Consider the following 72,089-nt stretch of genomic DNA (forward strand, 5'->3'; position numbering starts at 1 on the left):
TTGGATTGCCAACTCTTTTTATGGTTAATCTGAGTAAAAGAAACAGTTTAATTACCAAATCATGAAAACTGATATTAAAGTCCATTCCACATTTTACAGCATGCCTTACATTACTTTAAACATTTTCAGATTATGAGGGCAATACAACAAGAGTCTTTAGATTGCAGTTAACTATTATTCCTTAACCTGTTTGACAATACATGTACTAGAATACATCTCTAAGTTGACTGTTTGTCTATTTCTCATGTATGCATTAAGTTAAATTATGTCCCCTTACATAATCAATTTGCATTTATTGTGCTTTTCACTGTAATAAACCATTTAATCTTGTTGATATAGCATCATAAATAAATTCTTTGTCAAAAATAATGTCTATTTAATGTACAGAAACCCCTATTTCTATCTCTATTTCATACCAATATGAGAGCTAAATGAATAAGTAAGGATCCCCTTAACCACTTACTGGTTCCCCAAAAGCTCCTACTGGTGTCATGTAACATCACAACTACTAATTAAACCTTAAGAAAGCTAGTATAGCTGTACTTATGTTGAAAAAAATAAGAAATTATGCAATTTATTTATTTCTGTGAAAATAATAGGATGAACATGCAACCGTAGAATGTCGCGTCTCAAATTTCAGTGGTTGCACATGTGTTAGACACTGCGAAAAGTTAAAGCGAGCATTTATAATTAAAAATGTATTGCGAGTTACATAAAAATAATGAAGTTCTACTTTCTATGAAAATTTTTACATTATTACCTACAGATCAGGCAAAATTTGCTGAATCAGCAATTTTTACTCTCGGGGGTGGAATTTAAGGCTTGTTTTATCATAGTTGCCCTTAATCAACTTTTTATTGATAAACTTGCAAATCGCATAGGTAAAAAAAGTTCCTTCATTGATTTAGTGTAAAAATATATATCCCCCTTAACCAAGACATAACAAACTTGAAACCAGTCATGACACCTATGATGCATAGATTTCTTACTTTGGAACATATTACAATAAAGAATACTAGTCTGCACTCATTTCTTATAAAAAAAAAATGAAACATTACATCCCTACCCCATCTGGCAGATTTTCACTTTTTTTCATCTTACCATTTTTACTTAAGAAGTGAACAAAACCCAAATATATGATGTTTCAAATCAACACAGAAGTCAAACATGGTGATTTAGGAGGAATTATTGGATTGCCAACTCTTTTTATGGTTAATCTGAGTAAAAGAAACAGTTTAATTACCAAATCATGAAAACTGATATTAAAGTCCATTCCACATTTTACAGCATGCCTTACATTACTTTAAACATTTTCAGATTATGAGGGCAATACAACAAGAGTCTTTAGATTGCAGTTAACTATTATTCCTTAACCTGTTTGACAATACATGTACTAGAATACATCTCTAAGTTGACTGTTTGTCTATTTCTCATGTATGCATTAAGTTAAATTATGTCCCCTTACATAATCAATTTGCATTTATTGTGCTTTTCACTGTCAGAAAATCTTAACAACTGATGGTATTTGCATGGAAAATGAATAAACCATTTAATCTTGTTGATATAGCATCATAAATAAATTCTTTGTCAAAAATAATGTCTATTTAATGTACAGAAACCCCTATTTCTATCTCTATTTCATACCAATATGAGAGCTAAATGAATAAGTAAGGATCCCCTTAACCACTTACTGGTTCCCCAAAAGCTCCTACTGGTGTCATGTAACATCACAACTACTAATTAAACCTTAAGAAAGCTAGTATAGCTGTACTTATGTTGAAAAAAATAAGAAATTATGCAATTTATTTATTTCTGTGAAAATAATAGGATGAACATGCAACCGTAGAATGTCGCGTCTCAAATTTCAGTGGTTGCACATGTGTTAGACACTGCGAAAAGTTAAAGCGAGCATTTATAATTAAAAATGTATTGCGAGTTACATAAAAATAATGAAGTTCTACTTTCTATGAAAATTTTTACATTATTACCTACAGATCAGGCAAAATTTGCTGAATCAGCAATTTTTACTCTCGGGGGTGGAATTTAAGGCTTGTTTTATCATAGTTGCCCTTAATCAACTTTTTATTGATAAACTTGCAAATCGCATAGGTAAAAAAAGTTCCTTCATTGATTTAGTGTAAAAATATATATCCCCCTTAACCAAGACATAACAAACTTGAAACCAGTCATGACACCTATGATGCATAGATTTCTTACTTTGGAACATATTACAATAAAGAATACTAGTCTGCACTCATTTCTTATAAAAAAAAAATGAAACATTACATCCCTACCCCATCTGGCAGATTTTCACTTTTTTTCATCTTACCATTTTTACTTAAGAAGTGAACAAAACCCAAATATATGATGTTTCAAATCAACACAGAAGTCAAACATGGTGATTTAGGAGGAATTATTGGATTGCCAACTCTTTTTATGGTTAATCTGAGTAAAAGAAACAGTTTAATTACCAAATCATGAAAACTGATATTAAAGTCCATTCCACATTTTACAGCATGCCTTACATTACTTTAAACATTTTCAGATTATGAGGGCAATACAACAAGAGTCTTTAGATTGCAGTTAACTATTATTCCTTAACCTGTTTGACAATACATGTACTAGAATACATCTCTAAGTTGACTGTTTGTCTATTTCTCATGTATGCATTAAGTTAAATTATGTCCCCTTACATAATCAATTTGCATTTATTGTGCTTTTCACTGTCAGAAAATCTTAACAACTGATGGTATTTGCATGGAAAATGAATAAACCATTTAATCTTGTTGATATAGCATCATAAATAAATTCTTTGTCAAAAATAATGTCTATTTAATGTACAGAAACCCCTATTTCTATCTCTATTTCATACCAATATGAGAGCTAAATGAATAAGTAAGGATCCCCTTAACCACTTACTGGTTCCCCAAAAGCTCCTACTGGTGTCATGTAACATCACAACTACTAATTAAACCTTAAGAAAGCTAGTATAGCTGTACTTATGTTGAAAAAAATAAGAAATTATGCAATTTATTTATTTCTGTGAAAATAATAGGATGAACATGCAACCGTAGAATGTCGCGTCTCAAATTTCAGTGGTTGCACATGTGTTAGACACTGCGAAAAGTTAAAGCGAGCATTTATAATTAAAAATGTATTGCGAGTTACATAAAAATAATGAAGTTCTACTTTCTATGAAAATTTTTACATTATTACCTACAGATCAGGCAAAATTTGCTGAATCAGCAATTTTTACTCTCGGGGGTGGAATTTAAGGCTTGTTTTATCATAGTTGCCCTTAATCAACTTTTTATTGATAAACTTGCAAATCGCATAGGTAAAAAAAGTTCCTTCATTGATTTAGTGTAAAAATATATATCCCCCTTAACCAAGACATAACAAACTTGAAACCAGTCATGACACCTATGATGCATAGATTTCTTACTTTGGAACATATTACAATAAAGAATACTAGTCTGCACTCATTTCTTATAAAAAAAAAATGAAACATTACATCCCTACCCCATCTGGCAGATTTTCACTTTTTTTCATCTTACCATTTTTACTTAAGAAGTGAACAAAACCCAAATATATGATGTTTCAAATCAACACAGAAGTCAAACATGGTGATTTAGGAGGAATTATTGGATTGCCAACTCTTTTTATGGTTAATCTGAGTAAAAGAAACAGTTTAATTACCAAATCATGAAAACTGATATTAAAGTCCATTCCACATTTTACAGCATGCCTTACATTACTTTAAACATTTTCAGATTATGAGGGCAATACAACAAGAGTCTTTAGATTGCAGTTAACTATTATTCCTTAACCTGTTTGACAATACATGTACTAGAATACATCTCTAAGTTGACTGTTTGTCTATTTCTCATGTATGCATTAAGTTAAATTATGTCCCCTTACATAATCAATTTGCATTTATTGTGCTTTTCACTGTCAGAAAATCTTAACAACTGATGGTATTTGCATGGAAAATGAATAAACCATTTAATCTTGTTGATATAGCATCATAAATAAATTCTTTGTCAAAAATAATGTCTATTTAATGTACAGAAACCCCTATTTCTATCTCTATTTCATACCAATATGAGAGCTAAATGAATAAGTAAGGATCCCCTTAACCACTTACTGGTTCCCCAAAAGCTCCTACTGGTGTCATGTAACATCACAACTACTAATTAAACCTTAAGAAAGCTAGTATAGCTGTACTTATGTTGAAAAAAATAAGAAATTATGCAATTTATTTATTTCTGTGAAAATAATAGGATGAACATGCAACCGTAGAATGTCGCGTCTCAAATTTCAGTGGTTGCACATGTGTTAGACACTGCGAAAAGTTAAAGCGAGCATTTATAATTAAAAATGTATTGCGAGTTACATAAAAATAATGAAGTTCTACTTTCTATGAAAATTTTTACATTATTACCTACAGATCAGGCAAAATTTGCTGAATCAGCAATTTTTACTCTCGGGGGTGGAATTTAAGGCTTGTTTTATCATAGTTGCCCTTAATCAACTTTTTATTGATAAACTTGCAAATCGCATAGGTAAAAAAAGTTCCTTCATTGATTTAGTGTAAAAATATATATCCCCCTTAACCAAGACATAACAAACTTGAAACCAGTCATGACACCTATGATGCATAGATTTCTTACTTTGGAACATATTACAATAAAGAATACTAGTCTGCACTCATTTCTTATAAAAAAAAAATGAAACATTACATCCCTACCCCATCTGGCAGATTTTCACTTTTTTTCATCTTACCATTTTTACTTAAGAAGTGAACAAAACCCAAATATATGATGTTTCAAATCAACACAGAAGTCAAACATGGTGATTTAGGAGGAATTATTGGATTGCCAACTCTTTTTATGGTTAATCTGAGTAAAAGAAACAGTTTAATTACCAAATCATGAAAACTGATATTAAAGTCCATTCCACATTTTACAGCATGCCTTACATTACTTTAAACATTTTCAGATTATGAGGGCAATACAACAAGAGTCTTTAGATTGCAGTTAACTATTATTCCTTAACCTGTTTGACAATACATGTACTAGAATACATCTCTAAGTTGACTGTTTGTCTATTTCTCATGTATGCATTAAGTTAAATTATGTCCCCTTACATAATCAATTTGCATTTATTGTGCTTTTCACTGTCAGAAAATCTTAACAACTGATGGTATTTGCATGGAAAATGAATAAACCATTTAATCTTGTTGATATAGCATCATAAATAAATTCTTTGTCAAAAATAATGTCTATTTAATGTACAGAAACCCCTATTTCTATCTCTATTTCATACCAATATGAGAGCTAAATGAATAAGTAAGGATCCCCTTAACCACTTACTGGTTCCCCAAAAGCTCCTACTGGTGTCATGTAACATCACAACTACTAATTAAACCTTAAGAAAGCTAGTATAGCTGTACTTATGTTGAAAAAAATAAGAAATTATGCAATTTATTTATTTCTGTGAAAATAATAGGATGAACATGCAACCGTAGAATGTCGCGTCTCAAATTTCAGTGGTTGCACATGTGTTAGACACTGCGAAAAGTTAAAGCGAGCATTTATAATTAAAAATGTATTGCGAGTTACATAAAAATAATGAAGTTCTACTTTCTATGAAAATTTTTACATTATTACCTACAGATCAGGCAAAATTTGCTGAATCAGCAATTTTTACTCTCGGGGGTGGAATTTAAGGCTTGTTTTATCATAGTTGCCCTTAATCAACTTTTTATTGATAAACTTGCAAATCGCATAGGTAAAAAAAGTTCCTTCATTGATTTAGTGTAAAAATATATATCCCCCTTAACCAAGACATAACAAACTTGAAACCAGTCATGACACCTATGATGCATAGATTTCTTACTTTGGAACATATTACAATAAAGAATACTAGTCTGCACTCATTTCTTATAAAAAAAAAATGAAACATTACATCCCTACCCCATCTGGCAGATTTTCACTTTTTTTCATCTTACCATTTTTACTTAAGAAGTGAACAAAACCCAAATATATGATGTTTCAAATCAACACAGAAGTCAAACATGGTGATTTAGGAGGAATTATTGGATTGCCAACTCTTTTTATGGTTAATCTGAGTAAAAGAAACAGTTTAATTACCAAATCATGAAAACTGATATTAAAGTCCATTCCACATTTTACAGCATGCCTTACATTACTTTAAACATTTTCAGATTATGAGGGCAATACAACAAGAGTCTTTAGATTGCAGTTAACTATTATTCCTTAACCTGTTTGACAATACATGTACTAGAATACATCTCTAAGTTGACTGTTTGTCTATTTCTCATGTATGCATTAAGTTAAATTATGTCCCCTTACATAATCAATTTGCATTTATTGTGCTTTTCACTGTCAGAAAATCTTAACAACTGATGGTATTTGCATGGAAAATGAATAAACCATTTAATCTTGTTGATATAGCATCATAAATAAATTCTTTGTCAAAAATAATGTCTATTTAATGTACAGAAACCCCTATTTCTATCTCTATTTCATACCAATATGAGAGCTAAATGAATAAGTAAGGATCCCCTTAACCACTTACTGGTTCCCCAAAAGCTCCTACTGGTGTCATGTAACATCACAACTACTAATTAAACCTTAAGAAAGCTAGTATAGCTGTACTTATGTTGAAAAAAATAAGAAATTATGCAATTTATTTATTTCTGTGAAAATAATAGGATGAACATGCAACCGTAGAATGTCGCGTCTCAAATTTCAGTGGTTGCACATGTGTTAGACACTGCGAAAAGTTAAAGCGAGCATTTATAATTAAAAATGTATTGCGAGTTACATAAAAATAATGAAGTTCTACTTTCTATGAAAATTTTTACATTATTACCTACAGATCAGGCAAAATTTGCTGAATCAGCAATTTTTACTCTCGGGGGTGGAATTTAAGGCTTGTTTTATCATAGTTGCCCTTAATCAACTTTTTATTGATAAACTTGCAAATCGCATAGGTAAAAAAAGTTCCTTCATTGATTTAGTGTAAAAATATATATCCCCCTTAACCAAGACATAACAAACTTGAAACCAGTCATGACACCTATGATGCATAGATTTCTTACTTTGGAACATATTACAATAAAGAATACTAGTCTGCACTCATTTCTTATAAAAAAAAAATGAAACATTACATCCCTACCCCATCTGGCAGATTTTCACTTTTTTTCATCTTACCATTTTTACTTAAGAAGTGAACAAAACCCAAATATATGATGTTTCAAATCAACACAGAAGTCAAACATGGTGATTTAGGAGGAATTATTGGATTGCCAACTCTTTTTATGGTTAATCTGAGTAAAAGAAACAGTTTAATTACCAAATCATGAAAACTGATATTAAAGTCCATTCCACATTTTACAGCATGCCTTACATTACTTTAAACATTTTCAGATTATGAGGGCAATACAACAAGAGTCTTTAGATTGCAGTTAACTATTATTCCTTAACCTGTTTGACAATACATGTACTAGAATACATCTCTAAGTTGACTGTTTGTCTATTTCTCATGTATGCATTAAGTTAAATTATGTCCCCTTACATAATCAATTTGCATTTATTGTGCTTTTCACTGTCAGAAAATCTTAACAACTGATGGTATTTGCATGGAAAATGAATAAACCATTTAATCTTGTTGATATAGCATCATAAATAAATTCTTTGTCAAAAATAATGTCTATTTAATGTACAGAAACCCCTATTTCTATCTCTATTTCATACCAATATGAGAGCTAAATGAATAAGTAAGGATCCCCTTAACCACTTACTGGTTCCCCAAAAGCTCCTACTGGTGTCATGTAACATCACAACTAATTAAACCTTAAGAAAGCTAGTATAGCTGTACTTATGTTGAAAAAAATAAGAAATTATGCAATTTATTTATTTCTGTGAAAATAATAGGATGAACATGCAACCGTAGAATGTCGCGTCTCAAATTTCAGTGGTTGCACATGTGTTAGACACTGCGAAAAGTTAAAGCGAGCATTTATAATTAAAAATGTATTGCGAGTTACATAAAAATAATGAAGTTCTACTTTCTATGAAAATTTTTACATTATTACCTACAGATCAGGCAAAATTTGCTGAATCAGCAATTTTTACTCTCGGGGGTGGAATTTAAGGCTTGTTTTATCATAGTTGCCCTTAATCAACTTTTTATTGATAAACTTGCAAATCGCATAGGTAAAAAAAGTTCCTTCATTGATTTAGTGTAAAAATATATATCCCCCTTAACCAAGACATAACAAACTTGAAACCAGTCATGACACCTATGATGCATAGATTTCTTACTTTGGAACATATTACAATAAAGAATACTAGTCTGCACTCATTTCTTATAAAAAAAAAATGAAACATTACATCCCTACCCCATCTGGCAGATTTTCACTTTTTTTCATCTTACCATTTTTACTTAAGAAGTGAACAAAACCCAAATATATGATGTTTCAAATCAACACAGAAGTCAAACATGGTGATTTAGGAGGAATTATTGGATTGCCAACTCTTTTTATGGTTAATCTGAGTAAAAGAAACAGTTTAATTACCAAATCATGAAAACTGATATTAAAGTCCATTCCACATTTTACAGCATGCCTTACATTACTTTAAACATTTTCAGATTATGAGGGCAATACAACAAGAGTCTTTAGATTGCAGTTAACTATTATTCCTTAACCTGTTTGACAATACATGTACTAGAATACATCTCTAAGTTGACTGTTTGTCTATTTCTCATGTATGCATTAAGTTAAATTATGTCCCCTTACATAATCAATTTGCATTTATTGTGCTTTTCACTGTCAGAAAATCTTAACAACTGATGGTATTTGCATGGAAAATGAATAAACCATTTAATCTTGTTGATATAGCATCATAAATAAATTCTTTGTCAAAAATAATGTCTATTTAATGTACAGAAACCCCTATTTCTATCTCTATTTCATACCAATATGAGAGCTAAATGAATAAGTAAGGATCCCCTTAACCACTTACTGGTTCCCCAAAAGCTCCTACTGGTGTCATGTAACATCACAACTACTAATTAAACCTTAAGAAAGCTAGTATAGCTGTACTTATGTTGAAAAAAATAAGAAATTATGCAATTTATTTATTTCTGTGAAAATAATAGGATGAACATGCAACCGTAGAATGTCGCGTCTCAAATTTCAGTGGTTGCACATGTGTTAGACACTGCGAAAAGTTAAAGCGAGCATTTATAATTAAAAATGTATTGCGAGTTACATAAAAATAATGAAGTTCTACTTTCTATGAAAATTTTTACATTATTACCTACAGATCAGGCAAAATTTGCTGAATCAGCAATTTTTACTCTCGGGGGTGGAATTTAAGGCTTGTTTTATCATAGTTGCCCTTAATCAACTTTTTATTGATAAACTTGCAAATCGCATAGGTAAAAAAAGTTCCTTCATTGATTTAGTGTAAAAATATATATCCCCCTTAACCAAGACATAACAAACTTGAAACCAGTCATGACACCTATGATGCATAGATTTCTTACTTTGGAACATATTACAATAAAGAATACTAGTCTGCACTCATTTCTTATAAAAAAAAAATGAAACATTACATCCCTACCCCATCTGGCAGATTTTCACTTTTTTTCATCTTACCATTTTTACTTAAGAAGTGAACAAAACCCAAATATATGATGTTTCAAATCAACACAGAAGTCAAACATGGTGATTTAGGAGGAATTATTGGATTGCCAACTCTTTTTATGGTTAATCTGAGTAAAAGAAACAGTTTAATTACCAAATCATGAAAACTGATATTAAAGTCCATTCCACATTTTACAGCATGCCTTACATTACTTTAAACATTTTCAGATTATGAGGGCAATACAACAAGAGTCTTTAGATTGCAGTTAACTATTATTCCTTAACCTGTTTGACAATACATGTACTAGAATACATCTCTAAGTTGACTGTTTGTCTATTTCTCATGTATGCATTAAGTTAAATTATGTCCCCTTACATAATCAATTTGCATTTATTGTGCTTTTCACTGTCAGAAAATCTTAACAACTGATGGTATTTGCATGGAAAATGAATAAACCATTTAATCTTGTTGATATAGCATCATAAATAAATTCTTTGTCAAAAATAATGTCTATTTAATGTACAGAAACCCCTATTTCTATCTCTATTTCATACCAATATGAGAGCTAAATGAATAAGTAAGGATCCCCTTAACCACTTACTGGTTCCCCAAAAGCTCCTACTGGTGTCATGTAACATCACAACTACTAATTAAACCTTAAGAAAGCTAGTATAGCTGTACTTATGTTGAAAAAAATAAGAAATTATGCAATTTATTTATTTCTGTGAAAATAATAGGATGAACATGCAACCGTAGAATGTCGCGTCTCAAATTTCAGTGGTTGCACATGTGTTAGACACTGCGAAAAGTTAAAGCGAGCATTTATAATTAAAAATGTATTGCGAGTTACATAAAAATAATGAAGTTCTACTTTCTATGAAAATTTTTACATTATTACCTACAGATCAGGCAAAATTTGCTGAATCAGCAATTTTTACTCTCGGGGGTGGAATTTAAGGCTTGTTTTATCATAGTTGCCCTTAATCAACTTTTTATTGATAAACTTGCAAATCGCATAGGTAAAAAAAGTTCCTTCATTGATTTAGTGTAAAAATATATATCCCCCTTAACCAAGACATAACAAACTTGAAACCAGTCATGACACCTATGATGCATAGATTTCTTACTTTGGAACATATTACAATAAAGAATACTAGTCTGCACTCATTTCTTATAAAAAAAAAATGAAACATTACATCCCTACCCCATCTGGCAGATTTTCACTTTTTTTCATCTTACCATTTTTACTTAAGAAGTGAACAAAACCCAAATATATGATGTTTCAAATCAACACAGAAGTCAAACATGGTGATTTAGGAGGAATTATTGGATTGCCAACTCTTTTTATGGTTAATCTGAGTAAAAGAAACAGTTTAATTACCAAATCATGAAAACTGATATTAAAGTCCATTCCACATTTTACAGCATGCCTTACATTACTTTAAACATTTTCAGATTATGAGGGCAATACAACAAGAGTCTTTAGATTGCAGTTAACTATTATTCCTTAACCTGTTTGACAATACATGTACTAGAATACATCTCTAAGTTGACTGTTTGTCTATTTCTCATGTATGCATTAAGTTAAATTATGTCCCCTTACATAATCAATTTGCATTTATTGTGCTTTTCACTGTCAGAAAATCTTAACAACTGATGGTATTTGCATGGAAAATGAATAAACCATTTAATCTTGTTGATATAGCATCATAAATAAATTCTTTGTCAAAAATAATGTCTATTTAATGTACAGAAACCCCTATTTCTATCTCTATTTCATACCAATATGAGAGCTAAATGAATAAGTAAGGATCCCCTTAACCACTTACTGGTTCCCCAAAAGCTCCTACTGGTGTCATGTAACATCACAACTACTAATTAAACCTTAAGAAAGCTAGTATAGCTGTACTTATGTTGAAAAAAATAAGAAATTATGCAATTTATTTATTTCTGTGAAAATAATAGGATGAACATGCAACCGTAGAATGTCGCGTCTCAAATTTCAGTGGTTGCACATGTGTTAGACACTGCGAAAAGTTAAAGCGAGCATTTATAATTAAAAATGTATTGCGAGTTACATAAAAATAATGAAGTTCTACTTTCTATGAAAATTTTTACATTATTACCTACAGATCAGGCAAAATTTGCTGAATCAGCAATTTTTACTCTCGGGGGTGGAATTTAAGGCTTGTTTTATCATAGTTGCCCTTAATCAACTTTTTATTGATAAACTTGCAAATCGCATAGGTAAAAAAAGTTCCTTCATTGATTTAGTGTAAAAATATATATCCCCCTTAAGGTGGCACGGTAGTATTTCCTGGCCCATAGGGATAATGATAGCCTTTTTAGAATTTTCACCACTTTCTAACACTGCAAAAAAATCTACATTCACACTTAACTGAAGTACTTTCATTTTACTATTCAGAAATTAATTTGAATATGTATCATGACCGTTTACTTTTTTTGCTATTTTTAGAAACCTAAGGCCACTAGTAATTTTAGGTCTTTTATGGTGCAGTGAATACAAAATTTAAAAAAATTCTCAAAAATTCATTTTCATCTGTATGTAAAATTATTTCATATTTTTCTACACCTGATTCATCCCTCAGTTTGGGAAAGTATGTTCAGTTGATACTGTATTTTTTGTCCAATCACACTGTTTAGATACATTTACCTAAGTAGGGTACACAAAAGAGCAACCTAAATTCTGGAATGCAAATACTACCGTGCCACCTTAACCAAGACATAACAAACTTGAAACCAGTCATGACACCTATGATGCATAGATTTCTTACTTTGGAACATATTACAATAAAGAATACTAGTCTGCACTCATTTCTTATAAAAAAAAAATGAAACATTACATCCCTACCCCATCTGGCAGATTTTCACTTTTTTTCATCTTACCATTTTTACTTAAGAAGTGAACAAAACCCAAATATATGATGTTTCAAATCAACACAGAAGTCAAACATGGTGATTTAGGAGGAATTATTGGATTGCCAACTCTTTTTATGGTTAATCTGAGTAAAAGAAACAGTTTAATTACCAAATCATGAAAACTGATATTAAAGTCCATTCCACATTTTACAGCATGCCTTACATTACTTTAAACATTTTCAGATTATGAGGGCAATACAACAAGAGTCTTTAGATTGCAGTTAACTATTATTCCTTAACCTGTTTGACAATACATGTACTAGAATACATCTCTAAGTTGACTGTTTGTCTATTTCTCATGTATGCATTAAGTTAAATTATGTCCCCTTACATAATCAATTTGCATTTATTGTGCTTTTCACTGTCAGAAAATCTTAACAACTGATGGTATTTGCATGGAAAATGAATAAACCATTTAATCTTGTTGATATAGCATCATAAATAAATTCTTTGTCAAAAATAATGTCTATTTAATGTACAGAAACCCCTATTTCTATCTCTATTTCATACCAATATGAGAGCTAAATGAATAAGTAAGGATCCCCTTAACCACTTACTGGTTCCCCAAAAGCTCCTACTGGTGTCATGTAACATCACAACTACTAATTAAACCTTAAGAAAGCTAGTATAGCTGTACTTATGTTGAAAAAAATAAGAAATTATGCAATTTATTTATTTCTGTGAAAATAATAGGATGAACATGCAACCGTAGAATGTCGCGTCTCAAATTTCAGTGGTTGCACATGTGTTAGACACTGCGAAAAGTTAAAGCGAGCATTTATAATTAAAAATGTATTGCGAGTTACATAAAAATAATGAAGTTCTACTTTCTATGAAAATTTTTACATTATTACCTACAGATCAGGCAAAATTTGCTGAATCAGCAATTTTTACTCTCGGGGGTGGAATTTAAGGCTTGTTTTATCATAGTTGCCCTTAATCAACTTTTTATTGATAAACTTGCAAATCGCATAGGTAAAAAAAGTTCCTTCATTGATTTAGTGTAAAAATATATATCCCCCTTAAGGTGGCACGGTAGTATTTCCTGGCCCATAGGGATAATGATAGCCTTTTTAGAATTTTCACCACTTTCTAACACTGCAAAAAAATCTACATTCACACTTAACTGAAGTACTTTCATTTTACTATTCAGAAATTAATTTGAATATGTATCATGACCGTTTACTTTTTTTGCTATTTTTAGAAACCTAAGGCCACTAGTAATTTTAGGTCTTTTATGGTGCAGTGAATACAAAATTTAAAAAAATTCTCAAAAATTCATTTTCATCTGTATGTAAAATTATTTCATATTTTTCTACACCTGATTCATCCCTCAGTTTGGGAAAGTATGTTCAGTTGATACTGTATTTTTTGTCCAATCACACTGTTTAGATACATTTACCTAAGTAGGGTACACAAAAGAGCAACCTAAATTCTGGAATGCAAATACTACCGTGCCACCTTAACCAAGACATAACAAACTTGAAACCAGTCATGACACCTATGATGCATAGATTTCTTACTTTGGAACATATTACAATAAAGAATACTAGTCTGCACTCATTTCTTATAAAAAAAAAATGAAACATTACATCCCTACCCCATCTGGCAGATTTTCACTTTTTTTCATCTTACCATTTTTACTTAAGAAGTGAACAAAACCCAAATATATGATGTTTCAAATCAACACAGAAGTCAAACATGGTGATTTAGGAGGAATTATTGGATTGCCAACTCTTTTTATGGTTAATCTGAGTAAAAGAAACAGTTTAATTACCAAATCATGAAAACTGATATTAAAGTCCATTCCACATTTTACAGCATGCCTTACATTACTTTAAACATTTTCAGATTATGAGGGCAATACAACAAGAGTCTTTAGATTGCAGTTAACTATTATTCCTTAACCTGTTTGACAATACATGTACTAGAATACATCTCTAAGTTGACTGTTTGTCTATTTCTCATGTATGCATTAAGTTAAATTATGTCCCCTTACATAATCAATTTGCATTTATTGTGCTTTTCACTGTCAGAAAATCTTAACAACTGATGGTATTTGCATGGAAAATGAATAAACCATTTAATCTTGTTGATATAGCATCATAAATAAATTCTTTGTCAAAAATAATGTCTATTTAATGTACAGAAACCCCTATTTCTATCTCTATTTCATACCAATATGAGAGCTAAATGAATAAGTAAGGATCCCCTTAACCACTTACTGGTTCCCCAAAAGCTCCTACTGGTGTCATGTAACATCACAACTACTAATTAAACCTTAAGAAAGCTAGTATAGCTGTACTTATGTTGAAAAAAATAAGAAATTATGCAATTTATTTATTTCTGTGAAAATAATAGGATGAACATGCAACCGTAGAATGTCGCGTCTCAAATTTCAGTGGTTGCACATGTGTTAGACACTGCGAAAAGTTAAAGCGAGCATTTATAATTAAAAATGTATTGCGAGTTACATAAAAATAATGAAGTTCTACTTTCTATGAAAATTTTTACATTATTACCTACAGATCAGGCAAAATTTGCTGAATCAGCAATTTTTACTCTCGGGGGTGGAATTTAAGGCTTGTTTTATCATAGTTGCCCTTAATCAACTTTTTATTGATAAACTTGCAAATCGCATAGGTAAAAAAAGTTCCTTCATTGATTTAGTGTAAAAATATATATCCCCCTTAACCAAGACATAACAAACTTGAAACCAGTCATGACACCTATGATGCATAGATTTCTTACTTTGGAACATATTACAATAAAGAATACTAGTCTGCACTCATTTCTTATAAAAAAAAAATGAAACATTACATCCCTACCCCATCTGGCAGATTTTCACTTTTTTTCATCTTACCATTTTTACTTAAGAAGTGAACAAAACCCAAATATATGATGTTTCAAATCAACACAGAAGTCAAACATGGTGATTTAGGAGGAATTATTGGATTGCCAACTCTTTTTATGGTTAATCTGAGTAAAAGAAACAGTTTAATTACCAAATCATGAAAACTGATATTAAAGTCCATTCCACATTTTACAGCATGCCTTACATTACTTTAAACATTTTCAGATTATGAGGGCAATACAACAAGAGTCTTTAGATTGCAGTTAACTATTATTCCTTAACCTGTTTGACAATACATGTACTAGAATACATCTCTAAGTTGACTGTTTGTCTATTTCTCATGTATGCATTAAGTTAAATTATGTCCCCTTACATAATCAATTTGCATTTATTGTGCTTTTCACTGTCAGAAAATCTTAACAACTGATGGTATTTGCATGGAAAATGAATAAACCATTTAATCTTGTTGATATAGCATCATAAATAAATTCTTTGTCAAAAATAATGTCTATTTAATGTACAGAAACCCCTATTTCTATCTCTATTTCATACCAATATGAGAGCTAAATGAATAAGTAAGGATCCCCTTAACCACTTACTGGTTCCCCAAAAGCTCCTACTGGTGTCATGTAACATCACAACTACTAATTAAACCTTAAGAAAGCTAGTATAGCTGTACTTATGTTGAAAAAAATAAGAAATTATGCAATTTATTTATTTCTGTGAAAATAATAGGATGAACATGCAACCGTAGAATGTCGCGTCTCAAATTTCAGTGGTTGCACATGTGTTAGACACTGCGAAAAGTTAAAGCGAGCATTTATAATTAAAAATGTATTGCGAGTTACATAAAAATAATGAAGTTCTACTTTCTATGAAAATTTTTACATTATTACCTACAGATCAGGCAAAATTTGCTGAATCAGCAATTTTTACTCTCGGGGGTGGAATTTAAGGCTTGTTTTATCATAGTTGCCCTTAATCAACTTTTTATTGATAAACTTGCAAATCGCATAGGTAAAAAAAGTTCCTTCATTGATTTAGTGTAAAAATATATATCCCCCTTAACCAAGACATAACAAACTTGAAACCAGTCATGACACCTATGATGCATAGATTTCTTACTTTGGAACATATTACAATAAAGAATACTAGTCTGCACTCATTTCTTATAAAAAAAAAATGAAACATTACATCCCTACCCCATCTGGCAGATTTTCACTTTTTTTCATCTTACCATTTTTACTTAAGAAGTGAACAAAACCCAAATATATGATGTTTCAAATCAACACAGAAGTCAAACATGGTGATTTAGGAGGAATTATTGGATTGCCAACTCTTTTTATGGTTAATCTGAGTAAAAGAAACAGTTTAATTACCAAATCATGAAAACTGATATTAAAGTCCATTCCACATTTTACAGCATGCCTTACATTACTTTAAACATTTTCAGATTATGAGGGCAATACAACAAGAGTCTTTAGATTGCAGTTAACTATTATTCCTTAACCTGTTTGACAATACATGTACTAGAATACATCTCTAAGTTGACTGTTTGTCTATTTCTCATGTATGCATTAAGTTAAATTATGTCCCCTTACATAATCAATTTGCATTTATTGTGCTTTTCACTGTCAGAAAATCTTAACAACTGATGGTATTTGCATGGAAAATGAATAAACCATTTAATCTTGTTGATATAGCATCATAAATAAATTCTTTGTCAAAAATAATGTCTATTTAATGTACAGAAACCCCTATTTCTATCTCTATTTCATACCAATATGAGAGCTAAATGAATAAGTAAGGATCCCCTTAACCACTTACTGGTTCCCCAAAAGCTCCTACTGGTGTCATGTAACATCACAACTACTAATTAAACCTTAAGAAAGCTAGTATAGCTGTACTTATGTTGAAAAAAATAAGAAATTATGCAATTTATTTATTTCTGTGAAAATAATAGGATGAACATGCAACCGTAGAATGTCGCGTCTCAAATTTCAGTGGTTGCACATGTGTTAGACACTGCGAAAAGTTAAAGCGAGCATTTATAATTAAAAATGTATTGCGAGTTACATAAAAATAATGAAGTTCTACTTTCTATGAAAATTTTTACATTATTACCTACAGATCAGGCAAAATTTGCTGAATCAGCAATTTTTACTCTCGGGGGTGGAATTTAAGGCTTGTTTTATCATAGTTGCCCTTAATCAACTTTTTATTGATAAACTTGCAAATCGCATAGGTAAAAAAAGTTCCTTCATTGATTTAGTGTAAAAATATATATCCCCCTTAAGGTGGCACGGTAGTATTTCCTGGCCCATAGGGATAATGATAGCCTTTTTAGAATTTTCACCACTTTCTAACACTGCAAAAAAATCTACATTCACACTTAACTGAAGTACTTTCATTTTACTATTCAGAAATTAATTTGAATATGTATCATGACCGTTTACTTTTTTTGCTATTTTTAGAAACCTAAGGCCACTAGTAATTTTAGGTCTTTTATGGTGCAGTGAATACAAAATTTAAAAAAATTCTCAAAAATTCATTTTCATCTGTATGTAAAATTATTTCATATTTTTCTACACCTGATTCATCCCTCAGTTTGGGAAAGTATGTTCAGTTGATACTGTATTTTTTGTCCAATCACACTGTTTAGATACATTTACCTAAGTAGGGTACACAAAAGAGCAACCTAAATTCTGGAATGCAAATACTACCGTGCCACCTAAACGTGAAGTCTCGTGGTAAAGATCACTCCATACGGAAAATCATACTTAACCATTCAAGTACATATAATATAATTAGAATTCGATTTTATTTTTAAATTTGAAGTACATGATTTTTATGTCCACTCTATAGACACATCTTCACATGCGTAATGAAAATTCCGTTAAGTAATTTCATGTTCACGTCAAATTTTTCATATATGTGATGTTTTAATGATAATGGCAGCCATTTCATTTTACAAATTCCAACGTCACATCAATATAATGGTGAACCACATTTATATATGCTGAAAATTCATAAATATGATCTAATAGTCTACACATTATTCCTTGGAAAAAATGGACAAAGAACAAAAAATTGTATAGGGCAAAATAAACGGAGGGTAAGGACTAAAGCGAAGGACACAAAGTTATAATTAATTAGGAAAGTTGAAGTATAAAGGTTAAACAAGTATTTGCAGTTAACTAATGGTGGTATTAGCTCCGCATTTGTTTAATTACAGAAGTCTTTTAAATGCTTCCAAGGAATTAAAAGCAACTTCTCAACTGTATATAACTGTGTAAAAGATTTTATTGTGACCCTTAACAATATATATATAATAAAAAAAGTTAATATATCACAAAAAAAATACGGCTACGGTATTAGTTTATCATTTAACTGTTTTCTACGCCATATTTAGCTCTTTCTTTACGGTCATAATATCATCCTTTTAAACTATAATTTATGATAAGCCTGTTGTCCTCTGTCACGGTTACTTAGGAATTAAGGGTATCAGGGGAACTAGCGGTCTAATGACGTATACCTTTCTCTGTTCCATAGTTTGGTTATTGACGACAACGTTGTCAAGATTTACATGTATATCACTTAAAAGGTCCCAAGAATAACTGACTCTTGTATAAAGTTACATTTTTAATTCCATCTCAATATACTGAAATATCTTTTATAATTAATTAATAGGTGTGTTTAGTTTCAGCTCAAATTAACAACTGGCCACTCATAAGTATTTCTTTCTCATTCCCACGATCGCACCTTTAACCTTTCAACTCTAACATATGTTTTCTTTCAATTATCACTCCTATCTAGACTAGATCTTACCAACTTTACCCTAAAGTGCAATCGCCACATTTGTGTCGGATGTTTATCAAATGCATTACAAGTATGTTTCCGAAAGCAAAATGTAATTTGTGTATTGTATTTTCGATGCGTGAAATGAATATATATACTGCATCAGATTAAATCATGTATGTATCTTGTTGTCAGTGGAACTCCGAAAATGGTTTGAATAATATTTAAACCAGAAACAAATATATGCATCTGACTTATCGCGCCTATTTCTTAAAATGTTAAAACAAAGAGGCGTATGATTTGCAGAAGACATTAAAAACTCACAAGTCGAAGACAAAATAAATGACAAAGCCTTAAGAATTACGAGAAAAGCAAAAAAAAAAAAAAAAAAAAAAAAACCGACGGAAAGACAAATTATTACAAAACATGCAAAACTCTTTGTAGCAAATGTAAGGTGAAGCATGACCTATATTCAGAGACATATAAATACAGATGCTGGGTACGAGTTTATACGCGTGAAGACAGCGAGGTTTACAAGTCGCGCATCTCTTTAGTATACATGTTTATGCTTTATTGTAAAAGAGTAATCGCTAACTCAAAATAATTGCTAACTGACAATAAAATAATTGTTAACTTAAGCCCTTTTCCCGGCATATTTTGTGCATCTTATCAGCATTTATTTTTTAATTATCGACTAATTGATGATAACAATACAGAGCATCGCTATCTCTTTCAAAAAAGAAGAGCATGTACATGCACAAATTAATTTGAAATTACCTTATCTTTATTGGTTATATATTATATATAAGTCTACTTCACTACTTTTAGATCTGTTCATCTTTAATTTACGATATTATAATAATATATATCATGCTTTGTAATAATAGGTGCAAGTTATATTTTTATATTATTTGCAATTAAAATGTGCATTGAAAAAATCGTTTTAAGAAAACTGTCGCTTCTTTACGAAATTTGATATCCATAAAAGCGTATATAAAAGGGTTTACAATATTATTGATAACAAAAATTTGATATAGAAACATCCACCCAGGTCTTTCTGTATTTGAAACGTTTTCCCAAAAATCTTTGTCTAAACCTTCAACAAGAAGCAAAATCACTTTCGGCAAATAACTAAATATGAAGACCAAAGTTATAACAAAAAACATCACTGTCAGTTTGTGAGTTAAGCTCCGGTTATCCTTTCGTCTTTTTGTGGATCCAACTGGTTGAGATGTAGTTGTTTGTTGTTTCTTTTCTAACTGCTGTTCTTTACAATTTTTATCAATTTTGACAATATTTGAATTTGATATTTTATAATCTAGAGTGTTCTGCGTACCATCACTATATTCCGATCCAGAAACTCCGTCTTCATCAGTTTTTGACACCGAATTTCTGAATTCTACTTCACTACTTTTAGATCTGTTCATCTTTAATTTACGATATACTGTACATCCAATTTTTGAGTATAGTACTATAAGTGCTGTAACTAAAGCAACAGCAAATACACCTATAACAATGGCATATATAGCCCTCACTAGTCTATGACCTTCTTTTACTTTGCCACAACGTCTTCCAATACTTCCATAAGTGATGCTGTGAAATGGAACGGAACCGTAAATATACGGTAACGGTAATGCACCCAAAAAAGAAATGACTATGGCTAGTATTAACGTAGTTCTTTTAACATGGAGCGGCATAGCTGGTTTTAGAGGCCGACACAATTTCATATATCTCTGAATTGCAATTATGAGTAATAACAGAACTGGAATATATGTTGCGAATCCAATGAAAAATTGTGCCGTTTTACACAAAATATTGTGCGTAAATATAACTTGGTAAAGACTTTGTATTATCATAAAAATCCCACAGTAGATCGTTGCTATCATATCAAATGCAGCTAAAATCGGTATGAAATATCTTTCATCTGATGATTCTTTCATTTGAAATGAATAAACTAACAAAACTAAAACATTTCCGCATGTGCCAAGAATGACATAAATCGTAAGTATAACAATGTTTGGTATAAGAGATTCTGATATCATGTTGTTCCACTCAGAGACTGTAATATTATCCATTGTATAAAATATACACTGATTTAGTCAGCAAAGGACAATTCATTTATATCCAAGAGAAATACATTAAGCGGTTTTCTTTTCGAGAAAATAGAAAAACAGCGACACCTTTTGCCTTCAACAATAAAAACAAGTTTTAAAATTAAATAATTGCTATTTTTAAACATACATTGTATAACAAGGAAGTTATTGTTGAATATTAAATAACATGAACAAACTATTTTATTTTATTTTTAGTTTAATGTGTAGTTAGGTAACATTTATTCCAATTCTTGCACTGCATGAAATGATGCATTTAATATAAAATTAAATGCATATGTTATGCATATTAAATTTCAAATTACAAAAAATATTATGCATTTACTTTGCTGGAAAATTTCTAATTTAATATAGATTTAAACTAAATTTAATATTGCAAATAAATTCCCAAATTTCAACCTAGTTTAAAGGTATTTTTAAATCTAAATAAATTTCAAATTTAAAGAATTTAAGTATAGACTAAATTTGAATAAATTTCTAATTTAAAGAAATGTTTATGTAAATTAAATTTGAATAAATTTCTAATTTAAAGAAATGTTTATGTAAATTAAATTTGAATAAATTTGAGATTTAAAGAATTTTTAATATAAATTAAATTTGAATAAATTTCAAATTTAAAGAAGTTTTGATATAATTTAAATTTGAATAAATTTGAGATTTAAAGATCTTTTAATATAAATTAAATTTTAATAAATTTCAAATTTAAAGAATTTTAAATATAAATTAAATTTAATTAATTATGTAATTTAATTACATGTAAATTCAAATAAATTTCTTGTTTATGACTTATTTAAATTAGAACTTCCATCAAATTTAATGCAATTTAAAGTCAATATAATCCTGTATAACTACTTACAAAACAATAGTGCAAATGAATAATAAAGAAAAGGCAGAATTTTTCCCTCTGTTTTTTGGAAAAGGGATGTTGGGGATTTGTTTTTACTTTAACCCAAATATCTGGTTTGAAAATATCTAATTAAATAAAAAAACAAAAATTAGGAAAAACAGGAATTTTTAATGGTGATAACTTTGTAGCTACTGTACATATAAAATTGATCCTCCAACTTTTCTGATCCATGTTTACAAAGTATTAGACTTGAAAGGCATGGATTGCTGCTCTGTGTATTTACAGTAGAATAATATTTGTGGTTTCAAATGGCAATGTGCAAATGTATAATTTGTCAGAAAATATTGAAGACTGTATTTTTCAGATGAAACTTAAACAATAATCCAACGAATACATGTCACTCATTTGCAAAGCTCAATACCATTTTGTAAATATGCCTTTACCTATATGTAAAGAATGGCAATGCATCTGAATTTATATAAGAACTTGAAGAGTTAGAATCTAAGACATACAAAAAACACAAACACCAGATATAAACTATAGGACAAGGCTATCTATGTGTGATTTGGATTTTGACAATGGCAGCAATATACAATACAGGAGATAACAAAAATTTTTGGACAAAGCATAACCATACACAACAATTTCTAGCATTTTCTTATTGTCATCCTGTCTAGGGCATAGTTATTTTTATCACTTCTAATCGGGTCAGAATAATAAAAAAAAACAATTTTGAGTTATCTCCCTTTGTATATACTTCAATAAAAGAAACAAAGTATCTAACAAATTAATTTTATTCAGATACTGTCAGACAAATTAGAGTTGTTTTGGTGATAAATTAAAATAAAATGTCAAAAAGTTTGTTATACAATTTTAAAAACATTTAAAACAAATAAAAAAAACACTTTTGTATAAAAAAAGTCAAGTTCTACATCAAAGAACCTCATCAAATTCAAACTAATTAATAAAATAATGGTTATTGACAAATTAACATGCTTACTTGTATAGATTATTTAAGAATCATAACAATTGGGTTATAACAAATAGCAAACATAGGCACCTCTAAATTTCAAGTTTGGCATCATAAAAATATTAATGAATAATCTCCCCTGCTAGCATTATTTGTCAATTTTAAAAACTTCAAAAAGCAAAAAACAAAAAAACATAACATTATTTACATGATTAACATAATTCGTAAATTCACAAGAGTGCACACACTGAAATGTCTCGCCTTCTTTACTTATCATTGATATTATGTTGATAGTCCTAAGTATAAAGCTTTATTAAAAACTGTCACATAAACTTAACATTAACCAAGATAACTAAACAAAGAGCAATGAACCATGAAAATGAGGTCAAGGTCAGATGAACCATGCCAGGCAGACATGTACAGCTAACAATGCTTCCATACAACAAATATAGTTGACCTATTACTTATAGTTTTAAAAAAATAGACCAAAACACAAGAACTTAACACTGAGCAATGAACCGTGAAAATGAGGTCGAGGTCAAATAAAACCTGTGCGACTGACATATAGATCATAAAATATTTCCATACACCAAATATAGTTGACCTATGGCATATAGTATTAGATAAAAAGACCAAAACTTAAAAACTTAACTTTGACCACTCAACCATGAAAATGAGGTGAAGGTCAGATGACATCTGCTCGCTAGACATGTACACCTTACAATCATTCCATACAACAAATATAGTAGATCTATTGCATATAGTATGAGAAAAATAGACCAAAACACAAAAACTTAACTATAACCACTGAACCATGAAAATGAGGTCAAGGTCAGATGACACCTGCCAGTTGGACATGTACACCTTACAGTCCTTCCATATACCAAATATACTAGCCCTATTGCTTATAGTATCTGAGATATGGACTTGACCACCAAAACTTAACCTTGTTCACTGATCCATGAAATGAGGTCAGGTCAAGTGAAAACCGTCTGACGGGCATGAGGACCTTGCAAGGTACGCACATACCAAATATAATTATTCTATTACTTATAATAAGAGAGAATTCAACATTACAAAAACTCTGATCTTTTTTTTCAAGTGGTCACTGAACCATGAAAATGAGGTCAAGGACATTTGACATGTGACTGACGGAAACTTCGTAACATGAGGCATCTATATACAAAGTATGAAGCATCCAGGTCTTCCACCTTCTAAAATATTAAGCTTTTAAAAAGTTAGCTAACGCCGCCGCCCAATCACTATCCCTATGTCGAGCTTTCTGCAACAAAAGTTGCAGGCTCGACAAAAAAAACATCCTGCTGCTCGAACATTGATTAAAATTTCATTCTAAATGCTGTATGCAAGAATAAAAATAATAAGGTGTAATGAAATACTTCAAATATGTACAATTGAATAAAATAGCACACAAATAAACTTTTATCAACAAAATTATGTAATGTGAAGCAAAAAATTATCAATATTGAATATGTACTTGGACAATTGAAGAAAATAATAAGTTTATATGCTTATAAATATATTTGGTGTATTGACTGTCTCCTGATTAGTTAAAATTTTTTAGTTTTATTTTCAATTTTTTTTGTTTACAAATTTTATGAAGTCAACATGTGCATGATGTGTGTACTTTGTTATTATTTATATAAATAAAATAAAAAAAATTCTTTGAGCCTTATTTTTGATAGAAATTTATTTATAATGAATGGCAATAACTTATTTTGATTTTATTGAACCATAAAATTAATTTTCAACTATTTACATTTTACATAATCCTCTTCGCAGATTATCTAATGTGAAGATTCAAAAAGTTATCTCCCTTTGACCAAGCGATTATAAATAATGTGAAATCTTACAGGAAAAATCTTGACAGCAAATACAAGACACTGAAATGAGCAACACTCAAATTATTATTCAGCATTTAATTAATTAGAAAAGGCAACAGAAAGTTTAAGTAAAAAGAAATATGTAGCTTAACCAAACACATTAACATAATCTGATGTCACCGATATGCTGCACTTGTAAATAATTTTAATAAAAAATGCAAATGTTGAAATAAAAGAGCAGTAATTCATTTTTTTACTTTAAAAAATAATCAAATTCAATAAACCAAACCACTTCATTTTAAGGGTTCCCCCCTTAAACTGAAAACTGTCAACTATAATTCAAAAGTAAACATGAAGGTATTTTTGTTCTTGCAAATTCCAAAAGTGTACCTTTGAATTGGTCCTTATTAAAATTTAAAGAAATTTTTATTGATATCTCTCAATTTTGTGTCATATGCCCTTAAGTAAAAATCCATGCAAGTTCTGTACATTTCTTGTGACAAGGCCTCTCTGATTTACTTGGACCTCAGCTCTTTGCCCTGTGCATTCAGCTGTCTCTGGTATTTACAGTCTAGTAAATGACTTTAGTTTATCCATGTAAGATTTAAAATCTTGTGACAGTCAAATCCCAGTTGTGATCAGGCGAGTTTATCTACAGAATCACTGTCCCAACTTGACATTAAATCAATTTGCATGGCCTTTCTAAATTTGTCCTTTTCTGACACTGGCAGTTTCTTGGCTTAAAGGGCCTTAGCTCTATTTTGTAGCTTCTGTAATAAAGTAATAAAAAAAAATGTTTAATTTTATTAAATTGACAAGTGATATATATGTGACAAAAGCAATAATTTTCTGCATGCAATTATTCTATCTTAATGCAGTTGTAATCAAAATCATATATTTAAAAGATATTCTAATGAGTGACCCAAAAATATCTCGTGGAATGACTCTATAAAAAGAATAGCTAGAAGTTGTGATAAATTTTCTATTTTCAATGGACCATGAAATTGGGGTCAAACCATTAATTTATCCTTTGAAAGATCATAACATAAGGCACATGTATATTTATTTTTAAGTTGATTGGTCGTTAACATCATTAACAACTATCCTGACCAAAAACTTTTACCAAAACTTGAACCTAAAGCAGAACAGATGAAAGAATAAACAAACAAAAGCATGGATCATTCAACATAAACCCCTTCTACTATTGTAGGCTGGCATAACAATTTATTACAACTATTACACATTGTGATTTATTTATCAACATCAAAAAAAATATTGATTTGTATCAGTTTAGTTTTTCAATTATATTTTAAAACTAACTCCTTCTATCATTGTTTGGTCTTATTCACGGTGTAGAATATATACAACTTTTATAATTTAATGTGTGATCCCCTCAGGGGTTCAGGCTTATATTTTGGCAAGTGTTTGATGTGTCTATGGGCACTATGGAGGTCTAAAATTAGGTAGCACCCCATTTTTTCCCTAGGGAGATTGATATTGGAATAGCTCATTATTGAGTTTGTTGTCTTTATCAATTTCAATATAAATCACAACATGCACAATATCAGGTACAGCAATTTTTTTTTCTTTTGACATATAAGAAGTATTTGTAAATAGTATTAAAATACAATCAGCTGTATACAATATAACCAAAACAAAAATCTGAGACTGGATTACTGCCCTTTTATCTATTTATTATTTGATCTATAAAATAATATTTAATCAATAGAAATGTGAAAATTTCAAACAAGATTTAAGTCAGTTATTGTTTGATTTGGCTAATTCTACTAAATACACAATTATTTTGATTTTTGTTGTTGTTGTTTTTTTTCCTGCAATTATTTTGTAACACTCTAATAAAAATGAGTATGAATTCAATCCTCCATGACTCTATTCATGCTATTTGTTAGATATCTCTACTCTCATTGGCAACAACACTTCATCTCCTTATAAATTAATTTTTGCAGGCCTCAACTAACAGTATTTTCCATAAAATATATAAAACAATAAAAAGCTAGTACAATCATGACAATGAGTACTATTAATTTATCCCAAGACTTGGTCTGGTCATGTCAAATTAATGTAATCACCAAATAGCTTACTTCAAAATAGAACCAGCTGCTGTTTTACATGTCCAGACTAGATTGTTTATGCCTATAAGCATCACAAACAGCTGCTTACTGCAAAATAAAACATAAAAAGTTCCTAAAATAAATGTGTATTGCCAGGAGATAATTAGTTGAATTTAAACATTCATATTATATTTGTTAAACTTGGTCTAAGGAAAGGGTGTACAGGATTTCCAATACTCAATATATATATATATGTCTAGCGGGACGGCTGCAGTGCAGGCGATTTGGTGTCACAATATCACAGTAGCATGGGTTCGAATACCAGCGAGGGAAGAACCAAAAATTTGTGAAAGCAAATTTACATGTACAGATCTAACATTGTTAGGTTGATGTTTAGACGAGTTGTATATATATATATATACATGTATATAGCCCAGGTGGTCGTGTGGTCTAGCGGGATGGCTGCAGTGCAGGCGATTTGGTGTCACGATATCACAGTAGCATGGGTTCGAATCCCGGCGAGGGAAGAACCAAAAATTTGCGAAAGCAAATTTACAGATCTAACATTGTTGGGTTGATGTTTAGACGAGTTGTATATATATATATATATATTACAATGTTTGGCTATTTGAAACATTATGATCACATGCATATATGTATATATTCTGACAGACATTTCAACATACATGTAATATACATAAGGTATATTTATAGATTTTAACGAGGCTAAGTAAGTATATAAGCTGATAATACTAAAAAGACATACATGTAACTCTATCTTTTATCAAAGACAATGGCAGGTCTCTATTTGAATTACATGACTTACAATGTACATTTATATCTTTTGAAAGATTTTTAAAATCATAAATTCAGAAAATGTAGACAAAATATATATATACAATATATACCTTTATATGTGAAGGAACATGGATGGCTGTTGTATTCCCTTATCTTTGAGCATCTGTTTCTGCTTGAAATCGATTCTCTGTAACAATTGGTGCAATTCTTCAATTTTTTCACTGTCATCAAGATTTCTGTTTGGGAATCCATCATCTTCTTTATTAGCTAAGTAAAATAAAAACTTTTTGAGAAAATGTAAATATTCAACATGATGTTCATACAAAATGATATTAAGTTTAAATTCTTTTATATAAATGCCTTTTAAACTTGAGTCGCTGAACTGTAGTAACATGTATATGTTACAGTAAATACATGTAGGTGAAATTAGGAATTACATGTAATTACTAAACACTTGAAGTTGGTCAAAAATTATCTGTATTATAATGCTCAACTTAAACTATTTTGGATTAAAACTAAAGTTACTCTGATTTAACCAAATATTTGAAAGTCCATATTTATTTAAGATATTTTTTATACATATCAACCATTCAAAATTTTAAGAGTACTAACTGATCTTCTAGTTAGTATTACACAGCTAAAACAATGTTGTATTATGGTCAGGTGATCAAAAGTTATGGTTGTTTTAGCAGTCAGTAAATAGGTGTAAATATTCATTTTAAATTTAGTAATTACTGGTAATAACTGGGCCGTTTAAGGAATTACTTGTATTAACTAAGTGCATCAGGAATTACCTGTAATTCCTAAATTTTAGTAATTACATGTAATTCCTAATTTCACCTATTTACTGTAACATATATATAAACAGTATGTAAAGGTTTGAACTGTTTCCAAAAAAATACTCAATAATCATAATATAAATGAAGGAAGTATGGTAACCTACATGTATGTATCATTTGTTTGGCTATAGTAATTGGATCAACATCAGTTGGTCTTTAGCGGATAGCATTTATTTTGAAAACATACCACATTGTTTACTTTAATCTAATTAATCTTCATATACAACATGTACAATGTACATATACATGTATCTTAGTTTTCTCGTTTGAATTGTTTTACATTGTCATATCGGGGCCTTTGTGGTATGGGCTATGCTCATTGTTGAAAGCTGTACAGTGACATATAGTTGTTAATGTCTGTGTCATTTTGGTCTCTTGTGGACAGCTGTCTCATTGGCAATCATACCACATCTTCTTTTAATATATCATTAAGCATTTGAATAACAGGCACTTGTTTCTATCCATTGGAAGACCCACTATCAACGTATATTTTCGAGAAGGTACCCAAGTAATTTTTTCACCTCTCCGCTTAAAACCATTATTTCTGGTATATATATACGTTAATAGTGGGTCTTCAAATGGATAGAAAATTTGAATTGATACCAATATCAAGGGTACAACTGATATGTCACCTGGGTAAGTAAGGTACATGTACCTATAGAACAAGTCAATTATCCAATAATCTTAAAAACTATAGCACAGTTTGTAATTATTCCGTAACAATAAACCATAATTTGGTTTGCACGACACTTTGACCATGTCCCCTCCTTTTTAAATAAGGTTTTGGGAATAAAATATATTGGGCATGCATCTATCAGATTAATCATAAAAAGTAAATTGATTGTGTAAGGTTATGTAATATATAATGATCTATATTAAAGTAATGCGGTTACCAAATCGAAAATCATGTTGAATTTGAAGTGTGTTCTTCTTTTGGGATTTGAAAATCCCGCAACATGACGACTTAAACATTGCTATAATAGAAAACACTCGAGACTACCGAAAGGTGCACGGTCGCACTAAATACCAATGATATGTTATTAAGCCAAATAAAATAATGTATCCTTGATATGATGCGTATATAATATAATTGTTTATCATATACTTAGCATTAATATGATAGCTTTTGCATATGTGTAACGAACGGAAGTACACAAGCCATAATTTCCCACCCAGGCTGATAACCCATATCAGCCCGGTCTGATAACCCATATCAGGGGCGTCTCGTGCAAAAACCCATAACAGTGCTTCTCGTGCAAGTTACTTCCGGTGTTTCCGGTATCGGTTGTTTATTTTTTCCATTGTGACGTCAGATATTGATGACGACGTCAAAATTTACGGGAACAGTTTTGTGGGGATAGTTTAGTACTTACTAACAAATACCATTGGCAATTATGAATCATTTTATAGTACAACAAACATGGAGTAATAATGATCATGAAACTCTTCCAACTACTCAATGTTTCAAAATGCCTCTATAGGAAATGTTACCATAAAATGTACATATATGTATATGGAGGTAGTGATGCTGTTGGTTGCATTGACAGTTGTAGTATATTGGATTTATAACTTAACTTCTTTATAAAGTTTTTGACTGTTTTAGTTGTTGCATTTGTGTTTTTTTTTTTGCCTTACATAAAACTATTGTCGGAAGTATATGATAAAGCGATTAATACATGGCCTTTTCCATATCAGCCTGGGTATCATCCCTCGACCCATATCAGCGCCTCGACTCCGTCTCGGGCTGATATGGGGGTCTCTGGATGATACCCAGGCTGATATGGAAAAGGCCATGTATTAATCTCTATTTAAAAGATGTGAATAACAGAATAAATGACAGACACATGATCTCCAGAAATTAACTATTAAAGATAATAAAGTATTTTCCTGGTCTACTTTTTGGTCTTAACTTACACTGTTATTATAACAACAATACAAAAAAAAACGCGGGACATGACCAGATAATAAATATAATTTTTCATACGTACAAATCAAGTTGATCGAGTTACCTGGACTCATAATATTCACATATTAGTATAACCTTTAATATATATTTCTCAAATTATTGCTTTAATAGTAAGCATAGGTACTTGGATACAGGACATTTTTTTTACCCTACCCTTTTTTTCCAAAATCTGTTATATGTTCGTTTTCTCACTTTCGTATTATTTATTTTTTTCGCGTCTGTCTGTACGTGTCATTAGAACATAAATACACTACAAATTACTTGGTTTTGCTATTTACTATCAATTCCAAGTTTACTATCCACAGCAGTCACGGATATATTACTAAAGAGAGTGAATTTTAAAATAGAAAACGAAAAAATAACGGATATTGGAAAAAAGGGGGAGGGTAAAAAAAATGGTGACATCCCATTAGTCTGACAACCATTATTCGGACAGCCCAATACTCCGACAACATGTACTATTGACAGCCCATTATTACGACAACCCATTACTCCGACAGCCCATTATTCCGACAATATGCGTTTTTCTTAGTGTATGGATAAATTTTCTCTAAAAAAAAAACCAACTCCGCTCTCTGATATTTGTGGTTGTCCGTTTTGATTCCAATTATTTTTTGCATGCGGACATTAATTTTGTCTCAGTATATTGGAGTTGATACACATGATTATAGCAACTGCTCAGTCCTTAACCTCGCCCCTCTTTCGTTTTGCGTGTCTAGTTACTTTATTAAGGTCTTTCCTTTTACTAAAGGGAAAGACCTTACTGTATTTCTTCTGATTATTATTATTATTATTAGGTCTTTCCACTTTTCCGTGGAAAGACCTATTGGTTTTCTTCTGATTATTATTATTATTATTTTTTTTCTTCCGCCAACTTTTTGTTCCTTCGCAATTTTTTTGTTTCGCAAGATGTCGCTTAGATATATGGTATATGATATCGAACAATTAATACGCTTTTGAAACTGACACCGCGTAACCAAAATCTTATCCATGTAAGAGTTATCTCCCTGAACACTGTTTTTCTTGTTATCGCTTAATATTCACAACCGTATAAGAAACCGACAAATTTATTTTACCAAATTGCTCGTTATATGCTCAGGATGATTTGATTTATTTTGACCGAAGCTATCCGGAGACTCCATATGAGAGTTATCCCCCATTTTGTATGTGATATAAGTGATTTGCATTTCTAACTGGTAAACCATAAGTGATAGAGACCTAGGGTCTTTTGATTTAAGATCCTTGGTCCAAAAAAATTAAAATTAGGTCAAGGTCAAAGGTCAAGGTCATATTCTAAATTTTGATTTTGGCCTATTTTCACTCATTTTCATTAACCTTATAAGATACCGACAAATTATTTTTACTAAATTGTTAGTTGCGACATGTCGTAACTTATATATTTTGGTTAAAAGGGTGCGTAGACATAAAATGGGAGTTTTTGCCCCTCCTATATTTAGAATTAAACATAAAGTGATATAACTCATTAATTATACATATTACAGACCTAGGGTCTTTTGATTTGGGGTCCCTGGTTTATGACCTTGAAATATAGGTCAAGGTCATCAGTAAATTTGACGTTCTAGATTTTGACCTTTGCTCAAAATTCATAATTATACATCATTAAGCCATAGGAACTGACATTTTCAACTGAATTTTAATATTTTCATATCAAAATAGATTCTTATTGGTGGAAAGACCTTCAATTGTTCTCTGAACAATTGGTTTTTAATTATTATTATTATTCTTCTTGTTCCGCCAAACTTTGACAAAATTTCCCTCCGTAACCGTAAGACGTGTCGCTTTCATGTTCACACTTTGTATCGGTGTCATGAATACCTATCCGGAACTCACCCTGTGAGTCGAAATATTTTGTCGGTTCGGAGTAATCCCTCCGAAACCCAAAAACCTTGTTATCGTTCCAACACCGTAACCGTAATAGGTAGAAAAAAAATGAAGGGTGAAATTTGTTCAGGACCAGACCCCGGTTCTTCGTTACATTTGGATCGAAAAGATTCAACGACTCATTGGTAGGGTTATGCCCCTATGAAAATTAACCGGTGTCGGTTGGCAACCAAAACTCAGAAACCGTAAGTCGTAGACACATAGGATCTTCACCAATCATCATCAATTCATGTATCTTTAAAAAATACCTCAAGGTCAAATTTGTATGTTGACCTTGACCTTTGACCTAACACCTTGTTATGGGATAATCTCAGAAACCATTATACTTACAGAAGTTTTAAATGGTGGAAAATGTTTGCATCATTATGGCGCAACTTTGTTACATTTTGACCAAAGAGATTTGACCTTTCTATAAGGGGCATAACCCCTGTTTTAGGTTTTTGAAAAGACAAAATCAGCTTTTACTATATAACCAAAGGTCCTAGACCCTTGGGGTCTTCAGTAATGGCATTGGGGACCAATGACCTTGACAAAGGTCAAAAGGTCAAAGGTCAAGGTCATGTCCCAGATAGCGAATTTAGTGTTTTTAACCTTATTTAAAGGATTTTTAGTGTGTTTTCGAGCTTTTTAAGGTTGACCTTGACCTTTTCAATACATTCTACGTCTGTTGGAACATGTATTTTACATTAAAAAAGGAAAGACCTCTCAATTGTTCAAGAACAATTGACAGTTTAATTTATCTTTATATTTCGTTGTTTGTGTGTCTACTATCAGTCTGTGCTGTTCTAGCTCGCTATTTCTTGCATGTGTGTCTTGATCTACCTTCTTTTCACTAGATCTTCGAATCCCCCTTTTCGCGTATCAGGGGAGTGAGGTTCCCCCACTATGAACTACATAAATAAATAATACATCGGAGTTGGAAAACACTACCCGCCCTCTTTGGTCGCAACACTTTCTCTCCTTGTATCACTCATCTGAGTTTTATTTAAATTTATTTTGTTGCAGAAATAATGGGATAAAGTAGCGTCATTCAGTCAAAATAAGAAAAACAAAGAGACAAATACGTACCCAGAACCTAAAAAATAAGAAGACAAATAGGACGAAATATGTGCTAAGAAAAGATGAGCAATTCCAATCATGATCAATCATGAATACGGTATCATGTTCGGGAATGAGAATCCACGAAATACGGAGACAGTACATGTAGCACTTCTAATAGCGATCGTTCAGACATAATCCGAGAGATGACACTCAATATTTTGTTGGGAGACTGATTTTGTATCCTAAGATTATTTTAAATTCTAGAAAGATATGCCTCTTTTTTAATGATTGGTGGAGATGCAGGACTGCATGATGATTTACAACAAAACTTATTACGAAAAACAAATATGACGGACATGAATATTTCGGCAATTTCTATCTAAATATGCATAAGGAAAAGTGATATCGGGTCAGTGACTGTATATGTCATAGAAATATACAGTCAACGCATTTTGACTGCTCAAGTAGAACGAGTGTAGTATAAAAGACAATAACAAACTAGTAGAATAAGACAATGTGTGACATTCTTGTCCTTGTGTCTTTGTCAAATTGTTTAATTGTAAAAACTTAGTAATATGTGTTTTGTGGGAAACTTATTTTTCATTTAAAAATTGGTTTCAAGAAGAAACATATTTAGATATCATTGATTTTAAGAAAGGTAATTTATATGTTAATTCAGAATCGGTGCTCTTCCATTACATGAAGAATTGAAAATGCTAAATACTCAAAAAATCGTATTGTACAGCTGATAAAGTTTAGGATGAGCGTCATTTTTCAATCGAATGCTCACTTCATTATAATTTGAGGGAGGAATTCTTTCGCCATATTTCTAGCACATATCAGAACTTTAAAACGTTAGACAATTATGATTAATTTCGAAGTGAACACAAGAAAACTTTACTATTATGGAGAAAAAAAATGAGGATCATATCGTTAGTTCTTTTGAATAATGTAGTACATGTCTGGATACTGACTGTTAATTGATATTAATACGTATTTTTTTTTTATATTTTGTCTTAGCTCCGATTGTGACTGAGGCTTATAGTGCTATAAATATAATTATATCATATTAGTATTGTAATGTCTTAATGTTGACACAATCATTAGACCGCCGCTTCGAAAAAGTGGGGGTATACTGTTTTATCTCTGTCTGTCCGTCCGTCCAACCGTCCATCCGTCAGTTCGCCGCCCGTCCCATAACTATTTTCGTTGCATCTTTTTCATGAACTACATTACAAGGATTTCTGAAAGGTTTATTGAAGTCAGTTATATCGTGTGATGCTTTTTCAAACTCATTACTCATTACATGACAGCCAAGTTGAAAACTTTTGTCACATTTTTCTCAGGTACTACAATACCATGATTTCTGATATTTAACTTCAAGGTTTATATAAGTCAGTTATACTGTGTAATGCTTTTTCAGATTCACAACTCAAAAACTTTCTATCTACCGAAATCTTTGGGCAGGGTATCATCAGTAGCTCGCGCCATCAATGCTTGTTGTTGATTTACATAGATCCTTTAATTTGAAAAATAAAATATTATTTTCTGTTTTATTCTATATACAGATTTCGAATTGAGAATTAACATTGAAAGTATACGAACTACCTTATTATATATATGTATTATATATACGGAGTTATTTCTTAAAATATGTTATTACAAATATAAACGTAATAATACAGACAGACACATTTTATTTTACCCTGATATCCTGATATTTGACTTGATAAGTGTCGGAATTATAGGTTGTCGGAGTATTGGGCTGTCGGAGCAATGGGTTGTCGGACTATTTGGTTGTCAGACTAATTGGTTGTCGGACCAATAGGCTGTCGGACTAATGGGCTGTCGGAATAATGGCGTGTTACCAAAAAAAAACAAAAAAGTTCCGATGATAGTAAGACCCTTATTACTATACACATCCTTGATTCATGACAGTGATATATGCATTATAAACTGTATACAGAAATATACAAGATATTGACTTCTAAATTAACTTAATGTTACCTCAGTTACTGACTCCATGTTGACATTATTGTGTAATGTTGGTGTTAAATGAGATAGGTGTTGAAATTCTTCGTCGAATAACTGAATTTGGTGTGTCGATATCTACTGATCCTCCACATGCCCCGGGCAAATCCAGAGGCGCTAACCGGGCATTCTTTTGCATCTGACCGAGAAGACTTTCAGAAGGACTGTATAGACGAATCTTTAATTGTTTTAGAACCTTCATCAGACCCGAGTCTTGCATGGAGATGGACACTGATATACTTAAGTACTGGTACATTGTATTAACGATTTCACTACGAGGAATATCATCATCTTCAGAATGTGAGAGACAAGCAAATCCGCCAGACGACATATCCAGACAGACTTAGTCAATGATGCAAATAATATTCTTGTATACTTGTAGCCAGACTGGTATATATATATATAAGCAGACTGGTGGACGTGTAGGACATGAAGGCAAACTGTTAGAAACGTAATCTGGCGGGTAAACATGTATATCGACTTGTAAACACGGAGACAGACTGACGGACACATAGAGACCGCGGTTAAAACGTAGTGACTTGTGGACATAGTCAGACTGTTGAAAATCATATGGACAGACTAGGGGGCTATAAGAAAGACTTGTGAAAGTAAAAACAGACTAGTGGATAATTGAAAAACTGGTGAACATGTAGACAGACTTGTGCAAATGTAAATTGACAGAAAATATTTGTCAGCCTAAAAATCTAATTCTAACTCTATTGGGTTTGATTTTCAGACTTACATTAGACATTATTTTATTAAACCAATCATGGGCCCTTGTCAGGCAAGATACAAAAACATCATACAGTGATTATATAAACATTAGTGAAATACACAATATTATAAGTAATACACAAATAACAAATTGATAACATGAGCATTGTAGGATATAATTACATGTATATGAATACGAAATCTATATTCTTTGGGAGGGGGGGGGGGTATTATGTTGTAGGGCAAGCTAGGGTAACAGTTATCAAAGCCCCCCCCCCTTTTTTTTTTTCAAATAAACGATTTTTTTTTATTAATCTTCATTTTGTCGGATTAGAAATGTTCTATGATCTCATTTATGATTTAAGTATAAACTAAAGGACACTTTTTTACTTGGTTGTGCTATAATGGATTTAGTATTACCATTTTTTTCAGTTAAGAACAAAAATGAAAATAATGGATTATTTAAGGTTTTCTCATTTAAAATATTCAACATAATGATTCTTTATTTGCAAAACAAACAAAAAACAATTTTGATTATTGCAAATACATAGACTCACTAAACAAACATAATGAAAAATTGTAAGGTTAAATTAAGTGTAATATTTCCAAAATAAATTCAACATCATGTCAGCTCATCGGGTCAATTTAATTAGCCGGATATCGTTGCCTTTACCAATTATTTCACACCACATTTTACACTAGTTTAACAAATAATTCATACTTTTTATACTGATTCAGAAGCGTTGTCTATGTGGTTTATTTATTATAAAAGTTGTAGGTCACTGGGTCATTATCAAACACTACAGGAAATTAAACAATGTATAAATTTGTCTTTGGTATACACGTCTATATACTATACTGACTAATATAAGTTCAGCAGCGCATATTTTAATATATTTCAACAAATAAACAATACATATTGTCTGTGTGTGTGTTACAAGTATGCAAGTGATCTAATTATTACAGGAAATAAATGGAACCATAATGCGTGATTTTCTTCACTTGAAAATGGAAAAACTTGACAGAAATTAAGATAGATTTGACTTGAATGTATCTGTTGTTTTACCTTTTTTGTAAAGCAGTATATTTTGAATTTGTTAATAGTATAGAATTTTTTATTAATCTAATCAAGAACCCATAAAGGGCATCATTTTACAACACAATAAGTTAGTATACTAGTATATATAATGCGACGTAGGTAAAGATTTTTCTTTTTAAAATATTGTCATTTCCAATTTTAATGAAAACACATTATGTGGTCAAGAGGATAGCGTTGAAAAACTAAAAAAATGTTTGCACTTCGCCATTTTTTAAGTTAAACGGTCAGTTTCATTTGGCCTTATTAACATTTTTTAGTCGAGCGTCACTGATGAGTCTTTTGTAGACGAAATACCCGTCTGTCGTGAATGTAAAATTTCAATCCTGGTATTTATGATGAGTTTATTTACCATATTTACAAATATCTTTCTATTAAATATACCAACTGAGCTATACACTAGCTGTTGGCGCTTTTAATCTTGGTTGCAGTATTGAAAATAAATTGTAAAAATGAAACAATGTTACTTTTCTTAAAAGAGGATTTACGTATTCAGCTTCTTTTTTTAGAGTGAATGGCAATATATTTGTATTTTTTTTAAACAAATACTTGACAGGGTGCTGCCTGAACTAAAGTGAGGGGTATCTCCAGTCAGTTATTCCCTTTATGGTATATAATCAATAAAAAAAAATCCCACAAACGGGGGACCCGCCCCCCCCCCCAAAAAAAAAAAAAAATTGGATCCGCCTATATCAACCGAGCTATACACTTGCTGTTGGCGATTTTAATCTTGGTGTTATTTAACATTTGCAGCTATTGAGAATAAATTGTAAAAATGAAACAATATTACTTTTCTTAAAAGAGGATTTACGTATTCAGCTTCGTTTTTAGAGTGAATGGCAAAATATTTTTATATATTTTTTAACAAATACAGGACATGGTGCTGCCTGACCTAAAGTGGGGGATCTCTCAAGTCAGTGAATCCTTATATAGTATATAATCAATAAAAAAAATCCCACGAAAGGGGGACCCCCCCCCCACCCCCCAACTGGATCCGCCTATACCAACCGAGCTAAACACTTGCTGTCGGCGCTTTTAATCTTAAGCTATTGAAAATAAATTGTAAAAATGAAACAATATAACTTTTCTTAAAAGAGGGTTTAAGTATTTAGCTTCGTTTTTAGAGTGAATGGCAATATATTTTTTTTCTTTTAACAAATACATGACAGGGTGCTGACTGACCTAATGTGGGTGGGGGTCTTTCAAGTCAGTGATTCCCTATATAGTATATAATCACTAAAAAAAATCCCACGAGAGGGGGACACGCCCCCCCTACACTGGATCCGCCTATACCAACCGAACTATACACTAGCTGTTGGTGCTTTTAATCTTGGTGTTATTTAACATTTGCAGCTATTGAAAATAAGTAAAAGAGACAACGACTCGAAAACAAGCAGACGATAGACGAAGGCAATTGGGTCTTCAACGCGGCGAGAATTCCACGCAAAATACGGATATAACAGAAAATGTTCTATAATTGCCGATCCGACACATGTATTGTAACTATCCATGCACCCATCGATTCAATCGAAAAACTCGACGTACGACCTTCGACAATAAACCAACACATGCGAAATGTATATACGTAACAATTTATAAAATGTCCCGATGTGACAAAATGTGAAACAATAGCGTAGAGTATGTAAAAACAAGAACAAAACAAAAAACAAAATTTGATAGAAAGCAACCATTGCATCCCTGAAAAATAACTTTCAATTCAGAAACTCAAATGTATTACGATCTTAGAAATCTTAGAATTCATGGCTATAAAGCTGAAGAGAAATGTTTAAGCATACTGAGCACTATGAGGTTTTGATTTTTTATAAGTATCAACTGCAATTTCAAGCTTATTTTATGACCTCACTTTCATCGAAGGGTATATTAATGTATCACCTACAGGTTCGTTCGTCTACCCGTTCGTCTGTTCGTCAAGCTATTATAGATTGGTTTGTCTGGCTATCACCTCGTACAGTTTTTGAGTTGCAACTGAAACATTTTAAGTCAAATATCCTCAAAATTCAAGGTAGTTGGATACATTTTATTATAAACGCAGAGAGAGATCATGGTTTGTCCTGCTTCCTCTTCCGACATTTTTTTAACTATAAATTTATAGTTTTAATTAATATTTCAGAGGTTGCCTGAACATACAATTGAGATGTTCATGCATGTATTCCTATATATGCATCTTGATTTTTGTCAAATATTCTTAAATGCCAGGAAGTTGAACCTTAACAATTATGTATATAACCAGCATCTATAGAGCTACTCTTACATTTTTTTAAGCAACGACCTTGATATCTTGTAGGATGCAGAGGCGTATCAAGGAATGCGGTAGCAGGTGGGCCTCCCCCCTTTTTTTTGTTACTGATTATAAAGAGAAGCACTGAAACATGACTGGCACAGGCCCCCTTTTCGGCAGTACTGAGACCCACTTTTGAAAATTTCTAGTTCCGCAACTGGGATGTTTATACGCATAATAGTGATGTGCAAGTCCATATTTAGTCTTAGATACATGATTTGTTTTATTAGTTGTTGGTGGCTTTGAACTAGCTGTCAGTTAACTGCGAGTACTTTGAGATATGTTCCTATAGTGTCTTTTTGTTGGGGGATGAACAAGTACCCGGCCACGTCCACTTGTAGTTTTGTCATCTGATGAGTTAAGCCATTTTCAAACGATTTTAATAGTTCGTTCTTATGTTGTTCTGTTATACTATTGTCCCAATGTTAAGTGCATGGGGTTGGGATCCCGCTAACAGGTTTAACCCCGCCACATAATATAAGAATGTGCCTGTCCCAAGTCAGGAGCATGTAATTCAGTGGTTGTCGTTTGTTTATGTGTTACATACTAGTATTTTTTTTCGTTCAATGTTTTATATAAATAGGGCCGTTAGTTTTCTCTTTTGAATGGTTTTACATTGTCATTTCGTGGCCTTGTATAGCTGACTATGCGGTATTGGCCTATCTTATTGTTGAAGCCTGTAGGGTAACCTATAATTATTAATTTCTGTGTCATTTTGGTCTCTAGTGGAGAGTTGTCTCGTTGGCATTCATACCACATCTTCTTTTATATATATATAGGATATTTTTTTCAAATATACATTCATATACATTATAACTAATAATTGGACTAAATCAACTATGGCTGGGGTATTTAAACGTGTCTTATAGACACACATAATTTACGTTTTACTTCTGTATTGCTTTTTGCTAAATGAAATGTATGCAAACCTATGTTGTTTTATGCAGTGGTGTCACAAGGGGGATGGGGAGGGATCTTCTGCATGTATATGTAGTTCCTAAAATTTTATACTATATTCATTTAAATCTGAATTACCCGGCATAGTTTTCTCGTTTGAATTGTTTTACATTGTCTTATCGGGGCCTTTTATAGCCGACTATGCGGTATGGGCTTTGCTCATTGTTGAAGGCCGTACGGTGACCTATCGTTGTTAATATTTGTGTCATTTTGGTCTTTTGTGGATAGTTGTCTCATTGGTAATTATACCACATCACCTTTTTTATGTAGTCTTTCTAAAACATTCGATGAACATCTTTTCATTTTCGCCAATACATTATTTTTTTTCATTCGCCCAAATTTTAGATACATGGCGTAAACACACACTAGTTAATTAATAAAAAAAAAAACACACTTCTTTCTGCTATTTGCACCCGCCTTGTTCGCCATGGGACATGACTGTGTGATAATCATATACAGGCGGTATGATATAACTTATAATTTTTTGTGAACGGGATGACGATCGGAATTCATTTTTGTTAACTTCGGAAATTAGTACATACATGTACATGTAAAAAAAAAGTTCTTATTTATAATCGTGTCAAAAATATCGCTCTACTATATATTTTGACAACCTGGCAGTCAGCACTGTTCTTCTTTATATTTCTTAAATGTACCACCCTACGCGACATGCGTTGCGGTAGACATAAAACTTTTTCATGGGCGTCCGAACGTGTCCGTGTTTCTGTCCAGCCACCTCTCATGTAAAATTCTTGTCAATTGTGAATCAAACTTATATATATCAGAGATGAATCGTCACAAATGGCTCGGACCAGTATTGAATTTTAACATTTTTTAAAATATTTGATCTCTATTTTGCACCGATTATTATTACTATTATCATCATTATTATTACAAACCTATACTGTTCGCTATTTATATACACATGTTATAAATTGTCATAATAATTGTTGTTCCTTGCAAATAGGCTGCTGTCGTTTTCATCTGGCGCAGAAATAACTGGTGTATGTGTGTGGGGGGTTTGGGGGGGGGGGTCCAGTCTGTTGGGCTAGTAGAGAGAAAACTCAAGTGAAATTGGTAAATGGCTATCGCAGTTTTGCGGTGACCATTCCTTCCCCCATGAAATCGAGGATTGCTTCACGTTTGACATTATGTCTGACGCTCGAAGCCGTCATCCATGCATTCTAAGATGTTGTACTTGTATATGCTGAACTTCAAGTTAGCCATCTCATTGCTGGTCGGCTGCACGCGTTGAAAACTGTAAGAATAACGGTGCAGTTTTTCATGGATGTAAACAGAGTGCTTTTATCTTAATTTTACTGGTATGTTTTTAAACAGTTATACCATTGGCATTGTCCCACGTTAGGGCGATGGTTGGGATCCCGCTAACATGTTTAACCCCGAAACATTATGTAATGTGCCTGTCCCAAGTCAGGAGCTTGTTATTCAATGGTTGTCGTTTGTATATGTGTTTCATATTTGTTTTTCGTTCATTTATTGTACAAAAATTAAGCCGTTCGTTTTCTCGTTTGAATTTTTTTACATCGTCAGATAGGGACCTTTTTTAAGCTGATTATGAGGTATCGACTTTGCTCATTGTCGAAGGCCAAATGGTGACCCATAGTTGTTAATTTCTGTGTCATTTTTGTCTTTTGTGGGGAGTTGTTTCATTGGCAACCATACCACATCTAAATTCTTTTTTATAATCCTGCTCGGAAGCCTACTTTCACCTCCTCTTGAGTATGTTACAACAGTTATATACATGTTATGATTGACAATTTATAACTTATGTACTGGCTAACGGAAGAGATTTATAATGATCAAAACGACCCTGTAAGTAACATGTACACAAACAACGCAAATGAAACACAAATTCGGCAAAAAAGAAATAAAAAAAAAATCAGCGCAAAAGAAATGCAGATCAGACCTGTGCAAATGATGAGTAATCAATGATAGCGTTAAATTAGAATTTGAATGTTATGGTCCCATATCATGGTTTAAAAGAATTAGGGACCAAAAACTGGCCATAATAAGCAAAACAACGTTTTTCTGGTTTTCGGACAATAACTTGTGTAAAAGTGTATTGATTTCTATAAAATTATACTACAAATATTTGCACAACGGAGGGAGGGTTGGGTTTTATTTTGTTGGTTATAGCTCAAACCGTTCAGGAGTAAAGTGCAAACAAGAATGTAAACACAATACACGGATGTCCAACTCGCACTATCATTATCTATTTTCAGTAGATAGTGAAATTGGGGCCAAAACTCTAATTTGGCATTAAAATTAGAAATATCATAGTATAGGGAAAATGTGTACTTAGTTTCGAGTTGATTGGACTTCAACTTCATAAAAAAAACTACCTTGACCAAAAACTTTAACCTAAAGCGGGACAGACGGACGACGAACAGACGAACGGACGCACAGAGCAGAAAACATAATGCCCCTCTGCTAGCGTTGGTGAAGAATACAAATGGGTATTTTTAATGATTTTCGGAATATCAGTATACTAGTAATAATATCTATAATTTAAAGCACAAGATTCATAAGACCCAGAGGCCCCCTCCCCATTTTTGTGGGAACAAAATGGCTGATTGTATAGGGAATCACTGAATCATGACTGGGGCGCCCCCTTTTATAGGTCAGTCGACGGGCCCATCCTTATGAAAAATTATGCATGGATCCGCCACTGAGGTTTCATTCCACAAAAGAAAGGTTGGGTCGATTTAGGGGTTAAGGATATATTGCTTAAAATTGTTATAATAATAGAGGCCAAAACAAGACTTTTTGAATACTTTGTAAAACCTAGATAGTTATTAATCAAAGAAACAAAAACCCTTTACTTCTCCGAAATCATTCCAACTGAAAATGTCAGTTTAGTTGTATACATAGAGATGAACGCGTTACGGACATAATTTTGCATTTACTAATCAATACATGTTGAGTTGTACAATTCATATTTCAATAACTGTTTTTCAATTTTCACTGAAGTTATATAAATATATATTTTTCAGTTCGTGTTCCTAAATTCATGTCTTTAATGTGTAAAGATGTTTAGTAACTTTTTATCACAGTAGTATTGTCAGTTAAAATATTTTGGTTAATCTTTGGTGATGTATTTTTTTCCCTTAAGTTAAAGGTATATAGAGTAATGATCTCTTTTTAAAATGCATCAATATACTTTTCTATTGAACCGTCTAAAATATATTATAAGCTTATATTACACATTCACCTTTTAAATAATTTCAATACATCAGTTTTATTTAAAATTAAAGATAATTCTTCTTCTGAACACCCCCCCTTTTTTTTCTTTTTTTTATATGTTGTATCGAAAAGAAAGGATCTGAATCAGAATTTACATCTATTTTTATCTGTGATCATGTTTCATTGAACGCAGCTGTGTACCTAGTTGCATGGGGTTGATATAAATGACATGTTAATTTGAAGTTATGCAGTTACTGATAAGTTTCCTTGTCAGTTTTACTGGATAATTTAAGAGTGTTCAGACTGGAGCGTTGTCAATGTGCACAACTTGTGTTTTTAAATTATAAAATTTCAATAGCAAGGTCAACATTCCAAAACTGAATGATTACCTTTGGAAGACAAAACAAAAGTTTAGTCGGAAGAATAGCCTGCTACAATATTGTACAGATGCTCGAAAAGCATCTTTAACTGTTGTTTTTGGGAGAGGAGTCGTCAAAATTATAAAAGAGGATGTGTCAAATTCAGAGGCGGATTTAGAGGGGACCAGGGAGCCCCCCCCCCCCCCCGGGTTTCTGGGGGAAGTTTGGTTGATTATATAGGGAATCACTGAAGCATGACCAGAGCGGACCACCCCCCCCCCCCCTATCTTAGGCAGTCAGTGTGCCCCCCACGTATAACATTTCTGGATCCGTTAGTTAAATTCCCTATTCTCATACTATATATTTTTCTTATCATGGAACTTAATGCATTAATTCCCAGGGGAAGGCTATAGGGATAGCTTGAATAGGTCTTTCAAGCTTCATTAATATATGAAAAGGGTGGGAAATTTAAAACGGTCAGGGTTATTTCTAATTAAGTGTCTGATGCTAGTAGTATTTATCGTGTTGCGGTTAAAACCACATTAAAATTTTGTAAACGTGTCAGATGTTTCCGGCATTATTTGTAAATTTGCACCCATTTGACATCAAAAATAGACTGTAGGAATTTGCAAGTGTCGATAAGCTTTGTTTTAAAAATGTTTTAAAAGGGAATGGCAATGTAGCGCAAATCAGATCATTATATAGGTGTAGGTCTCCATTTTGGTATATAAATATCTGGAAATATACATGGACATATATATCATGTTTAAACAAAAATATACATTAGAAAAGGGACAGGTTATAAGCAGATCCGGGTGGGTGGGGTTAGGGGGGGCACGGGGTCGCCCCCCCATTTCCTGAAGAAAAGATTATATAGAAAATCACTGAAGCATGACTAGAGCGCCCCCCTCCTTTAGGTCAGTCATTGCCCCAAACCCCTAATGAAAAGTTTTGGATCGCCACTGCAGGTATATGGAGTCTTAATGGCTGACATCTACCTCCAAATAAATGAACAAATTTAATTCAAGATTAAACGGCCTTTTGGGAATAACTTTTTTGAAATGCCTATTTATTTTGATATTTATAAACATCATACAATAATATTTCAATAAAATCTTACTCGCAATGGGGATTCCTTGAAAATAAAGAGAAATTGTCTTTCAAATGACAGCACGCAGAACATGTATCTATATACATGTATGTTACTGTACGGCTTCGTTATCGATCCGTAGCATACCACATCGTCTTGGTTACATGTATATGCATAATTGTGTAAATTATGTTTGCATTTTAACCCGTTTGGGTATTATGGTTTGCAAAAAGATTATCAGCTAATTAAACTACTTATTTGGGTTTTTTGGGCCGCTAATTTGGGCTTAAATTTTATTTAAAAATTACCAACTTGACTGCCAAAAAAAATCTAAATATGTATATATTATAGTCCAGGCATGTTTCATATTAAAGAATTCCCATAATCGAGTTCTTATCAATATTAAAGTCAAACATCGAGTAAGAAAAGAGAAGATAAATGTTTAAGTATCGAGTTAACGAAGTAGGTTCACATTGTCGATCAGACTCAATCAACACTGATCGATGAAGCCACCAGAAGATTGATTTGACTCGTTCAACGAAAATTTTCGGGTGTCTATCTTGCTTGACACTGATTCCAATTTCTATGCGATAACCTTTGAAAGTCAATAAAATTCGAATAGGGACCAAGAGGTAGAATCCATGCACTAGATATTCGTCGGGAAATGTTAGTATATATAGAGAGAGATCAAGAAAGGTCATCATACAAATATTTGAGGTAAACGGACAGAAAGTCACAGGACAAAAGTCACAAGACAGAAAGTGAAAATTTGATAGGACAAACTAACAGTCACACTTACAATCAGTCACGCCGTTGCCGAGGAGGCATTAATTTTTAACCTTGTCTGTTCGTACGTATACGTAAAAATGTACTAATCTTATCGGGGCCTTTTATAGCTGACTAGGCGGTATGGGCTTTGCTCATTGTTGAAGGTCGCATGATGACCTAAAGTTGTTAATGTCTGTGTCATTTTGGTCTCTTGTGGACAGTTGTCTCATTGGCAATCATACCACATCTTCTTTTTTATAAATACGTCCGTACGTTCAAAAAAATGTATCCGTTCTTTAACTTTAGTTTGCCTTAACCAAATGTAAGAATCTCACACACAATGCTTATCACCACATAACACATATCAAGTTTGAATTTTGGTCTCAATAATTTTCACCGTTCCAGAGTTATGCCTTTTACAAATATGCAAAATTGCTGAATATTTCGTTTCCTGTCTCTAACTCAAATTTGCCTCAACCAAATGTTATGAAGTTTAAAAATGCTTACTGCCACAAAACTCACATCAGGAACACACTTTTAATGTTCTTGATTTATGAGCCTTTATAACGTCTTATGCAAGCGGGGGGATTATCTGCATATGGCCCATGCACACATTCCCTATTATGTTTTTTTATTAAGTGTTTTCTTTTTCAAAGAAAACTAATCTCAGAACTAAATTGTGACTATTTTGCCAAGTGACTTTTTGTCCGTGACTTTTTGTCTAGTGACTTTCTTTCCTACATATTTTAATGGTCAGTACTTGATAAGCTTGACTTTTACTTGATAAATAAATATGTACGACGCTTGGAGCTCAATGCCATTAATCTGCGTTTTATCTGTTTTCTAGATTTATTCGAACAATACTTCTTGATCACTGGCTGACTACTGCCACCATTAATAAATCCAAACCTGACCTATATTCGACTCTACCAAACTCGATCGCCTTTTGATTCCTATACTTAACCATGCACATGCACGAGTACAAATGATCGCTACAAGACTCTATGAAAGATATCCACATAGATAGGAAGATGTGGTATGAGTGCCAATGAGACAACTCTGCATCCAAGTCACAATTTATAAAAGTAAACCATTATAGGTCAAGGTACGGTCTTCAACACGGGGCCTATGCTCACACCCAACAACAAGATATAAAGGTCGATAAAAAAATACTGGTGTAAAACCATTCAAACGGGAAAAACCAACGGTCCATGGCCAGGTCTGATCTATATATAAAAAAAAAGATAAACGAGAAACACTCTTTCGATCGAGGTATAATATATATCTGTTATTAGGGGCTGAAGGGTCCTGCCAGTCCATTCCATTATTCAAAATATTCATTTCATTATTTAAAATTGGCTATTTTTCAATGTTCACGCGTAATTCGATATTTAAGTCCTTGGTTACTCCTGTAATATCCGTTGCAGAACATATTGACTATATACCTTTTGTTCCTCTTTTAATAAGCTTTCGATTGAGGTATAATATATATCTGTAATTAGGGGCTGAAGGGTCATAGCAGTCCATTCCATAAATCAAAATATCCATTTCATTATTCAAAATGGGCTAACATGTTTAACCCCGTCACATTATTTATGTACATGTATGTGTCTGTCCCAAGTCAGGAGCCTGTAATTTAGTGGTTGTCGTTTGTTTATGTGTTACATATTTGTTTTTCGTTCAGTATTTTACATAAATAAGGCCGTTAGTTTTCTCGTTTGAATTGTTTTACAATGTCTTATCGGGGCCTTAAATAGCTGACTATGCGGTATGGGCTTTGCTCATTGTTGAAGGCCGTACGGTGACCTACAGTTGTTAATGTCTGTGTCATTTTGGTCTTTTGTGGATATTTTTCTCATTGGCAATCATACCACATCTTCTTTTTTATATTTCCTCATTTTTACGCATGTTGTTGCATTTAGGTCCTCCGTAAACCCTCTTATGGTCATTGTGAATCAAAATATAGCTATAGTGTCACAGTCAAATTTTTTTTATATTTATTTCACTATTCACCGCTTCGATTTGAATAATGAAACATAAACCATTTCATTATTCATCATTCATTTTTTAATATTGAATAGTGAATAGTGAACTATGAATAATGGACGTACTTCAGCGCGGTTCATATAATATATGATATATGGGTAGGCCCAAATTGAATACTAACTTTTTTGCAATCTTTATAATGTTCATGTCGTGTTTTTGATACTTTTCGTATTTCATCGAGCACCCATAATATTTCATAATTGAAGGATGGCTAAAATATAGAAATAAGAAATATATTGTTTATTTTCAAATACCACAAATATCTGCCAAAGACCAAACGACGGTAAATTAAACAAACAAGTTGATAGACGGCCTTCAACAATTAGCAAAAGCCATAAAATGTAATAAATTGTTAGACAATTCAAACGAAGATCACCAACAGCCTTCGGTATGTTATGATAAAACATGATAAGACAGAAAGCAAAAAATCAGGTCCCTGAAAATTTGATTTTACCCTGAACACAGACTTTAATTTTACATGTGACAGAATCACGTTGTTTCATACTTCGTGCTTAAGAAAATAGACACATGCATGGCCCAGAGGCGGATTTAGAGGGTTTTTTTTTAAGTTGGCAGCCCCCCCCCCCCCAATTTTTGGTAAAACAAAAATGGTTGGTCAAACAGGGAATTGCCGCGGCATGATTGCAGCAGCGTACCCCTCTTCGGCAGTCAGTGATCCTCCCCCTTATGAACATTTCTAAATCCGCCACTGCATGCATGGCAAATTAGAAAATAAAAGTCAGGAATAAAAGACCAGTTTAAAAATCTTTGTTTTCTACTAACACTGTCTATATTTTAAAAAGAATATTTAAGATAACATCTTATTTGAAAACTATTTACTAGTAGGTTTGTTTGAAATTGGTGAGAGAAAACAATGTTGCAGGGAGAATAAAGAATTTCATTGAACTTTATATTTCACTCTAAGTCATAAGCCCTGATTTTACACATAATTTACAGTTTTATCTCAGCATGTTATCAGTAATCTGTTACATATATAAACTTTGTGGTCACACTTTCTCTATGGTTCACTAATTGTAACCAGATGTATGTTGACGAAGTAAACCTCAATGTTAAACTGTTTTTATCAGAAATTGTTTTGTATAATTGGTATGTCCCTGTCCTTCCACAGGTTTCATTGTATTTTCTGCTCTCTCTGGTCAAAAATATGATGATTTAAAAAAAAAAATCTGGGACTATTAGACCCCGTTTACACTGACAAATAAGATCGATCTTATCGAACGCGGCCCTTGTCTTTTAAGATCGATTCAAATAAAGATCGATTCAGTTTCGTTGCCAGTGTAAACAGGGTCTTATACTAATAGTATAATAGTCAAGATAACATTTATAATAAGAAAAAAATACAAGATTGATAATGAAAAAACGAATATTTATTTTCTATTCCTTGTATTTCTTAATCTAATTTAATTTAATAAAATGTATGGAAAAAAAAATCTAGATAAATTTCTCATTAACTTAATGACTTCCTATTTTTTAAAACTATTGTTGAAGTGAATTCAGGAAAAAACAAAGATGTACCATGATAAACAATTATTCCAGCATCGACAAAGGATCTGATATATATATATTTTTTCGTGCGTAAAAATTAACTCTTAAGTAGGCACGAGGTATGCATTGCCCTGCCTGTCTAGTTTGTTTAAATGATCAAACAAACTTTCAATTCCAAGTGTAATACGTAGCTGTAATTAATAGAAAACAAAAACTAACAGATCTTGGAAAAAGGGGGAGGGCTAAACAAAAATATTGTCCTTGATCTATGGATTCATTTTTTATTTATTTTAAATTTTAGATATTGATTGAACTTAAACATACTTTGGAGTAAAGTAGTTTTGACATTTTAGCTACCATTTATTTTACTTAAACTGCGGAGTCCTTGGGACTTTTCTGCGTGACAATTTCTTTTTGGCTTACGGTAATTCATCTTCTTGAATATTTTGTTTTCTTGGGAAAAAAGTTCTCCCTTGATGTCTTTAGCAAAGGTTTTAGGTCCAAAGTTGCATTCACTTTCTCCTGATTATAATTTTGATAGACACCCTTGACCCTAAACAAGAAAATCTGGAATAGGTGCAAAATGAAGACTTGCTGACAAGAAACCTGTATTTGAAAGACAATCTACTGTAACATTTTTTTGCAAGTGTTTGAACGTTTTATTCAATTTCATTTCATTTTGAATATTTTATAAGTTAATATAAACTATACGAAGATTTCAATTGAACAATTTGTTTAACTTTAAAAATCATCAGAATTAATTAATCTATAAGTAAATTTGATAATTTCCAAGCTGGAAACGTTACAAGGTTTAAAGAAAATCCATAAAATAGGGTAACAAGAATTCTGATGATTTGTGACCATAACGAATCACCTTCACAATGTTATTCTATGAAACCCTACTATAGAAAATTCTAAAAGGTTCTATACGGAACTAGATACTAGCTTTTGATCATAAACAAGGTTCTATCCAAGTTTGGCAGAAATCAATGACAGTTTGAGAAGGTTATTATCATTTTTAAACCTTTTACCACAGAATGAATATTTGTGGAGGCCGCAACCAACTACGACGGAATGTAGGATGGCTATGTATCGCTTTTGCGACAAAAGTTGCAGGCTCGACAAAAAGGGAGAAATATTAAAAACAAGAAAAATATCTGAAAAAACTGAAGAAAATAAAACATAGTAAATTAACTAACATGCGATACAAAATTTCAAGAAATTCCATCAAGTAATATGGGAGAATATTACAGCACACACAACTATATAAATCGAGATATAAATGTTGAAAAATAAACTTTGAAGTCCAAAGAGAATTTGAGCAAACTGGATTTTATGACAATATGCACATGACTTTGTTTCATTTTAAGATAACAAATCCATATTTATTTAAGTACAAATGCAGTAACAGCAACACATGATTTTCAAAAACTTGAAAAACATGAACTTGTTTCAGCTACCTGTATTTACCTATCTGGTTAATTAGTATGATTGTTTTGATAAGCATTCCTTTTTGTTGTAATAACTACTTGCACCTTTTTTTTGGGCATTTCTAAAGATATCTTACATATGTCTTCCTATGCAAGTCAATAAAGGCATATTGCCAAATTCCATTTCTACAAAAACTGAGGTAAATATGTCATTTGATAAATAACATGGTGTAGCTTTTGGTGTCATTTCAACATCGCACACGCCCTTGTCAAAATCAATTTTATCAAAAGATAAACGAAAAATATTAATTACACCCCAAATGACTATCCCCCTTTCTCCCCCATAACAGTACAATGTATTTATCAATTTCTTCTTTTCCAGCCTGCCCATTAATGCTTGACAATATCTGAACCTATGTCATTCTCTTTTTAAAAGTGTGTAATATTTGCTACTGTGCAAAACAATTAAAATTGCAATACAACATAATCCCTTTGCAGTTGACATAGAATAAATTAAAGTTTAATTATAAATATTTTAATATATTTCTTTTTCTATATCAACTTCTGATATCAAACTTTCACATAGAATCGATTCTAAATGGGCTAGATTTGATTTAGTCAGTTCTATACATAGAACACTATTAAGAACTCTTTATCTTAAATGTAAATAAGTCTTATTAATAATAATATATACATATTGTGAAGCCAAGGTGGTCGAGTGGTATATAAATATATACAACTCGTCTAAACATCAACCCAACAATGTTAGATCTGTAACTTTGCTTTCGCAAATTTTTTGTTCTTCCCTCACCGGGATTCGATTAAAACTGACGAGGAAAGGTAACACACGGGCGCTGAAAGCTTTATTTTTGTGAAGCCCAGGTGGTCTTGTGGTCTAGCGGGACGGCTACAGTGCAGGCGATTTGGTGCCACGATATGTCAGTAGCATGGGTTCGAATCCCGGCGAACCCATGCTACTGAGATATCGTGGCACCAAATCGCCTGCACTGTAACCGGCGCGCTAGATCACACGAACACATGGGCTTCATAAAAATGAAGCTTTCGCTGGCCGGGTGTTACCTTTCCTCGCCAGTTTTAATCTAGAATCGTACTACAGTACATGCTATAAAAGGCATGAAGATGTTATTTTTACAGATCAGCTAAATTATCTATATTTATAGTGAAGGATCCTACAAATTAATGTAAGATACAGTCACAGAAATAATTATATTTACAAGTACGTCTGAACCAGTGACAATTTTACAACAGATGTATCTATCGGATCACCAGCAGTGATGGTGATACATGACTGTGTACATTCTGTATATACAACTCGTCTAAACATCAACCCAATAATGTAAGATCTGTAAATTTGCTTTCGCAATTGTTCTGTTCTTGTTATATATATATATATATATATATATATATATATATAGGGCAGAACAAAAAAAAATGCGAGAGTAAATTTACAGATCTAACAGTTCTACCTATAACAGTTTAATACAGTTCTATCTAAAACTGGTTCTGACAGTTCTACTAAGAACAGTTTTTGGGGTAGAACTGTTCTAGGTAGAACTGTTCTAGGAGAGTTTACAACAGCTCTATGACAGATTATTCTGACAATTCTAACGAGAGATCAGAAGTTATATCCACTGTATGATTCCAAAAGAAGGTCCTGCATTTATTGTTCCCCTTCTTTTTTTTTAAATCAGGTCGTCATTTTGCACTTTTTTTTTTAATGACTCAGAGGACATAAGAGAAAAAGGTAAGCACGTGTAACCTGCCCCAAACGTTAGATTGTGTTTACGATAGAAACAAAAAGAAAAAAAAGCTGTTTACTTAATAAAACAGAATAAAAAGGGTGGGTTACCCCAACCTTGATTTCCTTTTCCCAGTCTAGGCGTATCAGTGCATGTTCATAGATCTCCGTTGTAGAAAAACATCTTCCTATATCTATTTGAAATACATCCAATTTGGGGTCCTCATTGCGGTCTGCTTTTAAATCATTTCGATTTCTTTCAGAAACAAATGAAATACAGAATTGTGAAAAATATAAAATTCAACTTTTGAACATGTTCAGTTCAATATAACTAAATATGTACAGTCATTTTAAAAATGAATTATCTTAATTTACTTGTCATAGTGTTTCTGAAAAACTAATGCGCGCCAATGTAATTACGCAAACGTAAAAAAACCCAAGAAGTAATTGTAACAGGATGCTGTTACGAAGTCTCCCAAACAAAGCTCCCATAACTCGCCATTCCTATGGTACCATCCATTTACAAGTATTCAAACAGGAGGGGGTGGTGGTGAACACCAGGGACTTTACCTACATTTCATTAGATTTGTTTTATCGTCCCATACAAGAATATATATGGTTTAGGGGTGGGGATCTCAATCATTTAAAAGTTGTGGGGTGGGGTTGACCCCATGGACTCTCCCTATATTTCATTTGATGTGCTTTATTCTTCCATTCAAGAATATATATGGTCTAGGGGTGGGGATCTTGACCGTTTACAAGTTTTCTATCAAGATGGGGGTGGGGTGACTCTCTAGGGACTTTCCTTTTATTTCATTTCATTTGTTTTTTTTTTACCCCTACAATAATATAGATGGTTAAGGTATGGGGATCTGGACTGTTTACAAGATAATAGCACATTCTCAAGTTGAACAGGGTGGGGATGATCCCAGGTACTTCCCTTTAATTTCATTTGATTTGTTTTATCCTCAAATTCAAGAATGTATATGGTTTAGGGGTGGGGATCTGGACCGTTTACAAGTTCTCAAACAAGAGGGGTGGGGTGACTCCCTAGGGACTTTTCTTTTATTTCATTGCATTTGTTTTATTGTCCCCTACAATAATATAGATGGTTAAGGGATGGGGATCTGGGCCGTTTACTAGTTAATAGCACGTTCTCAAATTGAATGGGGTGGGGGTGACCCCCCATGACATTCCCATTAGTTTTATTTCATTTGTTTTATTGTTCCATTCATGAATATATATGGTTTAGGGGTGGGGATCTGAATGGTTTACAAAATAATAGCATATTCTCAAATTGAAAGGGGTGGGGGTGACCCCATGGACTTCCCTTTTCTTACATTTGATTTGTTTTTATTGTCCTCTACAAGAATATATATGGTTTAGGGGTGGGGATCTGGACCGTTTACAAGATAATAGCACATTCTCAAATTGAATGGGGTGGGGGTGACCCCCGGGACTTCCTATTAGTTTCATTTGATTTGTTTTATTGTCCCATTCAAGAATATATATGGTTTAGGGGTGGGTATCTGGGTCGTTTACAAGATAATAGCATATTCTCAAATTGAAGGGGGTGGGGATGACCCCCATGGGACTTGCCCTATGTTTTATGCAATTTGTTTTATTGTCCTTTGAGCATTTCTGAAGACTGCATGTGTCTATCACTTATAGTTTTCAAGTTATATTCTTTTGAAAATTTTAGAAAATAGAATCCTATGCCCCTCCCTTCTTTCTGCCCCCCCCCCAAAAAAAAAATAACCCTAAATAGACCCCAATGCACAAACGAACAATTATAAATTGCTCATCTAGACATATAAGTCTAACATTCTATGAAACCCTAAGTTAATCTGACAAGCGATTTGGAGAAACGCTGCGGACAAGTTCATTTTTAAAGTGGCGGAAGAAGAGGAAGAAGGAGAAGAAGAGGAAGAAGAAGAATAATAAAAATAATAAGAACTGAGCAAAAACAATAAGTCTCCAAACTTTGTTTGGGAGACTTAATAATCACAAAATGCGCGCAAATGAAATGCGTCCGCATAACTTTCACTTACGGAAAAGCGATTTATGTTGTACAAACGGGTATCATTATTTGCGAAAGAGTCGTTAGCAAAAGACGACGACTGGGAAAAAAAATCCCGTTTACTTCGTGAATATCGTGAAATTTGCGCTAAAACAGCTTTTACTTTTTTTTAGTGTGCCCTTTTATACTAGTATGCGGCACATTTGGTTATATTTTTTTTTAAAGAATTATCCACCCATCTGTAAAACTGTGTTGAATATATTAAAAAGAAAGACAAATTTTAAAATGTATAATCTTAAATCTTTACGCTTTTCCAATGTAATGGGAGATAACTTATTTTTAAAATAAATATTTTCCTCTGAAACAGATATGATTGTTGACAAAAAGAGTTACATCCCATCATAAATATTATCAAAAAAGTAATACGATATTTAAAAAATATCTGACAAAGTGCACTGTATAGAAGTAAATTTCGTATATATATGATTATTATAAATATCAAATGAAAGAAAAATGTCAAAATGTCAAAATATATTTAGTTTATAATAAGGGGGATAATCAAAACTGCTTGTTTCTAAAAATATATTCTATTTGTGTTGTTGATATGTACATATGTACTTCGATAAATACATGTTGTTTAAACTATTCATAATTGAATTATTCCTTATAAAAGACGATAAAAATCAATCCATGAAATTTAGCCATTATCCAAGCTCTTGTTATTTGTTGTGTTTTGTATGTTCTGTTACTGGGATAAAAGATAACCAGAACGTCCATGGAAATCTGACGAAGACCTTTACTTACTTGAAAATCTCTAAAGGATTTTATATATTGATTTACGTAAGTTGTAAATATTTTTTCAACGAAAGTTTCTTTTTTCTTCTTCTTCCTTTTGAACAATTATAATAAGCCCGATCGTAAAGTCGTCTTGTTTTCTTAATAACGTTTTCGCTCCATTTTATTTGGTACAACATGTATTCATATGACAGTAGTGAAGCCTTGTTGACCCTTAAGAAGAAGAATTACTTCATCATTGAAATTAAACAAGAAACATAATATAAAAAAGAAGATGTGGTATGATTGCCAATGAGACAACTATCCATAAAAGACCAAAATGATACAGACATTAACAACTATAGGTCACCGTTCGGCCTTCAACAATGAGCAAAGCCCATACCGCATAGTCAGCTATAAATGGCCCCGATAAAACAATGTAAAACACGTTACCAAAACTGGCATTAAATTTCAAATTTACCGAACAAAAATTGATCCGTATAAACTTGTTATTTAATCTAAATTAAAATTCAGTTAAATCGTTTGATATTAGTAGTTTCGATAAAAAATAAACGTATACCAAAACTGGCATTAAATTTCAAATTTACCAAACAAAAATTGATCAGTATAAACTTGTTATTTAATCTAAATTAAATTTCAGTTAAATCGTCTGATATTAGTAGTTTTGATAAAAAATAAACGTATGTTTAAACGAAAAATTTAACGGTGATAAACTAGATTTAAACCTTTTAAATAACAAATTTAAACTGCTATTATTTTTCAAATAAATAACAAGTTTAATAACCCATAAATCGGAATTAAACTAAAGAAAATAAGAAATTTAAAAAAATTATTAAACTTTCATAAACTACTAAAATAATTCTTCATAAATCAGACCTTAAATTCAAAACTAGAAATTTAATTTATGAATAAACTTTGTAAACGTATCATTTCATGCAGTGTTGGCCAGACATGCACACAAATTGTGTTGTTGTCTCATTCGTCACTTTCCATTTATATCTTCTATGTATAATGGACCTGTTTTTATCGTACCTGGTTATTTTATTGGGAGGGCTATATGTTAACTTTAAAGTAAAACATCCGAGACTTTACCCGTCTTAATCAAAACAGGTCTTAATTTACAATTTTTGATGAGTTAAGCCTTCCAATTGATATTTTATCGTGTTTTTCTATGTTAGAATGTTATACTATTGTTTCAGAAAAGGGAGAAGGTTTGGTACCATTAAAACGTTTAATCCAACTGCAAATGTTTGCACCTGTCCTAAGTCAGAAATCGGATGTACAGTATTTGTCGTTTGTTTATGTAATTTATACGTGTTTCTCGTTTCTCGTTTTTTATATAGATTAGACCGTTGGTTTTCCCGTTTGAATGGTTTACACTAGTAATTTTGGGGCCCTTTATAGCTCGTTGTTCGGTGGGAGTCAAGGCCCCGTGTTGAAGGCCGTACATTGACCTATAATGGTTTACTTTTATAAATTGTTATTTGGATGGAGAGTTGTCTCATTAGCACTTATACCACATCTTCCTATATCTACTTAATAAAAAATAATAGAAGCATAATAACAATTAAATAACATAAAATAAAAGAAGTATATTCATATAAAATACCAAATTTTATAAATTTACAATAACATTATTAAGGACAGAAAATTGGACCAAATGCCTTAAATAAAATATAAAAAAAGCTTTAATACCAGATGTCAGATTTTAATATGGTTTGATTTTAAACATCACATCATTGTGTGTTGTTTTGAACAGGACCTGTTGAAAAAACGGATTAATTTTCTGTCACACAGTTTATCGGTAAAACATTGTGAAAGAAATAACGGTGGTCAAGATTTGTTATCGTATATTGGCAGATCTGGTACCAGATCATAAATGTATATAAATACCATTTAACTTCAAAATCTGTGAAAAAATGTTGTATTATAAGGTTGGAAAAATCAGAAAAAAATAAATATGATTATGAAACATTAAAATTTCTCCTCATAAAACTGTAAACACATAACTTTATGCAAATCCTTTAAAAAAACAAAACGTTTTGAATCTTTGATGGTCACATTATATTTTAAACTACTAGTAAGTCTTTCGTGGGTCAGGTAGTATAGAACAATGTAATTGGTTCATATTCTCTTAGAAAATATAGGAATTTATGTATCTTTGATAAATAGAATGTAAAAGAAGAGGCAGTTATCGTTCGCGTCAAATGGAGTAAAATATACATTTTTAAAGTAAATTAAAGCAAATATCGTTGATCGTCATATAGATAACCACACTCTACCTACCCTCCGTCTAGATTTTATGACCAATAATGACGTGCGGTAATTTTGGGTAGCAGATTGATTAGAGAGATTATGATTTTAAATGGTATTACCAGCAGTTGGTTTTATTTGCGTGTGATTAGATTTCACTTTATTTTTTGTATATACCCCTAGGTTGAAGCGACGTTTTTTTTTATCAATCACAGCGACTAAGTAAGGGTTTACAGCTAAATAAAAAATAAATCAAAGCGAAAGGGAGAAGAAAGTGAAGGAAAGATTTGACACACAATTTGTAATTCAAAATAAAAGTAAACATGTTACAAAAGTATTTGTAGTTAACCAATGTTGGTTTTACCTACGGATGTGAAAGTGTTTATTTGCAGATGTTTTAAGGCTTCAACGAATTCAAAAGTATGATATCTACGGGCGCCGAATGGGACTCTTGTGATTTTGTACTCGAAATTCAATTTTGTACGGACAGAAGTGAATTTTGTTCAACAAAAATGAGTGAAGTTTAACAAAATTTGTAGCATACTACAAATTTAAAATTTTGTCATACAAAATTATCTTTCAGTGGACAAAAGTTTTTTTTGTCATGACAAAATTCATTTTTGTAACACAGACTTTACTTTTGTTACCTAATTTGAAAATTGGGCGACAAAAGTCAATTTTGTATGCAAATTTGTTTAGTTTGGATTCTGTGAACTAATTTACATACAAAATCGACTTTTGTGAGACAAAATTGACTTTTGTGAGACAAAATTGACATTTGTGAGACAAAATTGACTTTTGTGAGACAAAATTGACAAAATTGAATTTTGTCTCACAAAATTGAGTTTTGTCTCACAAAAGTCAATTTTGTATGCAAATTTGTTTAGTTTGGATTCTGTGAACTAATTTGCATACAAAATCGACTTTTGTGACACAAAATTGACATTTGTGAGACAAATCTGACTTTTGTTAGACAAAATTGACAAAATTGAATTTTGTCTCACAAAATTGAGTTTTGTCTCACAAAATTGAGTTTTGTCTCACAAAATTGAGTTTTGTCTCACAAAAGTCAATTTTGTCTCACAAAAGTCAATTTTGTCTCACAAAATTCAGTTTTGTGTCACAAAAGTCGATTTTGTATGCAAATTAGTTCACAGAATCCAAACTAAACAAATTTGCATACAAAATTTTGTCTCACAAAAGTCAATTTGTCTCACAAAAGTCAATTTTGTCTCACAAAAGTCAATTTTGTCTCACAAAATTCAGTTTTGTGTCACAAAAGTCGATTTTGTATGCAAATTAGTTCACAGAATCCAAACTAAACAAATTTGCATACAAAATTTTGTCTCACAAAAGTCAATTTGTCTCACAAAAGTCAATTTTGTCTCACAAAAGTCAATTTTGTCTCACAAAAGTCAATTTAGCTCACAAAAGTCAATTTTGTTTCACAAAAGTCAATTTTGTCTCACACAATTGACTTTTGTGTTTTAATTTCCATATCAGGTAACAAAAGTCAATTTTGTATGCAAATAAGTTTATATTTGCATACCTTTTTGACAAAATCTTCACAAAAGTGAAGTTCTCATAAAACAAGTCTGTATCACATAGTTATGTAAGACAAAAATGAATTTGTTATGACAGAATTGAATTTTGTACAAAACCACAAGAGTCCCATTCGGCGCCCCGTAATATCAGAATGATCATATTTATATCTGTTTAAAGGATTTTATAATGACCCTTACTTGTCAATATTTGAAATACCACTTTATATATAGATAACATTCATGTATGAGGTGGCTAATTTATTATTGCGTTTATTAAACTTTAATTTTCTCCATAATAAGTTTTTTTGGTACGGTCATGCTTTCATCCTTTCGACTTTAATGTTAATTGGTCGTAATGGCTCTTATCGGAGAATAATTTAATGCTTGTTGTTTAAAAGAGCAAAATGTAATTTGCGCTTTATGTCTTTCAGTGCGTGAAATTATGATATATAATTAAATAGGTAAAGTCCATTGAATCTTGTTGTTTGTTGGACTCCTAAAATGTCTTTCATGTTTTTTCAAACCAGAGATAACTGTATGCATCAGATTTACTTTATCACGTCTATTTCTCTAAAAAAAAAACCAATAAGGGTCTTAAGAGGATAGGGCTTTCAAAACAATCTAACAAAGCCATTGTAAAAGATGGAAACTCGACGAAAAGGCGAACAAATCAATGAAACACCAAATAAAGACCTTAAGATTATAAGCAACTAAAAGTTCACTCCATTAAGTCAGATTTGTTTTTTTTAATGTAAAAAGTAATCGCTAGCTCCAAATAATTATAAAAATCGAGTAAACAAATGTAAATAAACTCATCATAGATAAAAGGATGTAAATTTGTATTTGCGCAAGACACGCGTTTCGTCTACAAAAGACTCACCAGTGAAGCTCGAATAAAAAAAGGCCAAATAAAAAACGAAGTTGAAGAGCATTGAAGACTAAAAATTCCAAAAAGTTTTGCCAAAACAGCCAAGGTAATCTTTTCCTGAGGTAGAAAAGCCTAAGTACTAAAAAGTATTTCAAACATTCAAAGGTTTATAAACAGTTAATTTATAATTATGACCATGTCAATGATAAGTCATGATAACACAGAAGTGCTGGCTACTGGTCTGGTGATACCCTTGGGAAATAGATACATCACCAGCAGTGGGTTCGACCCAGTGGTTGTAAATAAACTCATCATAAATACCAGGTTGTAAATTTGGATTTGCGCCAGACCCACAATTCGTCTACAAAAGATTCATTAGTGACGCTCGAATAAAAAAAAGTTATACAGGCCAAATAAAGTACGAAATTGAAGAGCATTGAGGACCAAAAATTCCTAAAAGTTTTGCCAAACACAGCTAAGGTAATCTATTCCTGAGGTAGAAAAGCCTTAGTATTACAAACATTCAAAGTTTTACGAAAATTTAATTTATAATTATTACCATATCAATGATACTTCATGTCAACACAGAAGTGCCGACTACTGGGCTGGTAATACCCTCGGGGAATAAAAATGCCAAATAAGTACGAAGTTGTAAAGCATTGGGGACCAAAAATTCCTAAAGGTAATTTGCCCTTTTCCCCGGCATGTTTTGTGCACTTTAACATTTTTTTAACCAGCGACAAATTGAGATAAAAATACCGTGCATCGATATCGCCTACATGAAATGGAAAATAATCCGAAGAACATGTTAACAAATTAATGTGGTGTGGAATGACCTTTATTTATTATAATAGATGTCATGTTTTGTAAAAATGTGCGTAAGTTATACTGCGTTTTCTTTAATATAGCCTTGTTTATTATTTGCCATTAAAAATTGCATATAAAAACACGACAAAGGAAAATTGTCGGTTCCTTCCGAAACTTGCTATCAATAAAAGCGTATATAAAAGGGTTTACAATATTATTTATAATAGACATATGATATAGAAACATCAATCCAGGTCTTTCTGTGTTTGACACGTTTTCCCAAAAATCTTTGTATTAGCTTTCAACTGCATGCATCATCACTGTCGGCAAATAACTAAATATAAAGACCATTGTTATTACAAAAAACCTAATTGTCATTTTGTGAGTTAATCGACGGGTATCCTTTCGTCTTCTTTTGGATCCAGAAAGTTGAGAGATTGGTGTTTGGTGATTGTTTTCCAACCGCTGTTCTTTAAAATTCATATCAAATTTAAAGATATTTGAATTTGATATTTTCGCATCCATAACTGAAAGGACAGTATTCTGCGATACGCCACCATTATCGGTTCTAGAAACTCCATCTTCATCAGTTTTTGTCACCGAATTTCTTAATTTTACTCTACTACTTTTACATTTGTTAATCTTTAATTGGCTAAAGACTGTAAATCCAATTATTGAGTATAAGATGATTAGTGTTATGACTAAAGCTACAGTCATAACACCTATCACAATGAAGTATACAACCTTCCTCTACTTTACCACAACGTGTTCCAGTATTTCCATAAGTGATGCTATGAACTGAAGCAGAGCTGCTAACAAACGGTAATGGCAGTGCACATTATAATGAAAAACCAATTGATAATAGCAACGCAGTTCTCCTAAGTGGTAGCGATATTGCTGGTTTCAGGGGCAGATATACTTTCATATATCTCTGAACTGCAATTATGAGTAATAACAGCAACGGAATAAATATTGTTAATCCAAGAAAAAATTGTGTGGTTTTACACAAAATATTGCGAGTAAATGTCACCTGGTTAAGACATTTTATCATCATGTAAATTCCACGATAGATCGTTGCTATATGGTCAAATGTAGCTAAAATCGGTATTAAATATCTTTCATCTGGTGTTTCTTTCATTTGAAATAAATAAACCAACAAAACTAAAACATTTCCGCATGTTCCAAGAACGACAAAAATCGCAAGTATAACAATGTTTGGTATTTTCAAAGAAATTCTGATATTATGTTGTTCCACTCAGAAACTGTAATATTATCCATTGTTTAATATTATTCCTTGATTTAGTGTGCAAAGGAAACTTCATTAATTTCCCAGAGTAATACATTAATCGTCAATCTTTTCAAGGAAATTGAAAATTTTTAGTTCAAACAGCGACAAGTTCCGTCTTAAAAAATAAAACTAACACGTTTTCCCAGTTAATTAGTTGAAAAAAATCTACCCCGGAAGTTGTTTTTTAAATATCAAATAAATACTCAAACTTTTCCATTTCATTTTTAGTTTAAGGTGTAGTTAGGTAACTTTTATTCCAAAAGCTCCCTATATTTTTCTGCTGTTAATCAAATATATGGAAAATCGGTACCATTGAAAGTAGTTTCCATTCATATAATACTTCTATCAAGACCATTTATATTACAAGCATTTATTTTAACTTAGTTTAAAGGGGCACTTGCTACAAGATATATCAAACATCTAATATATGGCTTTTGTTTGTTCAATCACTAATGAAAGTGAAATAGTGAAATAATTATTCGCTTTTAGCAGCCAGTACGGTTCAATTTTGTCAATATAAGCTAATAAACATTGATGATGAATATTCACTTGCAAGTTAATAATTCGACCTCATTGAATCCGTATTCATGCGAACTTCATTTAACCCATTAGCTAGAGATGGATAACACGTGAATTGTATGTGTAAAGTTATTTAATGCGGGGTTCACACATTGCCAATTATTGCTCCCGTTTGAGATCAGACAGCAATACGACACGAAAAGTGTAAAAGTCGGATTAGTATCCTCAATTATCTTGAATGTCCTATCACTGTCTGAACGCATTCGTTTTAGTTCGTAACAGATTCTTACGGGTCGGGAAGGGTCCAAATAGTGCGGCAAAGCACCCCGACAGTTAGGTGCGTCCCGTAACATTCGGGACAACTCAGACGATTTTTTCTAGTCGGATTACAATCGTGGCTATGTCGTGACAGATTCTGCTGTATCGGATAGAATTCCGAACAATGTCTTGTGTATTCTGGACGGTGTCTTGTGGAACGGGAATGATCTGGAGTAATTTTTCATACTTGTTTTTCTGCCGATTGAGTCCAGATTGCATCCAGATCTTGTCGATTGCGAACCGTTTTTTCCCGAAACCGTTCCGAAACAGTCCCGTTATTAATACGAAATTAATCAATGATACCCACGTCAGAGTCCCGACAATTACAGAATACAATACGACTGAGACCAGACAAAGCCATTTGCAATGCGATAGAGCGGACCGTATTAGGATTACGTTCCGACAGTACCTGATCATCCCGAATATTCCGACAGTTTTCTAACGGATATCTTCCGTCAGCGTCGGTTCACTGTCTGGTCACTGTCTGATCTCTGTCGGATTACGTTCGGTAGAGTCGGGACGAAGTCGTGACATACTCTGTCGAATTTTACCTGTTGAAAAATACAAATCGGGTTAGAAGCGGATTCAGAACGGGATTATCGGCACTTATTCGCCTAGAAACGGTTGAATATCCTCGCTTCCTGAACACTATCAGATTGTTGTCGTGATCAAATTATTTTTTTTTACAAATTTTGATTTAAGTTTGAATTTCCTTCACGATTCACAGGATCTTGATCAGTCTTTTAATAAATTTAAATCGGGAATGGTCCTGTCGAGGACGGTAGTAAAAATCGTGAATGTGTGACCCCAGCTTAAAGGAAAATAAGATCAAAATTGAAAGTGAAACAAAGGTTAATCATTTGATTGACTTATTCGATCCTCAACATATCGTTCTTGTACAGGTAAAAACGATGATAAAGATATAGTTTTAATCTATAATATGAAATTAAACAGTCCTAGAAAAATCCAATAGCACGAGTTCGCTTAATCTATTTATATCTATATGTATGTTTACATCACTTCGATATGCTCATCACATGAATTTGATGGTCAACTTGATAGTTAATTAGATGGCGTCAAGACTAAAATACACACGAAACAAAGCTACGTATTACCATGCTCATGCCCTGTTAGTTGTTTAATTTAGACTGTTAATAGTTTGGATAAATGTTTTACATTGTTATACATCAAATATGAGAATTTGAGTCAAATCAGTTAACACGAATTTGACAGCTGCCCCTTTAAAAATATATTATACCGGTCATAATATATTCTGTTTAAGATTGTTTGGGTTTTATCGTAGTAGCTCATTAATTCGGTTTATAGGAAGACCCGTTTATGTTGCATTATAATCTATCCGTCCATCCAATTGTAGCAAAGTATATTTTGGGGTAAAGCAGTTGCTCAAAGATAAATATTAACTAGAACACACACGCGAAATCGCGGGCATTAGAGCTTGTGAGATTTTGTGTCTGGAGAATTTCAGTAAAAGATTGCTATATTATATAGAGAGTCTCTATATATTATAGTAGTAAATTAATCATAGATATAGGAAGATGTGGTGTGAGTGCCAATGAGACAACTCTCCATCCAAATAACAATTTAAAAATTAAACCATTATAGGTTAAAGTACGGCCTTCAACACGGAGCCTTGGCTCATACAGAACAACAAGCTATAAAGGGCCCCAAAATTACTAGTGTAAAACCATTCAAACGGGAAAACCAACGGTCTAATCTATATAAACAAAACGAGAAACGAGAAACACGTATATATTACATAAACAAACGACAACTACTGTACATCAGATTCCTGACTTAGGACAGGTGCAAACATTTGCAGCGGGATTAAACGTTTTAAGGGATCCAAACCTTCTCCCTTTTTCTGAAACAATAGCATAACATCACAACATAGAAAAACATACGATACAATATCAATTGGCAGACTTAACTCAATCAAAAAACGTATGATTACACAAAACCGGTAGTCATGTCTGACTTAAAAGTCGGTTTGATGACGGAAACTCACTGCTATATTGTATAGAGAGTCTCTATATATTATAATAGTATATTAATCATAGTATACATGTAGATAAACGCAAAAATAAATGTCCTTTCCCGGTCCGAGAACTTATGAAAATTATGTGTAGGTTAAAACCGAAGTATAATAGTAGTGGTTCTTACGATATAAAAACCACGATATGGACAACGCTCTGATTGGCCTGTTTATTTTTCATTTTTGCTATCTATCATACGATTGATTCTCAATGTTAAAACCGGAAGTCATGTGTGACATGAAAGTCGGTTTGATGACGGAAGCAATATTCGGACGCCTTAATTTTCGTTTTCCTCCCAAAATAACCCAAACTGAATAGTCATAATAAAATTGAGAAAGGAAATGGGGAATGTGTCAAAGCGACAACAACATAAGAATGGATGACAAATGTGACTATGCATGGTACCTATAGGACACAGAGGCATGATGATTAATTTATTGTGGGAGGAAGAGAAGTGACACACAAAATGAGGTCTTCTCGTTTAATAGTATAGATGACAATGTCCCAAAGTGAGACTATTTTGGCAGTTTTTGTTGTTTTGCACTAAATATACGAAGTTTGTAGCAGTAAAGCCAATTTGTACGACACAATTCAAAAAGATAAGTACTGACTTCTGATAGATGAATGTCTAATGATCCTTTGAAGGATGTTATCAGGTAGATTTCTAATACTTTTAGATTTTCGAATTCAAAGACACAATCAAATTAAGTGGCCTTATTTCATCTTCACTGTTCATGAAAATTGAAGACAAAATAAAATAAAACGAGCTATTTCATGTCGAAAAGGCCAAAACAATCGATAGTACACACACAAAAAAAAAACCACTTCTTAGGAAAGTAAAGATTGAGAAACATTAGCACCAAAAAAGTGAGTGAGGAATACATGCAGCTTTTTGGTAAACAGTTCCTGTTTCATCATTTGCGTTCCCGATGACAAGTATGATTTCGGAAATTAACAAAGAAAGGAAAAATGGACGAAATTCTGCCAAAACTAATAGAAAATAACCGATGTCCCCTGTGTCCCATTAATTTTTCCTTATTAATCTATTCAATAAAAGGGTAATTTTGCTTGCAAAGAACATATAGACCGATCAATTCTTTAATATTTAATTAACACTGACGTAAGATGTTATAGTAAAAACTAAGTTAAATAAGTAAAGTGTTCGAAAGGAGATCAAAATTCCTTCAAACAACGATCAAAACAAGGTCATCACTTCCTTGTTGTATTTTATTTCCAGAATTTAAATACTTTCCAACAAGTTTGGATTTTCATTATCACATGTTCATACATTACAAATGAAAGGTTTGTAAAGTAGTGTATCTCATTTTGTTTTATATTAAATACTTTTTGATAAATTTTATTTCAAAGTCGTGTATCGTTTCTTTTGTTGACTAGTATATGTAACAAATGTTGCCTAAGTTTGTTAATCTTTGCTTTACATCAACGAAATGACATATATATAATTAAGTTTAACGGGATGATAAATTATATAGAAAGTGAAATGTTCAAGTTATGATTAAGCAAACCCTTTGTTTTGTGTGTTTGTTTGCTGTACACATACTGATTTTTGTGTCAAGGAAGGACACCCTATGTCTATTTTTATTTTATAAGGCAAATTTGGTTAATGAAACAAGAAAGTTCCTCCAAAGAACAGTCAAAAACATTAATCTTTTAATTTACTTTTCAGAAGAAATATAAATCTATGTTTCAATATACATATGTTTTTATGAACACTGACGTAAGATGTTATAATAAAGACTTACTAAAAAAGAGTTTGCAATGAGATCAATATCCCTTCAAACAACGATCAAAACAACGTACTAGTAGTTAATAATTCCGTGAAAGCTATTTCTAGAATTGTACCAGCTTGTAGATCAAGCTCGAAAGGGTTAAAGTGAGTTTGATACTCATTGAATTAACACAACATTTTTTATATTCTATTAGAATATTTGATTGCAAGTATGAAAACAGGCATAATTTTAGTCAAGGTAACACTTTTGAAAGTAAACATAATGCCGTGTTAAATCTTTAAACAGATCTGTGCTCATATTCTTTAATTTTTCACTCATATTTTGTTATTCTTGAGATGTGTCTCTTTTTATTGAGGAGAAACCTAGATATATTTTGAGTAATTTATAAATACATCTTTGAACGTCAACCTTCAGTTATTTATCAGTTGTTAATTGTTCAAGTGTTTATACCTTATTCTTATGAAAAACATGTTGGCTAAGATAATTTTAAATAAATGATTTAAATAGCAATATCAAGTTTCAATTGTTTTATTACTAAAATAATACCAACATTATCAATTTACCAATCTTTAAGTAAAAATAATTTGTCAGAATTCGACTTATGAGTTTTGAATATCTTTAGTACGTTTAATCTATTTTTTTTCATTGTTATTAGTATTTAATTAATACAATGTATTTGTTCTTTAACGTCCTATAACCTCTTAAGTGCTGGTTGTTTGAACATCCTAGAAATACATCTGATAGAGCAGAAACTACAGCACGAAGATAAGTGTCTCGACCAATTTCAAATGGGTTCATAATATTTGCCTACTACACTACAAAATATCTCTGTACTTCATTTCAGTCAATTAGTTGCAATGGGTTTTCAAGTTCTATTGTTTGTGCTGTTAACAGGCAGTGTTGTTAATTCCTATTACCAAGATATGTTCTTTATGCAAATCTTTAATAGTAATGTATGAAAAAATTAAAAATAAAAAGATGTATCGCGATTCGTACAGATTTTTCATATCTAATAAGAAACAACAAGACTTTATTTTATTTACAAAATAAATCACACAAGTGAAAAAATAATGGCAGATTTTTACATTAAAATAACAAATATCAAGTAATTGCAATACAAACAAAAAATAACTTAATTCCATTGTTTACACAAGTTTCCATTCCGCCTTAGTCAATTAATTATCTTTTACCTGAAAATTTGTACTAAGGCAAATAGGATTAATTTTATATAAAGAATTTGACAGCTAAGGCGAAATGAGAATAAGCATTGGTATGGCTTCCTACCAATACAAGATTCAAGATTCTTTTATTTCTTATAAAACCAAGTTAATGGTACAAAGAAAGATACATTTACATATAATAACATACAAATTTTGCGCATGACAAGTTTGCACAAAACGAGCAACAAGAATGACAGATAGGTGATCATGGCAACCTGGAGAACATACTTCTATATTGATAATTCTAATTAATTTACACAAATTTTTCAATACACGAATATTTTTTGAAATAAAAAAGTGCCGAATTTCAAAACATTTACTCGGCTTACATAAGGTTTAAGAAAAGCTCTTCTACTTTCTGTTAGAGCTGTACAGTTTAGAATATAGTGAAATTCATCACCTATCTCCTGAGAATTACAAAGTACACTGTACCTTTCTTGTCTAATTATTCTATGCCATCTACCGGTTTCTATAGGGGGTCTCATTGGGGGGTTCCGATCCCGGATCCCGCTTACTGTTTTGTCAGATTCCCGTATTCCGCTTACACTATGTACGTCAGCAATTCTCATTTTATTGTCATTTCCAGGGTCCCGCAAATCCTCATTTCCTGTTTTGACGCCACAATAATTTGACTTTCACGTGTCACGCTTACAAAAAATCGGCAATCCCGCATCACGCTTAGACCCCAATGAGACCCACTCTATAGGTAACCGATGATTTCCAGTTCTACTCCTACATAATGTAATTTTTTCTTTATAAGGTATTAAGTCTAAATATTCTTCAAATTCAAAGTTTTCTGTAAACAGTTTGTAACATAAAGCTTTTGGAGAATTCTCCATATCTGTTTCCAAGTCTGCTGAAATTGGTCAAAAATTCTTTGTTTAAGGATGTACTCTTCTGACGATTTTAACGTAATTTGGAAGTGGTCAACGGGAGATAACTCGCGATTGACTTCGATGTCGCAAAATGGCTGAAAACGTCATATTTCACAGAAGATAAAAATTATCGTTTAAATGTACATTAATTGTTTCCATATTTTCATTTAGTTAAAAATGAATTAATAATAGTTGAATAGAAATGGTTGTATAAAATTAGAACGACTTACTCAAAGTCCCGGATGTCAGTCGGCAATATAAGCAATCGTCTGCCGGTAGATATTGTTTACATTGATTATGGTACGCAAATTGAAAGGTTTTAAGAGTAAAAAGCAGACGGAGCGGTTACGGAAGGAAGAGGGTCTAGTAGATCGGAGAAGGGAAAGATGTACAACAGATGGGAAGTATCTTTCCGTTTTAAAGGACCATTCTTATGCATCCGCGAATGATGGCAACCCCCCACCCTCCTCCCCCCATTACACGTCGCGGAGTAGTTGTTTTCAACTTCTACAGAAACTTCCTGGTCTATGGGCAGACGCATAGTGGAACATGGTGTACTTGCAGAGGGTCTGTCCGGTTGCAAAAAGTGTGGACTACCTCTGCAGTTGACGCATGCATCTGGCAGTTTGACATATGGATTGTCAGCTAATATCAAGGTAAAAATTCACAGAAATTTATATTCTTTCTATTTGTATGAAGAAGATGTTCCTTTAGGATAAGGGGAACTGCCCAACTTCTTTTGCGCATGCTCTTTCTCTTCAAATTCATAAACTTTAAACAACCAACCTTTAAGTGATCATGAAAAATGTGTTTTTCTAGTGGTTATGGTGCCAATTTTTATTAATGTTGAACCACTTATCTTTAGAATTTTTCAGCATAGCAACCCCCTCTTTTTTGGACAAGAATTTGATTTTTTTTAGGAGAAGTATGACTAGTCTCTGACTTGCCTTGTTATTTTTTACAAAACAATTCTCATGATTTTTTTTTCATTTGTTCATATCCTTCTCCTTTTTTATAGATGTTCATCCTTCCTTTTTATACGACCGCAAAATTTGAAAAAATTTTCGTCGTATATTGCTATCACGTTGGCGTCGTCGTCGTCGTCGTCGTCGTCCGAATACTTTTAGTTTTCGCACTCTGAAAGTGAATAGAAATCTATGAAATTTTAACACAAGATTTATGACCACAAAAGGAAGGTTGGGATAAACGGATTTACACTTTTGGTATTTAGCTGTATTTCGCCTCCGAATGACCTTATATCACCTCCGAATAACCTTTTGACATTAATGAACAATCACTTTTTAGTTGTGACGTCAAATATTTTGAATTATGAAGTCAAAGTTTACGGGAACCTGTGTGATGTTATGTAATGGCGGCTAAATTTGCATACAAGTGTAAATACGTCTATTGATTTTGGGAGTTTTGATCCCAACATTTTAGGAATTAGGAGCCAAAAAGGGCCCAAATAAGCATTTTCTTGTTTTTCGCACAGTAACTTTAGTTTAAGTTAATAGAAATCTATGAAATTTTGACACAAGGTTTTTGACCACAAATCAACCATTCGAAAGTAAATCCACCATCTACGTTAAGTTTATAAATATATCTATATAAAATATTTGTAATTTTTCTATCGGAACTGTTTACAATATTAGACCAAAAAGATACCATACGGTGTTCCACATATACTGTCATAGGATTAGCGCCTAGCTCTCCATATACCATAAAGCTGGGGGTTGATTTTTTCAAGTTTAACAAAAGTTTACAAAACTTCAAATGCACTCTTTCTATTGCATCAATATTACTAAATCCCCAAATTTCACAACCATAAAGCAATATAGGCCTTATATTTTTATCAAAAAGATCGTACTGACATTTAAAAGAGGGACGAAAGATACCAAAGGGACAGTCAAACTCGTAAATCTAAAACAAACTGACAACGCCATGGCTAAAAATGAAAAAAGACAAACAGAAAAACAATAGTACACATGACACAACATAGAAAACTAAAGAATAAACAACACGAACCCCACCAAAAACTAGGGGTGATCTCAGGTGCTCCGGAAGGGTAAGCAGATCCTGCTCCACATGCGGCACCCGTCGTGTTGCTTATGTGATTACAAATCCGGTAAATAGTCTAATTCGGTAGGTCAAATTCATGGAAGGGAAGTGGATTGTAGTTACGACGTAAGGAACATATCCGATATCATTTGTGAAACGGTTATTCCATAACGGTCAACCAACTCGTGATGGCGTCCGTAAAATTTACGAAGGGATGATTTCAACTTCACCATTTGGAACTCTTGGTTTAATAGCTTCCTTGTGAGCAGTAACCCTCTATCAAGAAAATCATGATAGGAAATGCAAGCACGGGAGTATCGTATCAATTGGGAGATAAATACCCCGTATGCAGGTGCTGCTGGAATGTTGCTACTTAGAAATGGAAAGTTCACTATTGGAAAGCTGAAATCATCTCTTTTGTCGTAAAGTCAGGTTATGTAAGCGGCATTTTTTTAGAACTTCATACATAGCTTTAGTTGCTTTACTAATGAGTTGATTTTTAACACTTTTAAAACTACCCGTTTTGGAAAAAAATAATGCCTAAATATGAGATATCCTTGGCAATTTCTATCATTACCAAAAATAACAATTTTTGTTTTGATTGGATTAACTTTCAGTTTCCATATATCACAGTATTCATGAAATGTATTTAGCTGCTGTTGAAGATCTTGTGCAGTTTCAGAAAATAAAACAGTATCATCTGCATAAAGTAATACATAAAGTTTCAAGTAAATATGAATTTGTTCTTCTATTTCATTTGTCACTGTGTTTAGACCTTTAACGTCATTTCTATAGAAA

General features: G+C 32.1%; 1 protein-coding gene and 1 long non-coding RNA gene across 3 annotated transcripts; both read right to left on the reverse strand.

The window, feature by feature from the left end:
• Positions 1-19,630: 19,630 nt before the first annotated feature.
• LOC139524058 (cholecystokinin receptor-like) lies at positions 19,631-21,470 on the reverse strand. The gene has a single exon (XM_071318611.1). It carries the CDS (start codon positions 21,348-21,350, stop codon positions 20,193-20,195), a length of 1,158 nt encoding a protein of 385 aa, XP_071174712.1. The 5' UTR covers positions 21,351-21,470; the 3' UTR covers positions 19,631-20,192.
• A 1,543-nt stretch (positions 21,471-23,013) lies between these two features.
• Positions 23,014-36,572, reverse strand: LOC139524093 (uncharacterized). 2 transcript variants are annotated; one of them, XR_011664734.1, is made up of 4 exons: positions 35,670-36,572; positions 28,025-28,181; positions 27,147-27,224; positions 23,014-25,814 (listed from the first exon to the last, which is right to left on the reverse strand). It is a non-coding gene; the product is annotated as an uncharacterized lncRNA (long non-coding RNA). The 2 variants fall into 2 exon arrangements; XR_011664733.1 differs by lacking the exon at positions 35,670-36,572 and adding an exon at positions 29,647-29,742.
• Positions 36,573-72,089: the final 35,517 nt, after the last annotated feature.

This window comes from Mytilus edulis, chromosome 5, assembly GCF_963676685.1.
Source record: "Mytilus edulis chromosome 5, xbMytEdul2.2, whole genome shotgun sequence".
Classification (NCBI taxonomy): Eukaryota; Metazoa; Mollusca; class Bivalvia; order Mytilida; family Mytilidae; genus Mytilus; species Mytilus edulis.

Bases quoted from the DNA above. Each gene is read 5' to 3' on its own strand.
- LOC139524058 (XM_071318611.1), bottom strand. From the start codon at position 21,350: ATGGATAATATTACAGTCTCTGAGTGGAACAACATGATATCAGAATCT.